The 69903-nt window shown below is 57.2% G+C and overlaps 1 protein-coding gene across 3 annotated transcripts; it reads left to right on the top strand.

Annotated features, from left to right (window-relative positions):
* The first annotated feature begins 21494 nt into the window (after window positions 1-21494).
* Window positions 21495-59208, top strand: CTBP1 (C-terminal binding protein 1). 3 transcript variants are annotated; one of them, XM_075544576.1, is made up of 10 exons: window positions 21577-21828; window positions 38123-38317; window positions 40995-41149; window positions 47267-47411; window positions 49335-49541; window positions 55033-55247; window positions 56500-56630; window positions 56856-56983; window positions 57217-57334; window positions 58182-59208. In XM_075544576.1, the coding sequence occupies exons 2-10, from the start codon at window positions 38311-38313 to the stop codon at window positions 58366-58368; spliced, it is 1293 nt and encodes a 430-aa protein (XP_075400691.1). In that variant the 5' UTR covers window positions 21577-21828; window positions 38123-38310; the 3' UTR covers window positions 58369-59208. The 3 variants fall into 3 exon arrangements, with proteins under 3 accessions (XP_075400690.1, XP_075400689.1, XP_075400691.1); XM_075544575.1 differs by lacking the exon at window positions 38123-38317 and having other exon boundaries at window positions 21495-21828; window positions 58185-59208; XM_075544574.1 differs by lacking the exon at window positions 38123-38317 and having other exon boundaries at window positions 21495-21828.
* Window positions 59209-69903: the final 10695 nt, after the last annotated feature.

Raw genomic sequence — 69903 nt, 5'->3', positions numbered from 1 at the left:
TATCAGCAGCTCCAGCCAGGCCAGAGGCTGGCTGTGGAACAAACCACCAAGAGCTCACATGTCAGTTCAGGTTCAAGTTGAAGAAAGTGAAGACAAGTCCACCAGAGCCAAAGCATGAGCTTGAGACTATCCCCTGTGAGTTTTGAGAACGCCTGAGGAACAGAGCTGATGCATGGAGCTCCAATGACAGGCCTCATGAGCTGTGGAGGATATCAAGAACATCAAGAAGAAATCAAAGGGTCATTAAAGAGATAAGAAACTCTCAGAATGGGTGCCAGAAGAGACTCTGATACTTGCTCTTCATCACAGAGTGGCGAAGGCAAGTGGAAGAAATGAAGAAGTCGAAGAGCTGGATAGAAATGTCAAAGGGCTGTTTGAGAAGACGAAGTGCAATGCGACAATGAAATGTGCCAAGAACCTAGAGCTAGAAAACCAGAGAGGAAGAACACGCCCAGCCCAACATATTCAGCTGAAGAACTCAAGGGGAAAAATCCGCGCCTTGAGTTGTAATATGAAAAGACTCCGTGGGCAAACTAGTGGACGATGCAGGAAGCATCAGAAGCAACAGAAAGAACACACCAAGTCGCTGTACCACAAAGAACTAGTCAACATCCCACCGTGTCAGGAGCTAGCGCATGAGCAAGCAAAATGGCGCTGAAGGAAGACGTTCAAGCTGCACTGAAAGCGCTAGTGAGAAACAAGTCTCCAGGAATTGATGGGATACCAATGGGAATGTTTCATGAAGCTGGTGAAGCGCTGGAAGCACGTACTCATCTATGTCAGGAAATCTGGAAGACAGCTAGCTGGCCAACTGACTGGAAGAGATCCATATCCATGCCCATTCCAAGGAAAGTTAACCCAACCGAATGATCAAATTATAGAACAATATCTGTGGTAGTTACCTACTCTGTTGTCAATTTGAGACTGAAGAGTGAAGGGGCGGAGTTGAGCCTGTCAATCAGGTGGCAGCTTGATGACTTCATTTGGAGGCGATAAGGAGATAAAGCGTTCTCTGGAGGTGGGGCACACACTCACTCCCTGGGAGACATGCCTGTTGAGAAGACACATGGAGCTACGCTAGAGCCCTGGAGCTGGAGGATCCACGTGGAGACACCTGCCAGCACTGAGATGCTTCCACCGCCACTGGATCCACAAGACTTTCCACCCACTGGCCTGTGATCTTCCTGCAGTTTCCATCATTGCATGTGTTGCATGAGTCTGAAAAGGAATTTATAGACTGATATCAGACATCTGGGCTAATATCGGACTGATGGACTTGATCTGGACCGGGCTGGGATTTTTTTTCTTAATGTACAATTACTTTTTATATAAAGCTCCTTTTTATGCACACATGAGTGTCTATGAATTTGTTTCTCTAGTCTCTCCAGACTAACACATCATGGCACTGGGAGTGGGGTAGCATTTTGTTTTCACTGGATTTGTTTCTCTAGTACCCCACTCCCAACGAACACAGTATCATTGCTATCGTGCACATGGAAGCCTTTACTGAAGATCGTCTAACAAAGGTGGAATCGATGCATTGACAGGGAGCAAGAAGAGTCTGTGGAAGGAGGGATATCCTTGCTGATGTCAGCTGGATCGTGGCTCATAGCAGAGAACACCGAAAGACGTGTCCTTGTGTTTTAGTGACTGTGCCCATGCTTTTGATGGTGTGGTCATAACCAGCTCTGGATAACCTTGAGACGGATAGCAACTCCGGAACAGTTCATTGTGCTCACGAGGAACTCGTACATGGATCAAGAGGCCATTGAACAGACATGGGGACAGTGCGTAGTTTAAAGCAGGAGAGGCCTACGCCAGGGCAGTAGCCTCTCAGCTTGCTTATGTAACCTGTGTGCCAATCACGTCAACAGAGAAGCTGCATTGTGAGACACTACCTCACCTCAATACCTTTAGTAAAATGAAAAACAAACAGAAAATCAATGCTGGAGAGGAGGTGGAGAGATGGAAGACGCGTCCATCGCTGTGTGAGATTGCACAATCACTGTGGAAATCAGGGTGGCACTTCCTTAAACAAAGGTAAATGCAATTAATTTATGCATGTCGTCTCTCTACTAGACATATACCCTAAAGAATTAAAGACACAGGGACACTGTGTTTATTGAGCAGTTTACACGATAGCAAAAAGATGGAAACACTGGAAACTCCAGTTATAGAGAAACGACTAAGCAAACTGGTACATCCATACAGTGGAATATTATGCACCAGTAAAAATGACGATAATGCTGCTAAACATGGTGACACAGAGAACTAGAGAACTAGAGAACATTATGCTCAGAAAAGGTAGTCAGTCTTATAAAGATACATATTTAATGACACCATTGTTATAAGGAAAAATAAAGAAAACTGGTTTTCTCACGAAAGGATAAGACTTTGAGAGCCGGGAGTGGGCAGAGGGAGGGGAGAGAGGGAGGGAGAGCAGGAGGAGAGGGAGAAAAAGAACCACATTTCCGGGGGGTTAACTGTGGTGGTGTGTGCGTGGCTCGGATGCAAGGTGCATCGTGATAGGTCCATCGGCTGCACCAGGCCTCTTCGGAATACTGAAGAGCAAGGATGTGATTTCGAGGACTGAGGTGTGCACCTGACCCTGACCGCCGGTGCTTTCCACGGCCTCCGGTGCGGGTGAACGCGGGACATCGAGTGAGGAAGACCGAAGCAGAATGGCTGCATTTGGATTACGGTGCTGGGGAAGACTACTGGAAACACCATAGATGGCTACAAGGCCAGCACACCTGTCGTGGAAGAAGCTCAACCTCGTGCTCTTTGGAGACAGGATGGCAAGGCTTCGGCTCACGTACGTTGGACGTGCTGTCAGGAGAGAGCAGTCCCTGGAGAAGGCCGTCGTGCTTGGTAAGGTGGCGGGGCGGCCAGGGAGAGGAAGGCCCTCTGGGAGATGGACGGACTGCCCCCGCGGCTGCCACCAAGGGCTCAGGCATGGGAACACTTGTGAGGGAGGCACGGGGCCGCTGGCTGGTGTTTTGTCCTGTTGTGCATCCTGTGGCTGTGGGTTGGAACTGACTTAATGGCACCTCGGTAAACAACCACAATCGATAAACAATAACACACAAGTAAGCAACATATACAATAATAGCAGTAGGCACTAAGCAAATAAGGTTAAAGTAAAGAAAAAAAAGTAAAGTAAAGTAAAGAAATCCTTCAACGCCCTCCAGCTGCCTTATGGCTCAGATGTTCACATTGACCTGCAGGGCGGTAAGAGAAGAAGCAAAACTGAGCCCGGCACGGACTCTTTGGGGACATCCATGTCCACTTCAAACCAACAACGACAACAACAAAAGTCAGCCAGACGGACAACTGCAGGACAACAGCAGTGGGCCGCGTGGCCCCTAGTTGAGTTGGGCCAATGGGATCGTCACACATCATCAAGTGAGGTGAAAGCATTTTGTATGTTGGCTGGGGCACTGGGCCACCTTGGGCTGGCTCTCCTTGGACAAGAACCACAAGTTCTGTCTAGTGGGCTGCTAACACTCTTCCCAGTCCAGAGAACGGCTCTCCTCTCCTCTCCCCCTTCCAGTTTCCTCTGCCCCCACTGGCAGGCAGGCACACTTTGTTAATGCCCGGAATGTCGCTCCATTTTCTGACGCTAAAGGAGAGGGAAGTAGGGCCAGAGACAGCCAAATACCGTGGCCTGAAACAAACCAAAAAATAAACACACCTTTCTGGCGTGTGCGTCCTCTGCTGCAGGGCCACAGAGCAGCTCTCCTGCCCTCCGTGTGTGGGCATATTGTCCCTCCCGTGCTGTCTCTCTCTCATGGCCTTTGAGTCCATGCTGACTCTCAGCGACCCCAGAGGACAGGGGGAACTGCCCCTGTGGGTTCCCCAGACTGTCACTCTTTACAGGAACCTCCTCCTCGCCAGGCTGTCTCTGTCACGTGTGCACGAGGTAGCGATTGCTGTAGAATACCCTGGCCATGCACAGAGCGGCTGAAACGACCCACGCGTGTGTCACGGAATAGTTCCTAAGGCTGCCTTAGTCTGCGTTCTCTAAAGGAACAAAACCAGCGATGTCTAGACAGACATTTGCACAGATACATATACTTCAAGAGATGAGATCCCTACACACCGTGAGTGAATGTTTCCTGGGATCGTAAACAAACAAGCACATCAACCCCCTGTCACCGAGTGGGTTCATTCTCACACTGACCCCACCCAGGGTTTCCGAGTCTGTGACTCTTCACGGGAGCAAACAGCCCCATCCTGCTCCCTTGGAGTGGCTAGTGGATTTGAGCCAATGGCCGTGTGGTCAGCAGTCCAACACTTACCCAACAGCCACTGGGGCTCCAAGGGAAGCCTAAATCTGTGACTCTGATGACTCACATGGCTGCAGGAACAGAAACTCTGTGGGTCAGGTGGCAGACTGGAAGTCTCCACTGGCTTATATTCCAGGAACCATGAGAAGATTTAGGGGCGGGAGAGAGGGAGCAATATAGGGTGTGGCATGTGCTCAGATGCTCTGCCGAGACACCCACCGAGGCTGGAGTGAGGCCAACCCCACCCAGGGAACTCCCTTTCAGCTGATTGGCAGCTCATATCAGGTCACAAAACGGGAAGGGATGATGTCGTGTCTGCCAAACACTGAGATTCACAGCCTCGCCAAACTGACACATGATATTAAACGCCACAGGGTTGGACATGATATTCACATCAGGAGTCCGGGACCGTGTGAGATATGAAAATAATAACAACTTGTCATTTATCAAGGAGTCACGAGGGTGGCAGGCAGGGGGGTGGGGAGGGAGGGGGAAAGAGGAGCTGATACCAAGGGCTCAAGTAGAAAGAAAATGTTTTGAAAAGGATGATGGCAAACTTTGTACAAGTGTGCTTGATACAATGGATGGATTGTTGTAAGAGCCCCCCCAAAAATATTTATAAAAATTAAAATGAGACAAGAGTCCAGGCGCACTTGGCCAGGGGCGCAGCTTTAGGGCCTCATGACCTGTTGCCCTCGGCTTGTGTGGCTGGGAAGGATTTGCTTCCAAGCCCCGCTCAGGGGATGTTGGTGCCATTCCGTCCCTAGAAGGTGGTTGGACTGCAGGCGTCGGCTTCTTGTTGGCTGCCTGCAGCTCCTCCCCTGCGGCCCTTCTCAAACCCCGCCTGGGAGAGCGTCTCTGGCCTGTCTATGCTCCCACAGAAGGGGCATCCCATCAAGCCCGCCACACTGCACTGTTGGAGCACGCACCCCAAGTTCCATCGGCACCCAGGCTGTTGCCATGGATTGCATTGGGTCCCTCCAAAGCATAGGCCATCATTCCCAGTGGTTGACAGCTCCATAAGCATGCCCTTTGATATTGACATCATGGCATCTTCATCCCCCATGATGTCATGGGCGGGTGTCAGCCGTCAGCTGTGAGGCTTGGGTTAGGTGTTGTGGCGCATCTGACACGCAGACACCGCGCATATGGCAAACACTGCCTGGTCCTGCACCATCCGCACTAGTTTGCTTGGAGCTCATGGTTGCAGCCACTGTGTCAATCTCTCTCCTCCCCTTTCCTCTTCCCCAGTGACCCTCGACCCCGTCGCTTGTCTGGTGGCCCGTGTGTGGCTGTGATGTTAGAGACTGTGCCACTGGTATTTCAAATACCAGCAGGTCACCTAAAGCATGGGCCATTGACGGTCTCTTCCACGGTCCTCCCCTGGCCTGGTGTTAGCTACTGAAGAGAGCTTCCTCTTCGTCTCTTCCCACAAAGACTTTGTCTCTGTGCCTTCCATCTGGAGAAGTCCACGCACAGAGTTGCTGATAAAAGGTATTGGTGAGGAAGACCTGGCTGGTCATGCAAAATTCTATCCCGCCGTGTCGAGCTTTGTGTCTCTCACCAAGACCACATTTCCCAACCACTGCTCCTTCCTCTTGGCAGTCAACCGTTGCAATCCAATCACCAATAGCTATCAATGCATCTTGATTGCACTCTTGATCGATTTCAGAGTCCAGGTGGTGCTAAAATTCCTCAATTTCAGCATCACTCGCGTTAGTGGCCGGGGTTTTCATCCTGCTTGGATCCATAATCTACACTCATGGATCAAAAGACCACGGACCAAGAGATCAAAAGACGCACCACATTGGACAAATCTGCTTCAAAAGGCCTCTTCAGAGAGTTGAAAAGCAAGGTCATTACTTTGAGGACTAGGAAGTGCCTGACCCAAGCCACGGTATCTTCAGTCACCTCCTGTGCCGGGTGAAAGTTCTACGTTGAGTGAGGAGGACGGCAAAAGAACCATTGCAGGCAAACTGCGGTGCTGGTGCTGAATGCTGAAAACCACGGGCAAAGCCCAGCCAGAATGCTCCTCAGAGGCAAGGATGCGAGGCTTCACCTGACGTATTTGCACATGATCAGGAGAGCCGGGTCCCTGGAGAAGGACTTCCCACTTGGTAAAGTAGAGGGGCAGTGAAAGGGCAGAAGGCCGCAGATAAGACGGGTTGACACGGAGCCCGTCACAGTGGGCTGAGTGTTGCCTTCTGTTGTGCACGGGGGTCGCCATGGGTCGGAGCCCACTCGATGGCCGCCCACAACAGCAACAATAACAACAGGCCCTTCCTCAGTCTGTCCACAGCCTTGCTACACTTGAGGGCGTTCCACTTGGGGTGTGGCCTCTGAGTGTAGACTGATGCCGCCTTCTAGTGGGTCTGGACCCTGCACCTGCCTCCTCTATTTCCCGCTAGATACCACGCCAATCCCAGGGACCATCGGTGGACTCATGACTTTTGAATCATTCGGCCAACCTCGGATTCATCGAGCTCGGCATCCACCAGCCTGTGGTCTTCCTACTTCATCTTCCTGCTTCCCCTTCACCAGCCCCTGCAGCTGCTCTTAGTCAGGAGACGTCTCTAGCTTCCGTCTGACACACAGACACGAACCGGACAGGACTTCCCTTCTTTTCCGATGGCGTGAGCCGTTTCTTGAAACACCTCTCTTTCTATACGTATACTGTACGTATAGTTGCCTTTGGTTTTGTTTCTCTAGAGAATCCGGCCTCCCACAAAGTGACACGCGTGACTTCTGTCTATCGCCTGTTTCCCCTGTCTCCTGGCCTCGCTCAGATGAAGGGCATGTGAGGAAATGACATCCCCTAGGAGCGGGAAAAGGGAAGAAACACAAAGTGATTAGAAGCACCGGCCGCCGCGTGTCCTTATCCCTCCAGTGCTTACACTCCTTAGTTGTTTATTGCCATCGATGGGGACGTGGCACGGTTCGCGTTTAGATTTTTAAAAACTTTTGTTGGTCTTAATCATTAGTATGCAAACTCGCTTGGTTTAACTTGCAGGTTTTCCTGTCATCTATAATTATTCATCATTTTCTTATTGATTCTCAGTCTATATTTTCTGCTGTTCGGCTAGGACTTTCAGCATAAGAGCAGTGGTCACGGCAGGCATCTTTGTGGTGTTTCTCTAATGCAGATACATGTTTCTCTAATGCTTTCCATTGGTGTGTGACCTTGACTGTCGACTGTGGACTGGCCCCCTTTATCAAGTTAAAGACGTTCTCTTCCACTCGCTGTCTCAGAGAGTTTCAAAGAGTTCTTGTTAAGGGATGTGCCCCATGAAAAGGGGGGAGGAGGGAATCCCTAGGGTCCATCCTGCCACAGAACAGAGAATAAGTTCGCCAAAAAAGCCTATCAGAACTCTGGAACACAGTCAAGCATGAAAACAAGGGGCGTGCTCACCTAGAGAGAGGAGCGGCTCCCTCTGGTTGGAAGGCCTGCGGGGCACGTCTGCCTGCCCTTGCCCCGTCTCCTGATCCCTGGCTGAGCTTAGAAGCCTGGCAGTCAAGTGGTATGTACCCCAAGTGTGAGCTCCTGGGGCCAGGAGCCCAGCGGACATGCCCCTTGAATAACGGTGCTTGCTCTGATCTATTAGGGCACATGGAGATTGGAACAGCAGGTGTGGCCTTATTTCACCTAGCTCAATGTTCTCCTGGTGTGTCAGTCTGGGTACTTTAAAGGAACAAAGCCACAGAACCTCATGTATAAGAGAGAGTTTTATATAAAGGGTGAGTGCACATCAAGAAAACATCCCAACCCAGTGCTGCCCAAGCCCACAAGTCCAACATTGGCCCATTTGTCCGACACCAATCCACAAAGTCCTCCTCCATCTTGCAATGATGCTGACTGCAAGAGGAAAGTCGAATCAGTGAGTGTGTAAGCATCTCAGTGCTGGCAGGGTCTCCACATGGCTGCTCCAGCACCCAGGGCTGCATCGGGGTAGGTCCATGTGGCTTCTCCTCAGGGATGTCTTGCAGGAAGTGAGCTTTGCCAGCTGAAGCAGGGAACTGGCTAAGGCAGCCGCACACTGGTTCGACCATCAGAAAGCAAGAGACCCGAGAACTAGAAAGGTGAGGCTCACCCAGCCATTTCTCCCTCTGCCCTTCAATTAACCCCACATGTGTTTATCGGCCAGGTTGGCACAATAAACTAACGACCTCACCTGGCATGGAAAAGCAGTCACGGTCCCCATTTTAATTTGTTCAAAAAGCTAAAGGAAACCCTTTACAAATAATATGAACTATGCTGCTCTTAGGTGCCATTGAGTCAGCTCCACCCCACAGCGACCCCGTGCACAGCCGAACAAAACACTGTCCGGTCCTGCGTGGTCCTCACCATCGCCCCTGTGCCTGAGACCATGGATGCAGCTCCTGCATCCATCCATCCCTCGGGGCCTTCCTCTTTTTCACTGTCCTTCCATTTTACCAAATATGATGCCCTTCTCCAGGGACTGGTCTCTCCTGACAATGTGTCCAAAGTATGTAAGATGAAGTCTTGTCGTCTTTGCCTCTAAGGAGCACTCTGGATTTCTTCTTCCAAGACAGATGGGTCTGTGTTTTTAGCCTTGCAATATTCTTCTCTAGCACCACAAGGCAAATGCATCTTTTCTTCTATGCTCTTCCTTATTCAGTGTCCAACTCTCCCATGCTTATGATACAATGGAGACCGTCATGGCTCAGGTCAGGCGCACCTCAGTCCCGAGTAGTAACATCAATATTCTAAAGAGGTCTTGCGCAGCAGATTGACCTAATGCAGCATGTCTTTTGATCTCTTGACTGCTGTTTGTTTCCATGACCATTGATTGTGGATCCAAGTAAGACAACATCCTTGAGAACTTAAACTTTTTCTCCATTTATCACGATGTTATATATGACATGCATGTTCTAGACTATACATGTTATATATGACACACGTTATAGACTATACACATTATATATGACATGCATGTTCTAGACTATACACGTTATACATGACACACATGCTCTATACTACACACGTTGTACATGTTCTATTCGAGACATGTTATATATGATATACATGTTCTATATGATACATGATCTCTGTGATACAGATCCACCATTTGTCTGTCAGTTGGCTGCACTGCGGTGGCATGTGTGTGGCTGTGTCATTGGTATTTCAAATGGCACCAAGGCCACCCACAGTGAACAGGTTTCAGAGGAACTTGCCGGCTAAGAACAGACAGCGGAGACACACCCGGCTCCCCACTTCAGAGGAAGAAGCCACCAAAAAACATTTGCATAAAATATCAAGTACTCAATGGAAATTATAAAAAAGGAACCAAATAGAATTTCTGTAGTTGAAAAGCACAAGAAGTCAAAGATTCCCCAGGGAGTTCATTAGCATAGTCATGGTAGCCAGAAAGACAGCAAAACCCCCCAAACCAAACTCACTGCCATCAAGCCAATTTTGACGTCTCACCCCTATAGGACTGGGTAGAATTGCCCTCGTGGATTTCTAAGACTGGAACGCTTTATGAACATAGAGACTCCCGTCTTTCTTATGAGAAGGAAGTAGGATGGCAAAATTATAACAACAGCCAAACAAGAATTCAATATCCAGTATTATATCTATCTAAAAAACACCCATTTGTAGAGAAGCCAAAACTGGAGAGAGATTGCCATGAGCAGATCTGAGCTACAAGGAATGTTAAAGAAGTCCTTCAGGTAGAAATCAAAGGACATGAGAGAATAACTTGAATCCATATGATGAATCAAGAACACTGATAAGGGTCCTTGGCGTAGTAGGTCAAGGTCAGCAGCACACAGCCTCCAGCTGGTCCCCGGGAGAAAGATGAGGCTTTCCACTCTTGTAAAGAGCTACAGGCTCAGAATCCCACAGGGGACTCTACCCTGTCCTATAAGGTCGCCGTGAGTCACATCCACTTAAATGTCTGTGAGTTTGGGCATGGTGTGTATAAAGGTGATTATATAATTATAAAGTCACTATTAATGCATTTTTGGTTAGTAATTCTTTTAATATTTTAAATGATGATATAAAACAGTAATTATAAATCTGCTAATGGGTGCGCAACATACGCCGTTAAAGACAGCGGATGGTGAAATTAAGAATAAAGAAATGTCAACCAAGAGGTAATAAAGATGTCATTTTGTGACAATAAAAGGGACCAGAGCTCTACAGGACCAAAGCTTTTGTATACTGTTGCATTTAAATTTGTGTGAATTTGAGCTAGATGGTTATAAATTACGATGCATCGTGCAGTCCTCAGGACAACCACCAAGAAAATCACTAAAAGCACAAGGGGGGTTTCCAAAGTCTGTGGGAAAATTCCATTATCTTTTCATTTCATTTTTCCATGAACGTTCTGTATAGATAGTGAAAGAAACGGTTCTTGATGTGATTTAACGATTGAATTGCATGATATGTGAATTATATGCCAATAAAACTGTTGGCAAAAATAAATGAGAGGGGCACCACATTGATAAACTAGAAAGTACCTACCGCAACAGAAGGTAACAATGGAGAAGACTCAGGATCGACAGTGACATAAAACATCTGGAAACAGCCAAATGTAGAAGTAAATCTTTGCTTGCAGTGATGTCAATGTAACTGGATTGCACTCTCCAGCTACGGCGCAGAGATTGTTGGAGTAGATTATTTTTTAAACGATCCAACCACATGCTGTCTTCAGCAGCCTCATTTAGAAACAAGGCGCTCGCAGAGACCGTACAAAGTATATTTTCTGACCATAATGGAATGAAATGAGAAACCAACTTGGAAAATTCATAAAGATGTGGAAATGAAACATCCCATACTTGACCATAACCAGGTCAAAGAAGACCCCACAGGAGGCATTAGAAGCTACTTCAAGGTGAATGCAAATGAAAAGGACCACACATTTACGGCAGCGGTTACTCATTGGGCTACTAACCTCAAGGTCAGCAGTTCCAAACCACCAGGTGCTCTGAGGGAGAAAGACTAGGCTGTCTACTCCTGAGCACGGTTGCACCACCACTTGCTTATCAGTCGGTCACCTGTGGTGGCCCTCAAGAGGAAGGCCCTGACGGACACGGGTGGACACGTGGGTGCAACAATGGGCTCAGGCATAGGAACTATAGTGATGCAGGATGTTTGTTCTGCTGTGCACAAGGACGCTATGGGTTGGAACCAAGTCCATAGCCCCTAAAAACAACCACAACCCATTCCAGTCCTGGAAACTCCCAGGATGTCATTCTACCCTGTCTTACGGAGCTGCGATGAGTTGACATCAACTCGATGGCAGTGAGTTTGGTGAAAGCTTTGCTCAGTGAGACATTTGTGGCTGTGCATGAACCTACATTAAAAAAGAACGCACCCCCTCCACTGTCATGATCCCAGTTCTACCTTACAAATCCGGCTAGACCAGAGGATGTGCCCTGGTACAGATAGGAACTGCAAACGCAGGGAATCCAGGGTGGATGATCCCTTCTGGACCAGTGGTGTGAGTGGTGATACTGGGAGGGTGGCAGGAGGGTGAGTGGGTTGGAAAGGGGGAACTGATTACAAGGATCTACATATAACCTCCTCCTGGGGGACGGACAACAGACAAGTGGGTGAAGGGAGACAGTGTAAGATATGACAAAATAATTTATGATGCCAGGGGCTTAAGTGGAGAGCAAATGGTTTGATAATGATGAGGGCAATGAATGTACAAATGTGCTTTACACAATGGATGTGTGTATGGATTGTGATAAGAGTTGTATGAGCCCCTAATAAAACGATTAAGAAAAAAGAAGAGCCATCTCAATCACCGGACCTTCCTCCTCATGGTTGTTGGGAGCCGTGGAGTCGCTTCTGACTCACAGGGCCCCTCTGTCCAGCAGGAGCCTATGTAAAACCCGGCCCGTCTTTTGCCATCTTCAAAGTCCTTCTTCTGTTTCAGCCCATGGCTGCAGCCACGTGTCCATTCATCGTGTCGCGGGCATGCCTCTCTCTCTGCCCCTCCACTTTCCCAAGCAGGGCGTCCTTCTCCAGGGGCTGGTCTCTCCCGACATGCGCAAAGGACGTGAGACAAAGTCTCTCTGTCCTTCCCTTTAAGGGACACTCTGGCTGTACCTCTTCTAAGACAGGTTTGTTTGCTCTCTTGGCAGTCCAAGACACTTTGAATCTCCTTCTCCAGCACTTCCATTCAAATGCATCGATCCTTTCCCCGGCTTCTTTAGTCAACGTCCAACTTTTACGTCCATATGAGGGAGGTGCTTGTTGATACGATGTCTTGGGTCAAGTGCACTTGGTCCTCAAAGTTACATCCTTGCTTTTTAACACTTTTAAAAGGTCTCATGCAGCTGATGTGCCCCATGCAAAGAGTGGCTTCATCTCCTGACGGCTGCTTCCACGAGCAGGGATTGTGCAGCCAAGCAAGCCCAAATCCTTGACTACTTCCATCTTCTCTCCACGTCTCATGATGTGACCTAGTGGTCCGGTTGGGAGGCTCCAGGTCTTCTTGACATTGAGTCGTCATCCACACTGAAGGCTGCAACCTTTGATCTTCATCAGCAGGCGCTTCAGGTCCTCCTCACAGTCAGCAAGCACGGTGTGTCACCTCCATATTGCAGGCTGTTAATAAGCCGCCCCCAATCCTGATGTCACACTCATCTTCCTATAAACCGGCTTCTCTGATGACTTGCTCAGCACACAGACTGAATCTGCTTGATGAGAGGGTGGAACCCCGACACACACCTTTTCAGACTGTATTCCATCGTTCTATGCCAACAACCAATAGTGTCCTGATCCATGTACAAGTCCCACACAAGCAGACTAGCGCTCCCACTCTTCCCAAGGGCATCTCTAGTTTGCTGCGATCCACACAGTCGAACAAGGAAACACGCACAAACATCTTTTGGGGAATCTCCACCTTTTGCCAAAATCTATGCCAGCAGTGATATAGCTTGTCTCACACCCTCTTTTGAATCTGGCCCGAACCTCTAACGCTTCCCTGCGAATGTACTCTTGAAACCATTGTTGGATGATCTTCAGCAACATGGTACTTGCATGCGGTATGAATGGCATTGTTCTACAATCTGCTCATTCCGTTGGGTCACCTTTCCTTGGAATGGGCACAGATGAGGATCGCTTCCAGTCAGTGGGTCACCTAGCTGTCTTCCAAATGTCCTAGCACAGATGAGTGAATGCTTCCAGTGCTTCATTAGCTTGTTGAAACATGTTAATTGGTGTTCTATCAATTCCCGGAGCCTTATTTTTGGCTAATGCATTCGGTACAGCTTGAACTTCTTCCTTCAGTACCATTGGTTCTTGCCCATGAGGCAGTGGCATCTTGCTCTTGAAGCAGTGGTATGTTGACCTGTTCTTTGTGGTATCGTGACTCTGTGTATTTTTACTATCTTCTTTCAATATTTTGTTCATAGACGGTTTCAAGATTTCAACTTGAGGCTTGACTTTCTTCATTAGTTTTCTCAGTTTATGATATGCTGAAGGTGTCCTTTTTTGGCTTTCTCACTCAACATGGGGATACCCAACTCCCCTCCCCACCCGGAATTTTATTTTATTTTTTTCAAAGTGATGTATTTAATTATTTTTTTTACAATACAGCCTTATCACCTTCAAAGTACTCTCCACAACACTTAATACATTTGTCAAATCTGCAATTTCATTCTTGGAAACATTTTTCAAATTAATCTGTTTGGATGGCTGACAGCACCTCCCTTGTTTTTTCTTCACCTCTTCTACATCCTTAAATCGCTATCCTTTCATGTCCTTCTTAATTCCCAGAAACAAAAAGAATTCGCATGGTGCAAGGTCAGGTGAGTCAGGTATGTGGGGCAAGAGAGGGACGCTTGTTTTCTGCCCAAAACTGGTAGCGTGAACAGGTGCATTGTCATGGTGGCAAAACCAGTCTCCTGTCTGCCACAAATCAGGCTTTTCTGGTCACACACTGTTACACAATCTTTTCAGGACCTCTAAGTAGAAAGCTTGATTAACAGTCTGACCTGGTGGAATGAACTCCAAATGCTCTATGAGTCAACATTTTCGTCTGTTCAGGAAGTTGATGAACATTCAGAACAAGGTTTGTCATCAATCAACATTTCACCTTTTTGGAAATGAGAAAACCTCTCGTACACTTGAGTGTTTCCCATAGCACTGTCCTTGTAAGCTGTGTTCAGGATCACAACAATCTCTGTGCATTTTTCCCTGAGCAGGAAACAAAATTTCACAGCTACATGCCGTTCTCTTAAATCAGCCACCACAAAAAATGAGGTTTGAGTGAAACTGCTTTTACCAAAAAATTCACTGTGACCAGAGAGAACCTTCCCAGGTGACGCCACTGGATGCACTGACTCTCTGAGTGGGAAAAATGCATACTACGAAAGTGGCCCAACAGACTCCTGAATCTCTTCCTGAGGCTGGACCCTGTGGCCATGGCTTCTCTGGACAGTCCTGAGACTTGATAGACCAGTAATTCAAGAGTGCCTCTGTGCCCAAGTCTCTATTGAGCAAGTTCCCACTGCACAGGCAGTGAGGCCAGGGAGCTTCAGCAGCTCCAGCCCTTGGGGAAGTGACTGTGTAGTTGGAACGAAGTCCGGGCTCTTGTAACTCTTGCAGCAGGTGGAAGAGTGAGGAGAAGGAGGAGGAGGAGGAAGACATGGCACTCATGGAAAGAACAGGGGAAGGCCATGGGAATAGCAGGTGCAAAGGTCCTGTGGTGGGCAGGAAGGACGGCAATGTGGCTGCCAAATGTTGAGCGGCAGGCAAGAGAAGTGACGTCCAGGGAAACAAAGTGAGTATAGCTGTAATAAGGGATGTATGGGCTTTGGGTCACCCCCCCTCATTCACAGTGCTATGGGTTTTTTTTGTTCTGGGTCTTTAATGCCTGATACCTGATCCCATCGACACCTTGTGATCACACAGGCTGGTGTGCTTCTCCCATGTGGCCTTTGTTGGACATCCCCTTACAGAAGGGTCACAGGTAAGAGACGAGCCAGTCAGGTGCATATAGCACCAGTAAAACATACAATTTTCCTCTAGTTCTTTAATGCTTCCCCCCTCCCACAATTCTACCTTACAAATCCGGCTAGACCAGAGCATGTACATGGGTACAGATAAGAGCTGGAAACAGGGAATCCAGGACAGATAAACCCCCCAGGACCAATATTGAGAGTAGCAATACCAGGAGGATAAGGGAAAGGTGGGAGAGAAAGGGGGAACTGATGATAACGATCTACCTATGACCCCTTCCCAGGGGGACAGACAACAGAAAAGTGGGTGAAGGAAAACATCAGTCAGTGTAAGACATGAAAAAATAATAATAATTTATAAATGAATAAGGGTTCATGAGGGAGGAAGGGTAGGGGGGAGGGGGAAATGAGGACTGATACCATGGGCTCAAGTAGAAAGAAATGCTTTGAAAATGAAGCATTGAATCACATGGCATGTAAATTCTATGTCAATAAAACTATTTAAAAAAAGAAAGAAAATGATGAGGGCAACCAATGAACAAATGTGCTTGACACCATGAATGGATGTATGGACTGTGATAAGAGTTGTACGAGCCCCCAATAAAATGATTAAAAAATAATAAGGGTGCATATGACTAGCTGTGTAATCAACACCACATCTCGGCATTTGAGAAAAAACATAAAAAGTCCCCTAAGGGGTTTGCTGACTCCTCAGATCCTGTCTTCTCACTCCCCGCCCTAAAGGACCTGGGACAGCTGGGCTGAAACATGCACACCTGCGTGCTAGGCACACGCTTCAAAGCATCTGCCTTGCAAATCAATGCCCAGTTCCCTGCCCATTCCCTGGGGCATCTGTGATCTTTACAAACAGGAGCACCTCAAGGGCCTGCTCCGTGTCCCCGCATGTGTCCACCAGTGGGCTTCTGCTGGGACAAACTGCCTTTCAAATCCAGTCCCCCAGCTTCCTCACAAACTCCCCCGCCCACCCCCGTTTGATCGACATCTAAATCACCTGCCACACATTTCCATAGTTCAGTCACGTCAGGACGAGCTGTGGAACCATCCCCAACATCTGTTTTCGAACCCTTTCCTCACCCTTGTCCTCATCATTAGCTCTCCATTACGGCCCCCACCCCCTGTCACTCCCCCAAAGGGAGCATTCATCCAGAGACAGAGAAACATTGAACAACAAACAAACAAAAATCAACTAACAAGAACAACCAAGTCAAACAGATCAAAACCTCAAGCAAGAAATGTTAAGAACTGGAACCCATTTGAATGGAGCCTAACCAACTGCATCGGCAAGAATCCACTCTCCAGTGTGTTCTGCATGGCAGCAAAGCTGCTCACCAGGCGGCTTAATCCGTGTGTATTTCCCCCTCACTTTTTCTTAAAGCTGAAACCGCTTCGAAATGGCTTTAAAGCAGAAGTTCTCAACCTGTGGGTCGCGACCCCTTCGGGGGTCGACCGACCCTTTCACAGGGGTCGCCCAATTCATAACAGTAGCAAAATGACAGTGATGAAGTAGCCACGAAAATAACCTTATGGTTGGGGGGGGGGGTCACCACCACATGAGGAACTGTATGGGAGGCTGGCAGCATCAGGAAGGCTGAGAACCGCTGGGTTAAAGGGAGGCCTTTTGATCTATCCGTGGCCGCCATGATCGGCCACACAAGGCTCTCTGTTCCCATCCACTTCTTTCCCGCTGGATAATGTGGTCGGGTTTTCCAAGAGGCCCAGTGGAGCTTGTCCTTGGCATTGCCTTTCTGTCCCGAGACTGCAGGCGGCCTCCATGACTCCTCTTCTAGGATGTTTGAGAGTCCTCTTTGCTCAGCCGAAGTGGGCCTGCGTGCGTTGGCAGGGTGAGAACCACTGTTCTGCTCTGCCCTCTAGCTGACAGGGCCAGCCTGTGGATGTGGGCGTTTTGGTTTCAAGGGCCACCCAACGACGACGCAGAGCTGCCCGGAGTGTTTTCTAGGCTGTGATCTTTTTGATAAAATAGTTCCATTGAGATATGATTAGCATATCAGAAGCCAACAGTTCAAACATATCCATAAGGTTTGTGCAATCTTCACCACCATCAACGCTGGACATTTTCTTCCTTCTGGTACCCATTGCGGTGGACGCCGTTTTCCCTTCCTGTACCGCGCCCCCCCCCCCAAAAAAAAAAACACTAAAACCAAACTCACAGTCATTGAGCCAGTACAGACTCATGGAGACCCCATGGGACAGGGTTGAACTGCTCCTGTCGGTCTGCGAGATGTACCTCTTTATGAGAGCAGAAAGCCTGTCTTTCTCCCGAGGAGTGGCTGGCGGGTTCGACCTGCTGACCTTGTGGATTGAAGCCCAACATTTAACCACTGTACCACCTGAGTTCCCTCACGGATTAAAACCCAGTGTCAGGAAAACCAACATCCTCACAACTGGACCAATAGGTCACACCATGATACATGGAGAGAAGATAGAAGTGGTCAAAGATTGTGTCTTGGTTGTATCCACAAGTTGTGCTCATGGAAGCAGCCATCAAGAGATCAAATGATGCATTGCATTTGGCAAATCTGCTGCACAAGACCCTCTTTAAAACAAAACAAAACAAAAACAACAACCGACTCTGGGACAAAAACTCACACCGACTCTCTGGGACAAGCTGGAACTGTCCCTGTGGGTTCCAAGACTGTAACTCTGTACAGGAGGAGAGTCTCATCTTTCTCCCGCAGAGTGGCTGGTGGCTTTGAACCGCTGACCTTGCAGGGGGTTAGCAGCCCAATGCATAACCACTATCCCACCAGGGCTCCTTTTATTAGGGAAGTCATAGGTGACAGTTCGGGATCGGGATCAACCTGAAAGTAGTAACAAGGGTCACTGAGGATACGGTTCTTCCGTTGGGACAGCATCTTCCTGGCTATGCCTGGACTCTACCCTGTTTGGGCAAGTGCTACAACTCTCTAGCAGCACCGACAAGGGTCCAGAGGCACCCCACTCTGACAGCAAGTCTCCTGTCCCATCAGCTCTTTCTCCCTATGGGCCAGCATGTGTACTAGCTGCCTTGCATGGTGGGCTGGGAATCCCACTGTGCCACCTCACATTGGTCTCCTGGTTCTGCTGCCCCTGGATGGACTCTGCTGTATTTGCCTTCACTTGTCACCACCTTGCACCGTATTCAAGGGCTACAGTTTGCCCATGTTATAGCTCTCTCTCTCTTTCTCTCTTGGGTCTAGCAGGTTCTAAGCTCAGGGACCCTAGGCCCAAAACACATGCTCTGTTCCTAGCTCTTCTTGTTGGCACTAAGGGTCCCCCTTCAACCCCTGGGATTGGTTCCTTTGAAGTCTGGTGGGAGGGGAAAAACGGACCAATCCTCTGCAAGGATTCCATGCACCCGATTTGCATGAACAGATTGTCCAGTCTTTACAAGAGCTTTACACAGCGTCTTTGCACACTTCCACCTGACCATGTCGAGAAGAGCCATATAGAAGAGTTCATTGCCCTGCCAGATACATATATACACATACACACACGTATGTATATGTGGAATTACTGTTGTTGGGTGGCATTGAGTTGATTCGAACTCACAGTGAGCCTAGGTGACAGAGTGGAACTTCCTATTGGGTTTTTTATGAGCAATTGTGACGGGGTCAAATGGCCCAGGCTTCCCTCCATGGAGCCTCCATCAAGTCTAGTCTGGCTCAGAGCGAACCCATCAGACAGAGAGGCGCTGCTCCTTTGAGCTTCAGCGACTGCAAATCTTCATGAGAGCAGACAGCCTCATTTTCTCCTGCAGAGCAGCTGATGGACTTGAACCCACAACCTTGCAGTTAGTAGCCCATTGCTCAACCCGAAGCATCCCCGAGGCTTCTTGTGTGTGTGTGTATATATGAGTCAGCCCGACCTACAGCGACCCCGTGCACAACAGAAGGAAACGCTGCCTGGTCCGCCCTCACCGTGGCTCCCGTGTCTGAGCCCGTGGCTGCAGCCACTGTGTCCGTCCATCTCCTGGAGGGCCTTTCTCTTTATCACCACCCTCCACTTCACTGAGCACGATGTCCTTCCCCGGCGGGGCTGGTCTCTCCTGACAACACGTTCAACGTACGTGAGACAGTCTCGCTGTCCTTGCCTCTAAGGAGCACTCTGTCCATACTTCTTCCAAGATGGGTTAGTTTGTCCTTTCAGCAGTCCCTGGCACTTCCAATATTCTTCTCCAGCACCATCATTCAAATGAATCCATTCTTCCACGGTCTTCCTTTTCCAAGGTCCGACTGTCTCACACACAAGAGTCGATGGAGACTGCCATGGCTTGGGTCAGGTACACCTTAGTCCTCAGAGTAACATTCTTTCTCTTCAATAATCTGAAGCAGTCTTGGGCAACATATCTTCCTGTGTTGCAGGTACATCTTTTGATCTGCTGCTTCCATGAGATTGATTGTGGATTCAAGTAAGACAAAATCCTTGACAACTTCAACCTTTTCTCCATTGATCATGACGTTACCTGTCGGTCCAGGTATGAGAAGTCTGGTTTTCTTTACATTAAGTTGTTATCCATCCTGAAGGCCGCCATCCTTGATCTTTGTCAGCAGGTGCTCCGAGTGGTTTGCACTTGCAGTAAGCAAGGTGTGTCACCTGCATACCGCAGGTTGTTCATAAGCCTCCCTCCAATCCTGATGGAGCCCTCTTCTTCATCTTCTGATGATGTGCTCAGATTGAACAATGATGGTGAGAGATACAACCCTGGCACACACATACCTGATTATAGACCATGCGATATCCCCTGTTCTGTGTGAACAGATCAAGTGTCTATGTATTAGACATATATATTCATATAAATATATCCTAAGCCCATAGTCATTCAGTCAATTCCAACTCACAGCAACACTATGGAGCAGGGTAGAACTGCTCTTTAGGGCTCCCAAGACTGTAAATCTTTAAGGCTGTAGATAACCTCATTGTTCTCCCGTGGAGCTAACTGCCGGTGCATTTGAACTCCCAACCTTGCAGCTCACAGCCCGATGCTTAACCCGCAGTGCCGCCACAGGTGGCTCCTATTAAAAGCACGTATGTATATTTCTATAGGGCGCCTGTGAAAATGCATGTGTGCGCCTTGTGGGGTTTTTATGTATTTATGCATTTTATGTATTTGTGAGCATATTCAACATTTAAATATAGATGGAGAACTTGATCTAAATAAAGGGAATCAGCTTGGTAGGTGCTTCCAGACCCTGGCTGTCAGGGTGCTACTGCTGGGCTGGGCTGTGTGGTAGGACACACGCAGGGATGTTCACAGGATAGTGTGCTGAGTGTGGTGGGGATGTTTTCTGGGGGGATCTCCAGGGAACCTGAGTAAGCTTGGGTAGCAGGCTGTCTATGGGAGTCTTGCTGAATGGCCCAATTTCAGATCCCCATTATCTTGGATCCAGACCAGAACTTTGGGTGGTGTGTGTATGTGTGTGTGTGTGTGGGTGGGGGGAACTCCTGTCCCAGAGGGGAACTGGGGCTTTCCGGGCAGTTAAACGCCCCCAGGCCGTCCTGGTGTCCTGGAGACCCTGCCAGGTGGGCAAACTGCTGCAGCACTCGGGACTGGTGTCCACCAGGCTCAGGGGCCACTGGCCATCTCAGAGGATGGACATCAGAACACACTGTGGCAGGGGGTTTGTTTTGGGGTACAATCCACTTATTGGCAGTGGGTTTGTTTTGCTTCTGAGTTTCACAGGGTAGAGGTCCCAGTGCACAGAAGTGGGAACATGGATGTGGGGAGTGGGGCTGGCTGACCCCCACCCCAGAGGAGGCGCCTTCATGCCCCTCATGGGCCCAGAGGTCTCTGAGCCGCTCCCTGGGAACTGGGATTTGCGGCATGGACCACACTTCACGCGCCTGGCCAGCTCATACCCCGCGGTCCACTTGTTTTGGGCTCCCAGTACGGGTCACTGGGACACCAGGGGGGCTCTGAGAAGCTGGTGCTGGGGTCCCAGACACCCGCTGGGGCCCAGGCTGCGGCTCCTCCTCCCGGGCAGGCCGCGTCCAAGCCGCACGGGGCCTGCAGGCTCCCACTCAGCCAGCGTCTGCACCCCCGCGCGGGGGCTCGGGAAGCCGGGTCCGGGTCCCGACTAGGGTGGCCCCCAAGGCGCAGGGCAGGTGCGTCCAGACAGGTGCGGCTGCAGGTGCGGCGGGCCCCGCCCCGCTCGGCGCGCCCGCCTGCGGAGGCCAGGCGCCCCGCCGAGCCGGCGCGGGTTCCGGCTCGGCCGCGGCACCGCCCAGGCCCGGGGCGGGGCCGGGCGGGCGCGCCCCAAAGCCGCCCGCGTCCGCCCGCGTCCGTCCAGCGCGGCGCTCTTGCCTGGAAACAAGAGATTAATCCGGCCGCTAAGCCCCGCCCGCCGCCCGCGCGCCGCCGCCGCCGCGCCTGTCCCCGCCCGTTCGGAGCGCGGCTGTCGGCGCGGCTGTCGGCTCGGCACGGCGGCGCCCGGGCGCAGGCGAGCGGGCGGAGCAGCGGACGGCGCCGAGGCCGCGCCACGCGCCGGGCCAGCGGCGGAGCGCGCCGGACTCGTCGGGGCCCGCGGCCGCCCGCGCCTTTCAATGGGCAGCTCGCACTTGCTCAACAAGGGCCTGCCTCTCGGTAAGGCCGGGCCGCGCGCGCGCATTTCCGGCCGCGGGCGGCGGGCGGGCGGGCGGGTGGCGAGGGGGCGGGGAACCGGCCGGCGGTGGGCGGTGGGCGCGGGGGCGGGCCGAGCGCGCGCCCGCGGGGGGCGCCGGCTTTGTGTGCAGTGCGCGTGCGCGCCGAGCGGCGGGGGCGGGGCCGCGGGACGGGCGGGCGCGTGCGCGAGCGGGCTACCAGCGAGTGCGCGTGCGCCGCCCTCCCGCCCGCCCCGCCCGCTCGCCCGCGCAGGTGACACAAAGGGGCCCGCTGGCCGGGCGGTGGCCTCTGGCCGGAGGGGGTGACCAGGCCTGGCAGTGCCCGGGCCCCACGGCCCTGCAGCCCCAACAGATGGCCCTCTCCCAGGCCCATGACTGCTTCTCCGGGTCCCCGCATCCCCCTATTCCAGGCCCATGGTCTTTGGGGCCTGGTCTCTCCGAATCCCAGGATTTGGGGCCTGTGAATCTAGAGGCTGGCGGGGACCCAGCTATCCCCCAGATCCCGGGCTCACAGCCTTGCAGGCCCTTCCTCACCAGAACCCTCACCCAGGGCCTGTGGTCCTGAAGTCCAGCCGGATCGTGCCTGTGTCCGCTTCTGTGATGTGGTCCTTGCAGACTTCTGCGGTCCTAGGCCTGCGGTCCGCAGCGCTCATCCCAGCAGAGCTCCCAGTGCCAGACCTGAGTCTGCATCGCAGGCCCCTCTGCTGGATGCCTGTTTCTCAAGCCAGTGACCCCGGAGGCTGGCCCCACCACATGTGTGGGTTCTGGGCCTTGTAATCCTGTAACACTAAGCTCCACTAGGCATCCCCCCCTCCCACCCTAGGTCCCAGGCTGTGCTTCCAGGCCAAGAGCCTGTGGCCCTAGGCGCACCAGGTCCTTAGGTCCCAGGCCTGAGATCCTCTGAATTCCAGGTCTTCATTCCTTGCCGGAGGCTGATGTCAGTTAGACTCCCCTGCCTTGCTTTGCCACCTTCACAAGAATCCCAGGAGCTTTGATGGCCATGTGCTTATGCTTTGGGCTGCTAACTGCAAGGTCAGCAGCTCGAACCACCTTCTGGAAAAAGAGGGGGACTTTCTACTCCCGTAAAGAGCTACAGTCTTGGAAACTCACAGGGACAGTTCCCTGGCCCACAGGGTCGCTCTGAGTCAACCTTAACTTGATAGCAGTGAGTTTGGATTTTTTGTTTTCCCACCAGTCACCCCAGGGAGGGTTTGGAGGGCTGGGACTGAGTCTGGTACTAGCTGAGTTTCAGGGCCGACAGTTTGTGCTGAGAACAGTTTCTGCCTTCTGACCAAGTGGAGGGTGGGAAGGAGACCATAGTGAACTTTTTACCCTCACCCTGAGTCTAGCCTTGCTTCCTGTCTTAGTGGCTGAGGGCAGGCAGCCAGCCAGCGGGGTGGGGGTGGGGGGTTATTATCAGTGCTTTGTCTGGTGACTTGGGGCTTATGTGGTATCAGAGACTAGAGGTTCCACAGAGCAGAAGCGGGGTGTGTGGGGGCCTGCGAGGCGCTGGGTGGGCATCAGTGGTTTTAAAGTCATGGCTTTGGGAGACGCCCACAAAAGTCTTTGGAATTTTCAGACCCCGTTTCCTGAGTGTGTAAAACGAGAACTTGCCATCCAGTTAGGGGGAGGGTGGTCCTGTTGTTGATGGCTTTCAGGTGGTCACTTGAACTGGGTAACCATGGTGGCCAGCGGGTCTTTCCACCCTGGAGTGGAGGAGGCTGGGGCCCAGCAGCCCCTGCTTAGTTTAAGGGACATCTACAAGCAGAGGGCCCTGCTCTGGGCCAGCCCGTTTCCACCTTAATAATTCAGCAGGTTGTACCCGATTCTCTGAACCAGAGTACCCTGTAGTTTTTTTCTCTCCTGAGAGGTGGCGGCAGCCAGGTCGCTGCAGTGTTCCCTGCCCTGCGGCAGACACGTGGTGGGGGTTGGGGGGCCTGGAGGCTGCTGAAGAATGGCACTGCCCTCCCCCACCCCAGCCCCCACTTGCCCAACCTGGGGGAGGGAAGGAGAGAGTGGGCTGGTTCCACTTGTGCTGGCCACCTGAGATGGCCCCTGGGTGGTGATGGTTGGCTGGCTGGTGGCCTGCTGCCTTTGTAAGCTTCTGATCAGACCACTTTGTGCCACATGCAGCTGGCGGGGACCATTTTGCAGTTCCTTGTCAACTTCCAGCCTGAGGGAGCTGGGGCCTCCCCGTGGGAGGGGCAGCTCACTTGCAGGGTGCGGCTGGGAGGGGCCAGGCCCGTATGGGGCCTGCCTCCTCCCCTTCCTGGCCTCCTGGGCCTGGTCACCCCTCCTCCTCCTGCCACGTTACCCCACCCCCACCTGTGCCCAGCTCCACGGCAGAGTCAGGCCAGGAGGCCCGTGCGAGGGACCACACCTGGGTCAGCAGGGTAGCGGGCTTGGCGGCTACTAGAACTTTCTCTGGCTGGGTGCCCAGCCCAGCCCTTTGCCTGGGGATGGGCTTTGCCCTGCTGCCTGCCTGCCTGCTACGAAATTAGGGCACCGCCTCTGGGCTCACTCAAAGGATGGCTTTGAGGCCAAGGTGAGCCTGGCCAGGGGCCAGCCTCTTCTGCGTGGGCTTCTCTTGTGATGGCTCAGGGCAGGGTCACCTTCCCTGTCTAGGAAGAGGGGAATTGGCTACCCAAAGAGGACAGGCCGGCCTCCTTCCTCTGAGGCTACTGCCTCCCAACGTACCCGTGCTCTGCACCCGGCCCTGGGGATGCCCCGGGAGCCAGAAACCCAGTGCCCAGACCCTCTCAACCCCCAAGAGGCCGCCCTTGGGGAGAAGGTGCTGGGCAGTCCCACAGGGCCTGGCAGAAGTGCTAACACCAGGAAATCAAACTCACTGCTGCCCAGTCAATTCCTCCCCACAACGGTCCTGTCAGACAGGGCAGGACTGCCCCTCTGGGCTTCCAAGGCAGTCAGTCTTAATAGGAGCAAACAACCTCCACTTTCTCCTGAGGAGCAGCTGGTGGCTTTGAAATGCTGACCTTGGAGTTAGGAGCCCAACGCATCACCACAGCACCACCAGGGCCACCTTTAGGCCATGAATTTCCCGCTGCTCTGAGGTGACCTGTGAGTTCAGGGGTCCCCTCCCAGTTCCCTGGCGTCGGTGACCTCTCCTGAGCAGAACACCCCCACAGCCTGGTGAACCTGGAGGATCAGCCTAACCAGCGGACTTCCTAGGGACACAGGAGAGAGACCCCGCGGGCAAAGAGGAGCCCGGAAAACTCCCTGCCTGGAGCTGGATCTTCTGCGCACTGCCCATGTCGTGTCTTAGAAGAGCCTAGGCGTTAGCCTGTCCCCTGGGGACCAGCTGGAGCTGTAGGGCCAGCCTGGTTGTGGTGGAATCCAGCGGTAGCTGGGGTGTCTCCCTGAGAGCCTGTGCGGTGTGCTGGGGCCTGTGCACTCTCTTTGGGGCCCGCAGCCTCCGTTTCTCCCTCTGCTCGCCCTGTGGCCCTCTGGACCCTTCCTGCCCCACTCCCTTGGCCCTCCCATTTCCTTCCCTCCCCTCCCTGTGGCTTGGGTGGCTCATGTGCCTCTGCTGGGCTCACTGGATAGAGCCTCACTGGCCTGGGGTCCCACTGCTCTCCGGGGCTCCTCCGCCGGGCTCTCGCTTGCTGCCTGCCCTCCCTGTCCTTCTCTGGGTGCTTGACACGCCCTGCTCAACTGTGGCCCAGCTCCTTCCTGTAGGGCATGGTGGACATCCTCACTTGGGCCCGTCTGTCACCCTCCCTGCTCTATATCTTCCCAGCCCCTTCTCTTTAGCCCGAGGTGCCCTGGTGGCATCGTGGTCACATGGTGGGCTGGAAGGCAAGATTCTCTGCTCCTGTTTTGAGCTCCCGCCTAGGCGCAGGCAGGTCTGCCCTGACTCTAGGGTCCACACTGACCTGATGACCCAGAGGGCTCTGTTTCTGTTTTGTCTTCTAAATCCTTAGCCCGAGGGCACAGACTTGGGAGGGAGGTGTTGAAAGGACCCTGAGGCCTGGGAAAGGCTGGCCCACCCTCTTCCTGGATGCACTGGGATCCTGAGCCTGGGGGCTCTCTGCTTAGGGAGCTACCTCAGGCTGGTGCTGCAGAAGTTGACTACATACTTCCCCTCCCTGGGTGCCTTGCTGCTGGAGGGGATGCTCAGTGAGGGCTCCCTTGGGCCCTGGGCTCTGTGCACAGTCCCCTGGGGCTCCCCTGACTGGGTCAGGTGGTGGGTTGCCGGGCTTCTTTATGTATGGATAGTGACCCCCGGGGTCTTGGATCCCACTGTCTTCTCCCTGTGTTCCCAAGGAACGTGCTCTCACTCCCTGAGCTGCAGTCTAGAAATACTTGTCCTCTCCCTGTGGCACGGGCACAAGGGCAAGCCCCTGGCCCTGTCCGGTGCCAGGCTCCATGTGACACAGAGCCTCCTTGTCCCTCGGCGGGCAGCAGCCCCGGCACTGTCAGGAGGCCTGGTGCTGCCACCCGTGACGCCTGGGGAAGCAGCCACTCCGGCCCACGGCAGCTGGAGATGGTGTCAGGTCAGCGGGCCGCTCCAGGTCAGCTCACCTCCCACTGCCACGGACGGTGAGGCCAGTGGGCAGTGGCTGGAAGCACTGACTGCAGGCCAAGTGGGGGCTGCTGCCTGCATCAGCATAGGGGCAATCCACTAGGGTTTTCCCCTACCCACACCTCCTTGGGACCGGTTTCTCCCAGAAGGCCGGCAGCGGCACCAGGCCCTGTGGTGTACTCCGGGTGTGGGGCCCGACTGAGGACAAGGGTGCTGCCTGGCTCCAGCCTCCCCTGTTCTGTCTACCTCGACCCTCATGATCCAGAGGGCTTCTGTTGGCTAAGTTTTGAAGGTGGGTGGCCAAGCCTGTCCTCGTCTGTGGGCCCCACTGGAACCCAGGCTGCAAGCTGACCCCGTCCTGGTCCCGGGACCAGAGTAACGCTGTACCCAAGGGGGTGAGTTCAAGGCTGTGATTCTCCTGCAGCAGCCCCAGGCCTGTCCACCTCCTGGTGAGTTTGAACCGCCCACCTCTCTGTTACCCTTGGAGTGGTGAGGGGGTTGGGCAGGAGGGCTCTCTGGTCAGCCCAGAGTCTGGCCCGGGCAGGGCAGGGTGAAGTGTGTGTTGGTGCCAGCAGCAGGGAGTGCTGTGGCCAGCCCTGTTCCCAGCCGGCCACATGGACGTCACAGGAGAGAATGGACAAGAGGGAGGTAGGGAAGGGGCTGCCACTCCCAAGAGCTGCCCTGTGGCTTAGGCTGGAGCAGGGCCTGGGATTTGCTCAGAAGGGACCCGGCAGATTAAAGTGCTTAGCTGTCCCCTGAAATGACTGTACTCGGGGCCACCGTTGGCTCCGTGGGAGAACAGTGAGCATCTGCTCTGTCAGAGGTGCCGCCAGGGAACCCCCGAGGGGCAGTGGAGGCCCGTCCTGCAGGGCTTCTGAGACTGGGCGGCGTCGATGGAGCAGCCACAGCGTTCACCCACAGAAGGGCCAAGGCCTGAAAGGCTGACTTTGCAGTCTGCCACCCAACACCCGACCTGCAGCGCCACCAGGGCTCTGCCCAGTTCTCACCCAGAGGCCAGACCCTATGCCAACCGGGCGTTTTGTGGAGAAGAGGAGAAGGCAGAGGTGGGCCAGCAGCCTGACTAGGCTCCACCTGACACCAAGGCCTAGGGGCACAGCTGTCAGCTCTGGGGCTTAGGCAACTGGTGGGGCCTGGGGGGATGGGGAGGCCATTGGCATAGCTCCCCATCCCCCTCCTCCCAGACCCATGGCCACTCCAGGACTCCCTCACCAGTAGGCCTCAGTGGCTTCTTTCTCCCCAAGATCTGCTGGGGGGCAAGGGCGTGGGCAGCAAGAGGCCATCTGGAGCGCTGGCCTTGTCAGCTGGGGAAGAAATCCAAGTATGAAAACTAGCCGGAGAGGGGGTTCCCTGGTCCTGCTGTCGGGGTGCAGCGTGCAGTGAAGTTGGTTGCTATGGCTGCAGTGTTGTTGGGTACCACAGGCTCAGTTCCAGCTCCGAGCAACCTGAGCGGGTCGTCGGTGCTAAGTGCACATGCTCTCAGGCGCCATCATGCTGACTCGCGCTCACAGAGACCCTGCACACAACAGACAAAAACGCAGCCGGGCCTGCCCTATCTGAGCCCCTGGATGGTCGCCACCACGCCAGGCCATCGCCCTGGGGCTCCTCCTTTTTTCTGCGGACCCTCTGCTGTGCCAACCACAGTGTCCTCCTGCAGGGACCGGCCCCCCTGTCAACATATCCAGACGAGGCCTCGGCCATCCTATCCTTGCTTCAGAGGAACATTCTGGATGCCCGTTCCCCCAGACTGATTGGCGCGTCGTTTGGCGGTCCGTCCGTGGTGCCAGCACTGCCGTGCCCAGGTGCCCGTTGCTCGGTCTTTTGCAGTGAGGCTGTGGGAACCAGAATGGCTCAGGTGAGCCGCGCCGCCGGGTTCAGTCTCTGTGAGCATGCTGCGGGGAGGCCCTCTGCAGCCGACTGGCCCAGCGCCTTTCCAGCACGCGGGGGGCCAAGTGGAATGGGGTCTGTCCAGGCAGTGGCATCCTTTTTCTGACCGCCATGACGTCTGTCTGTCCAGTTGTGAGGATTTCATTTATTTGCTGCTTTTTTTTTAATGTGGAGGTGTCATTCTTATTGAAGGCTGTAACGTAACCTTTGACCTTCATGAGTGAGGGACTCCCGGTCCCCGTCCCTGTTGTCTGCCCTTTCCAGTCATTTACGTGACCTTTGGCTGTCTTCCTGTGACACCCCCACCCCGGCCACACACACACACACCCCTTGGCTGGCGGTCATTTGGTCATTGGCGTTCAGCGCGTCAAATCAGCCCTTGAGACGGACGGTCTCTGTGTTCAGGTCAGCCCTCTCCAAGGCTGGACTCGGGCTCCTGTGTGAGCGGAAGGTGACCTGGCCCACAGCTGGCTCCTGGCCGCCACCTCCATCGTCTACTCCCACAGACGTAGCCGGCCTGATTCCGTGTGTGCCATCTGGTGAAGCGGTTTGCCCGGCCTCAGCTCACTGCTTTGAGCCCATTCTGACCCCCGGTGACGGGAGAATGGCCCTCTCCTGTGGGCTTCAGAGACCACCACACTCTTCACAGGAGTAGAAAGCCTGTCTTCCTCCTGAGGAGCAGCGAGTATTTTGGAACTGCTGACCTTGGGCTTCACAGCCCCACATGTCCCCTGCGACACCCCCAGGGCTCCCCAAGGCCAGGGAGGAGGGGTGACTTAGAAAGTCAGAACTGCGGGAGGGAAGGCCTGGGGTGCAGGCTCTAGCTGTGGTCCTGAGATGCTGCCCGCTGCTTTCCAGCTCCTGGTGAGCACTTTGCCCAGCCACGGCGTGGCGAATGCAGTCACGTGTTCACGTCAGCAACACGGCTCAACCAGTGCCCACATGTACCTCAGGATGAAAACGCCTCAGATCCCCTGCCATCGACTTGATCCCAGCTCGTAGTGACACAGGATCCGTGGGTGGCCACGACTGTCCCTCTAAATGGGAGTAGAGACCCTCGTCTTTCTGCCCTGACGTGGCTGGTGCTTTTGAGGTGCAGGCCTTGTGGGTCGCACACCCACGCCGCCAGGGCTTCATGACACTGTATTTGTGGTTGATGAAAGGTACTGCCAGGGAGCAGGGCCTCCAACATCACAGCCGCATGGAAGCCAGCACAGGAGGGGCAAGTGGCCGTGTGTGTGTATATACACAAAAATGCGTGGGAACGGAGTGGCCGTGTGTGTATGCACATGTGTGCGTGGGTATGTGTATATACACAAAAATGCGTGGAAACGTGGAATGGTAGGATTTGTTCTCCCGATGAACTTACGGAGGCCGTTGTCAGTGGGGCTTCTAGGGGCTGTGAAGCCCCTTTCGACGCATCAGTGGCTCCATGTCCCGTCGAACTTCCCCGTGGGGGCCCCCAACGCCCGCACCTATCTGCAGCCCAGGCAGCTCCCTTTGGAGGTTGAGACCCACTGGCCGCTCTGTGGGAGAAAGGATGAGGTTGCCAACTCCCAGACAGATCCACCTTCCTGGGAAGCTTGCCTCGGAAGCTGCTCAGCGCTGGCACCACCTCACTGGCTGGGTCTTTGAAAGGGCATTGCCAGCCCTCTCACTGGTGGAGCTGGTGCATGGCCCCCTTTAACAGCCCTCTGCTGGCGTGGGAAGGAGTGGCGGGCAGTGCTGATGGAGCCCTGAGCCGGCTTCACAGCCCAGGAAAGGGAGTAACAGGCGGGAGCTGTGACCCAGCGTGCAAAGGAGCAAGGGTAATTTTCTGAGGACATGGGCCATCGTTCGGTGATGTGCTTTGATTTCTGTGTGTGTGCCTGGATGCTATGGGGAGGGCAGGCATGGACGTGGGCGCCGGAGAGCCCAGGGAGCTGGCGGGCAGTGGGGCTGAGTGGGGTCAGTGCTACCGCAGGATCCCAGGTCCTGGGGCTGAGCAACTAGGGGGATGGGGCTGGGCACCAGAGGGTGGGCAGTGGGGGTACAGGCCAGAACGGGTCTTATCCTGCTTCACCGTAGACTCCTAAACAGATGCCTGTAGGAGCAGGGACTGGGGTTCAGCTGTGCTTGGTCAGGGGTGAGGAGGATGGTGGCATCTTAAGCCACCAGTGCCCCCCTACCCCCATCCCGAGGCTAGGGCTGAGCAGGACAGGTGTGACCTCAGACTGGGCAGGGCTGGTAGGTGGTGCTGGAAGCCAGCGCAGGTCAGCACTAAAGGCCACCAGAGGCATCTGTCCTCCCTGGGACAGCCCGAGGGGCAGCAGCTTGTCCCTGGCCTGAGTACCTGTGTTCTGGCTACTCTGTATGTGGTTCCCCGCCTGCCCAATCTTCTCCTTAATGTCACCACAGGTGAAGCAGTGTGGGTCCTCCCTGGTGAACCCCATGTCAGTTGTCAGTAGAGTGGAATGAATGTGCACCAATGCTAACGTTTTGGGAGGAGGCACCAGACCTTGATCGAGAGTGGCTCCTGGTGAATTAGAACCACCAGCCTTTGGGTTCACTGTTTACTGTGTCACTGGCTGCGCCACCCTGGATCCCTTGTTGACCAAGCCTCCAAAACGCACTGGGGAAGAGTCGGTTCGGCCCCATCACCATCCCGTAGGACGGTGCAGAACTGCCTCGGAAGCCGCCTGCCACGTCTTCTCTTGCGGAGCCGCAGTGGGTTCCGATCGCTACGTCCCTGTGCCCGGGGCTCCTTTATTGTCAGAGCCACGTCCGCCTGTCACTCAGGTGATCTGTGCGCCCGAATGTTACCCTCTTCCATCTATCCGCGTGGACGCGTGAGCTCTGGGTGGGCGTGGTGCGGTTCCCTGCCCCCCCTCTCCCGCCACCTGGATGGAGCGAGCTTATCCCCATCTAGGGAGCCATGCCACTGCCGGGGTGCGCGCGGGCAGCCCCGCGATCCTCTGCGCTGGGGTCTGGGGAGCAGGCGCGCCAGGCTCGCCAGGGCCCCCGGGGAGGGGGGGCGTCGCAGGGGCTCTTCTGCGCAGTGGGTGCCGCGCCCCCCGCCGAGGCGCTTGCGCCCCCGCCCTCGCCCTCTTCTTCCGTGGCGTGTGCATTCCAGCTGCGTCTTCCCTGCCGCCTTTCGCTCCGCTGCCTACGGGGACCACGTAAGATGGCATTTGCTAGGATGCGGGTGTAAACGCGACTGCTGGGAAGCGGGACTCGGGCACCACGGCCAGTTCGTGGATACCCCTTCGCAGCCGCGTGCCCCTAGCTGCCAGGTCTTGGCGCGCCCGGCTCCGGGCTCCTAGGCCACCTCCAACCCCGGGGGGCCCACATTCCAACTCTGCTTAAGGGGGATGGAGGGGTAGCCTGTGGTATCTATCCAGTATCCGGGCACCTGCGGCCCCTACCCGGGCGTTCTTGGCTCCGCCCGCCCCCAGGTCCTCCCGGAGGACTAGGTCCCGCCTCCACTCTAGGCTCCGCCCCAACGCCCTAGCCCTCCCTGCCCACGGCGCTCAGCCCCTTCCCACCCCTGCTCTGCACCCCACAAGCTGCGGCCTCCGATGGGGGTGGGTGTTGCGGGGAAGGAGAATTGCGGGGTGGGGGTGCTCTACAGACCCAGCCCTGCTGCTGCCGCGGAATCGGGGCTTGGGGAGGACCCTGCTGGCGCGGCCGCGGCTCCAAGCCAATGGTCGCGGAGCCCTGCCAGCCAGCCCCGCCCCTGCTCCTGCCACTTGTGAGTGGGAGCCTTCTCCATTCTCCCCGCTTCTCGTCTCGGTGATTAAGGCCCAGGGGAAGGCGGGCTGCTTGTTTATCTCAGAGCAATAAGACCTGTCGGTCAGCGCCAAGGGCACGGCGCGGCGGCAGCCAGAGTGCAGTGCCCGCAGCGCGCGCTGCACCGGAGCCCTGCGTCCAGCTGGTGATGCGGGGCTGGCCTCTGGCCGGGGTTGTGGGACCGGGGGCGGGGCGGCTCCCAGATCTCGTGTGGGGGTGAGGTGGGCGGGGAGCCGTGGGTGGGTCGGTGCGGACCTTGGAGTGTGTGGGCGGGCTGGGCGAGGCCTCGGAATGAGCGAAGCAGCGCGACCGAGCAGCACGGTGGGCACAGGACGCGGTGCGCACACAAGGTGGGGTGGGTGCTGGCGGCGCCTGGTTCACTCCCTGTTGCGTGTCTGGTTCTTGACCCTCCCCACCCCGCCCGCCCTCACCTGCCCACTGTGATCCTCAGCTCCCCTTTTAAACTGGAGGGGTCATGGTGGTCCCGGAGGAGGGTAGCATGCAGGCCGGCGCCCTGCCCTTGCCACCCTCGGGCACTGTACAGCAGGGTCGAGGGGGGTCGCTCACTACTTGGGGGTGGGGGTGGGGGTGGGGGGAGCGGTGAGGAGAGCAGCTGCTTGTGTGGTTCTGGGCGCAATGCCCTGGTGTGGAGCAGCCTGGCCCAGCCCACCAAGGGCAGGATGGCAGGCTCTTCTTACTGGTCACCCTCGCAGCCAGCTTATACCAGCAGCCCGTTTATCTCCTCTAAAACTTCGAAAGTTTCCCAAATTGAGTCTTGTCTACAGGTAGACCCATGGGTTGGGTGTGTTGTGGGGGTGTTTCCTCTTTTCACTTCTGGCTGGCCAGGGCAGACTGGGCACTGGGTGTCCTCTGCACTCTGCTCTTGTCACGCAGCTGAGTGACCTGATGTCCCCGGTACAGGTGGCAGAATCTGGGCAGGAACCCCTGCAGGCTGCTGTCACAGGTGGGGGCTGACTGTGAGCTTCCATGCTGGGACCCCATTGCTGGTCAGTCTGGTTCTTGAGAGGAATCCCAACCCCAAGGGGGTGGTAGGCCCCTTGGAAGTGACACCTTGGAGGAGGTGTCCCTCAGTCAGGAAGCCTGGTAGCCCGCGGTCTGGTGTGTGACCCGCCCTGTGTGTGACCGCAGCCCCCCTAGCTGGGTTGAGTGGTGGACCTAGCTATGTGGTTTGGGGTGGTGGTGGTGTGGGGAAATGCAGTTACAACCTGAGCTTCTCCGTACTACATCCTTCCCCCCTGCACACACACACCCTGCCCCCCTACACTTCCTGTGTCATTGTTCTCCCCGCAGAGCAAGACCAGTGGCTTAGTGGGTTATGCTTAGGCTGCTAACCAGGAGGTCAGCAGTTCCAAACCACCAGCCACTCAGAGAAAAGTAAGCTTTCTTTTTAAAAAAAAATTTTTAATGAGGCTTGGGAACCCACAGGGCAGCTCTGCCCTGTTCTTTGGGATCGCTGAGTTGGAACTGACTTGGGTGAGAGTGAGTTTTGAGAATGACCTGTTCTCGGGGCCAGTGGAGGCAGATACCAGGCCCCGCCCATCTGGTCACCACACTGACTGGGCTCTTCCCTCCTGTAGGCTGGGCGCCCAGGCTCCCGGGCCAAGGCGGGTGCAGCTCTCTAACCGCTTTCAGACGAAGCAAGCATGGTGCTGGGGCAGGGGGTCTTCTCTGTGTGGCCTTGAGCCCAAGGTGGCCTTGCACAGCCAGAGGCCGGTGCCCTTTCTGACGATTCCCCTGAGGCCAGGGTCTAGTCCGGTGTGTCCCAGCGGGGGCAACAGCACCCCTAGGGGATGCTGGGGTGATCTGGGAGACCGCAGAAGCAGACAAGCTACCCACTGTGCGGGATGGTGGGCTGTAGGGCAAACATTTCTCATGGCCAAGGAGGTGCTGAGTCGCCCCCCCCTTTTTTTCCCGTAATTGGGACAGTCAGCCCATTACATTTGGGAAGCTGTGGCCTAGCCGCACAGGAACCTTGTTTGGGGCCTCCCCAGAGGGCTCCACTTGTTCGCCCTTTGGGCTTCTGCAGAGCGCAGATACCTTGGCCCGTCCCTAGGTGTCCCCAAAGGAGCCTCTGACCCCTGGAAACCTCATCCCTCACATGATCCTTCTCATCCGCCAGTGACCAGCATGGAGGTGGCCAGGCCCTGATCTCCCACCTTGCAGAGTCCCCTCCTTAACTTGCCGGGCCACCCCAGCTACTCCTAATGTAGGTGTCAGGACAGTGGCCTGTCCTTGTGTCACCGAGTGGTCTCTCTCAAATCCCCCTCTGATCCTGAGGCCCGACTGGCCCCCCAGTGAGGTCGTCTTCTACCCTGCCCACACATGGCCACACTCTCAGCAGACAGGGCCTCTCCACCTACTGCCCACACAAGTAGCACTAACCCTCTCAGACCACCTGGGGCAGGGGTTTTTGTTGGCAAAGCTGTTAGTTTTGTTTTGGGGCACTTTTCACAGAGGACCCAGCGGTGGTCACTGGAAAGCAGGGGTGAGGGTGATGGACCGTCCAGGGGTCTGGATCACGATCATCTGGCTGTGGGGACATAGCTGGCTGGTGCCAGAATGGCATTGATTGCCCCACATCAGCATGGTGTGAATGAGCACAGGCCTCAGCCTGGGTCATTGGCGCCATGAGCCGTGGTGGGGGCCATGTACAGGTGAGAGCCCGCATCCTGCGCCCCTGCAATGTAAGGAGGAAGATACAAGGTAGGGTGGCAGGCTCTAGCCCCATCCTGGAAGTCCCCAGTGCCCGGGACCCCTTCCTGGGCTACTCTGGAGGGCCGTCAGGAAACACAGTCAATCTGAGTGTGGCCTGTCGGGACCTGGCGAGGGTGGGGTGTGGAGCCTGCAGTGTTGGGGCCCGCAGGCCTGCTGGGTGGCATGCGGCAGCACCACAGGTAGCTGGTGGGTCAGGCTGAACGCCCACCTGCCGCCCACATCCCTCCCCCTCCAGGCTTCTGGGTCTCTGACGTGCCCCCACACCTCTTGCCTCCTTGGGTGGCATGGGTTTGAGTTGACATCTGGCACGGGACCCGTGCCTACCGGGTTGGGTGCTGTGTCTGTCAGCAAGTGCCAGGTGGGCAGGGCGGGACAGGGGGGACATTTGGATTGGGTGGCCCCTGGAAGCCCTGCCTCTGCCGTGGAGGCCATGGGTTCTGCTCCAGTGTGAGAGTGGGACCGTGACCTGCAGTCAGTGTACGTTCCTTGGCAGTGGGCGTGTGGCTCTTGGCCATGGAGGCATGCGTACCTAACACATTCTGTTCTCACTGGCTCCTGATGCTGCGGGGGGTGGGCCTGGGCCTGTACGGCATGGCAGTGAGGGACAGGCCCAGAGGCTGGCAGAACAGGCCCACCTGTCCCCACTGTGTCAGCATAGACCTCGTCCCTTCCTCTCCTGGAGGGCTGGCCAGTGAAGGCTCCTGGCCCAAGGGGAGGTCCTGGGGACCTGGAATGTTCTCTGGGTGTGGTCACTGGGCTCTGGTCCTTGAGGTCTGGCTGACATCCGCATGCTGCTGCTGCTCCTAAATTTTCTGGCTGAGGTTCGTTCAGGAGCTCTGAGGAGTGTGTGTGGTGGGGACTGGTGTGCATGAGAGGTGCACGTGAGCGTGTTTACGTGCCAGGTGGGTGTGCCAAGCCGAGCTGTGGCTGCCACCCTTGGGCCTGGATGGTGCTGTTGCCCTGCCAAAGGACCACCTGAGTACCCCTCCACTGTCCGAGACTGGACAGAGAAGACTGTACCAGGTGCCAGGCACAGAGGGCCTGGTCCTTAGAGGGCCATTTCAGGGATGCTGGGCTCCTTGGGCCATCTGTGTCGGGGCCTGCTCCCCAGAGCCCTTGCTGTCTCATCCTGTGTGTTTGTAATTCCCGCCTTCGGCAGAGCTCTGCGTGTCCAGGGCCACACCCTCTGCCTGGTGTCTGCTGCCCATGGGCGGGTTCGGCCCTGTGCTAGACTGCGGCCCGAGGCGGGCAGTGTGCAGGGCGTGCCCAAGAGGAAGGGATCACCAGCCAGAGGCCAGGTGCTGGACCACACAAGAGCAGTGTGCCCCCAGGAGGAGGGCCCAGGAGGGTCCATGCCCTCCCTTGGTAAGGCTTGGCCTGGGCAGATGCCATCTGCAGGGCCAGAGGGTGGGGAACAGGGTCAGGGAAGAGCAGGGCGTGTATGGGCAGGGCAGTCTGCAACTCCTCCAGACTCCCCCCTGCTTCACAGTCCAGAGGGGACATGTCTGTGGGGGGGGGGGAGGTCAGCCCTATGGGGCCCCCTTTCTGCTCTGGCCTGTCAGCAAGGGCAGGAGCGGCAGTGCGTTTCTGAGAGCCTGCAACCCTCTGGGCGAGGCTGTTGGAGACTTGGACCTCTCCAAGGGGCTGGTGTCTACCTAGAGTCACCTGGGGGGACTCCACTGACTCCCCCACCTCAGCTCCTTGGGGTGGAGACACAGGGGGGATGGCAGTGTGTGCTGGGTCTTGGCTTACAGGACACATGAGGCTGCAGGACAGAGGGTCGGCGCCCGGTTCTCTGAGGTCCCTGGGCCCCGCAGCCCTGGGCTAGGGGGTGGGTGGTTGAGCAGGTGCTATCACCACCCACGGGCTCTTGTACCGGGTGGAAGCAGATGACCTCTCTGTGCCCACGGGGCAGCCTCAGCCCTTGTCTGAGCGTGAGTCGGCAGGGTCCGGTGAGGGACCCAAGAGCGGGGGCACATGTAGCCCTACCTGTTTCCTGCTTCCCGTCCTGCGCTGACCTCCTGCTGGGCTCCAGGCAATGGGAAGCAACATGTATGTGCTTGCACACAGGCCTTGGGCCCCACGTCCTTCTGTGTTTAAATAGTTCCCCACCACACCCCACCCCCGGGCAACCACAGCCCACCTGGGCCGAGTCTGCGTGCATGTGCACGGGGTGACTGGGGCTGTTGAGGATGAGAACCAGGTCTGCACAGCCTATCAGGGGTCCCACAGACACCCGCCTCCCAACCTGCCCGGGAACTTTCCTTTCCCTGATGCCTGGCGATTCATCACAGGGCCACGCAGCACTCCCGGGCCCTGCTCTAGCCTCCACCCACACAGCCCCCCAGCCCCCTCCCGTCTCCATCCATGTGGCCCCCAGCCTCTGTTGCTGGGGTGCTGTTTCCACTCTGCCTCTGCCCGAAGGCGCTCAGCTCTTTGCTGTGGCAGCGGCTGCTGCCCCTGCCGTGGTTCTGACCGCAGTCTCTTTAAGGGGGCTCCTCTCTCCCTTGGCGTCTGCTGGGACTGTCATAGGACAGTAATAGCTGTCTTCTCCTTCCATTTGCCCGGGGCTCTTAGAGGCCGCCCCTCACGTAAGCCAGACCCTCTGCCTGCCTGGTGGCCGATTCTGACTGCCCAAGATCCCTCCCAGGCAGGGTTGCCCACGCCTTTCTCCCGCAGTGCAGCGCTGGTGGCAGGTGTGACCCTCCTACCTTTTGGACAGCGGTTCATCCTGTCTTGAGGGGCTGCTCGTCAAAGCAATTTCAGTGTCAGGAAGTGGCCGGCCCCGAGCTGGAACCCAGACGGACCCATCCCATCGGATGGTTGGACACTCTTTTTGCATAGCAATCCCTGTGCGGCTGTGGCCCAGCCAAGTTAGAACCCAGGTCCAGGAGGGCTGTCACCTGGAGGAGCTCACAGCCCTGGCTGCACGGCAGAGCTGGCGTCTGCCGTTCTCATGGGGGTCTGGTGTGTGCGGCCGAGGGGCCGAGGGCGGTCCCGGCCTTGCGGGACAGCCCGTTTGCATTTACCTGGACGTGATGATGGGGGTCTTAGGGCCGTGAACCCAGGGGGAGTGTGCCCCTGCACCGCAGCCCTGACTGCGTGCCTGTGGTCACTCCCCGCTGGGCCAGGCCCCGAGTTCCAGGTAGGTCCGAGGCCAGGCAGCCTGGCGGCCAGTAGCCGGGGTGGTCACTGCTGCCACCGTGGTATGGCAAAGGGGCCTCGACCAGACAGGCTGGCGGGCACAGTGAGTGAATTTGTGTTTGCGAGTTCTCTGTGCAGACCCCGGTGGTGTTTTAATGTGTCTCTTGTGCTTGATTTTTAGTCAAAGTGTGACCCCGTCCCGGCGTCACGGGTGCGGCGGATCAGAGGCGTAAGAGCTTTGGTTCGAGGACAAGTAAGGACATGGAGCTCAGGAGCCAGTGACAGGACGCTGTGGTGCCCGGGAGCCCGGAGGACAGAGCGTTTGGAAGGTCGAATTCATGGTCGCGGAAGCCGAGCACATTGTAGGAAATGGCAGGTTGGTGCTGGGGAGCGGACGGAGCCTGGCTGCCCACGGTGCAGCCACGTGTCCTGGAGAGCCCGGCCCAGGGCAGCACTGCCCAGCCTGAGGCCAGCGGTCACTCTCGCCCAGGGCTGCTTTCCCAAGGGTGCTGCCCCTTGGGACATCCAATGGGGCTGCTGACCAAGCCTGTACAATGGGCCCTTCTCTTGGGAGCCCTGTGAGGGGTGGAAGGCCGGCTGGGGAGAGTCTTAGCTGTCAGTGAGGGCTCCCCGGGCCCTTCCCCAGTGTGTGCATGTGTGCGAGAGCAACCTGGCAGTGACATCTGGCTGAGTGAGTGTGTCCCGCTCACAGGGACCACATCCTGAGTACAACAGTTGGGGCTGGGGACGCCGCCTGTCACACGGTTCCCCCGAGATAACCCACTGCTGCAGCCACAGTCAGTCCATCCCACCAAGGGTCTTCTTGTTTTGCATCCCCCCACAACACACACACACACACACACACACACTGTATGAAGTGTGATGTCCTTCTTCAGAGACTACTGGTCCTTCTGATAACAAGTCTGCATGGGAAGAGCTGGGGGCCCCACCGCCTGTGGCCTGGGCAGGCAGCCAGCAGCTGCCCGTGTGCTTCTGTCAGGAGACTCCTTGTCCTGGGAGAGGGCGGGGCGGGGCTGAGCTAAGACCAGTGGACTGAGTCCGGGGTCCACAGGCTCTGGCCAGGCTAAAGGCATAGTTGGGGAGGGGGTGGGGGACATTGGGTCCTTTGGAGGCAGTGCTGGTAAGGGCCAGGCTGCAGGCTCAGTTGGCCGAGGGGGAGGGTGGGCGTGGGTCTCCACTGCAGGCATAGTTGGGGGTATGATGGCGGGTCCTGGTCTCTGTTATCTTGTCCTCTGTTTGTCCATGCGCTCAGCGGCTGAGAATGTGGGGAGGGAGGCCGCCAGGCTGCAGTGAGGTAGCAAGGACTGGCCCCAGGCAGGCAGCTAGCTGCTGAGGAGGCTGGTCACCTGGCTGAGATGTGACCCAGAGTCCACCCTGAGGGTGGCTCCATGCCCTCTTGGCCTAGCAGGTATCTGGGGCAACTGTGATGGGTGGGCAGGAGGCAGTGGGTGGCAGGGGCTGACCTCCAGACAGGTGCCTTGGGGCACCGCCCTTTGGGCAGCAGAAGTCGTCTCCGCTCGGGGCTTTGCCCGCCCTCAGGCAGGGCACGTGCCCATTAGGGCCATGCTTCCACCTGTCCCCAGGCGGGTCTCCAAACCCCAAACCAAACTCAGTGCCACCGAGTCAATGCCGGCTTGCGGCAACCCTGGAGGATGGGGTAGGCTTGTCCCTCAGGTCCCGGGAATAGAACATCCATATCTCTCTCCTTCTTAGCGGCTGGTGGGCTCCAGCTGCTGACCTCCGGATTAGCGGCCCAGCCACAGCACGCTGCACCTGGGGGGCTCCTGTCTCCATCGGGGACCTCATCAGCCCAACACTGCAGTGCCACCTGGAACCCAGAGCTCTGCCCTCATAAAGCCGCGGGCAGCGTGGGTGGGATCTGGGGTCCCATTGCACAGGAGCTTGCTGGTTGTGGGGTGGCCCGGCATCAGGGCCTCTCAGCAGCGTCTTGCCAGCATGTGTGCATGGGGGGAGGGGGTCTCCGAGCACCTTCCTGCTCACTGGGACATGTGGTAGTCAGAGTGACAGGGGTTGCTTCCATCGGATCTGGGGTGTCGGGTCTTGCATGCGGCAGTAGAGAGGTGCCTTCCTGTCCCCTCCCCTGGTCCTGAGCTGTGGCCAGGACAACGAGGCTCTCCATTTGCCCTGTGTCCTGCTTGCTGCTGTCCCCTCTGGCCTTGGATACAGGGGACCTGGCCCGAGATGCTCGCAGACCTCCCCCTACCCCTTCCCCCCCTCCCTCCCCGTCCTCAGTCAGTGCTGGCTCCCTGTGACCCTGCGTAGAGTCTCCTCTTGGAGTCCTTGCTGGGTGGTCAGTCTCACCCACCCCACTGCAGCAGCTGGGGGGCTTGAGCTGCCGACCTTGCCGTTGGAGCCCAGGGCTCCGGCCGCTTACTGCTGTGGGCTGCTCCCTGACTCTGACTACAGGCCCGGGGCTGGGACCCTTAGGGTATCTGGAAGTGCACCGCCCGCCTTGCCTGGGGTCTGTGCCTAGAAGCTGCGCTGGAGGCTGGGCGGCCCCACAGCACAGCAGCACCGAGGAAGGTGGATGGTGGCTGCCCCTCTGGGAGCACACAGGCTGTAGGGGCCCCGGGACCAGCGGACTGTTGTCCCTGCCCTCACTGACCTGGGCGTGGGACCCTGGGAGGGTTTGTGAGAGGCTCTGCCGCTGCCGAGGGGCTGCTGGAACCCTTTCCTGCCCGTCATCATCTCAGACTCCCCAGTCTGTGGGCAGAATGCGCCGTCACTGTCAGATCCAGGCTCGTGGCAGAAAGGATGTCAGCGCTGTGCCCTTGCAGCCCCTTGAGGCCGCCCAGTGCCAGACCCCCCACCCTTCTCCACAGCCCACAACCCTAGCCCATCAGCCTGGCCTGCTTCCCCTTGGAGGACAGGGGTCTGGCTGTAGGACCGCCCACCACCGTCCTGTAATTCACGCAGTCAGAGACCACCATCCGGAGGTCAGCTCATGGGCCAGGTGGGCGGCAGCAGTGCAGGGCTGCACTGGGGCTGAGTGGCCCATCCTGTCATTGCAGGCGTCCGACCCCCGATCATGAACGGGCCCCTGCACCCACGGCCCCTGGTGGCACTTCTGGACGGCCGAGACTGCACCGTGGAGATGCCCATCCTGAAGGACGTGGCTACTGTGGCCTTCTGTGATGCCCAGTCCACCCAGGAGATCCACGAGAAGGTGAGATTGCCCCGGCCTGGGCCTGCGCCCCGTTCCCTGCAGCCAGGCTTCTTCCCCCAGAGAGTGGACCCTCCCTCCCTGCCTGCTATGCAGGGCGAAGTTGGCAGGGCTGTGCTGCTCGTCCCCTGGTTAGCACTGCTCGCTGCCTGGGGCGGGCCGAGCCATGGCCTTCCACCCCGACCCTGCCCTGGGAGCTTGGTGCCGAAGGCCCTCAGCATCTGAGCGGCCAGGGGCTCTCCTGGGGCTCTCCTGTGCTGCCGACTGCTGCTTTCCCGTGTCAGTGCTGCCCGCTGCACTGACTTTAGAAAGGAAAAGTGCCGAGAGAGCTGGACTCGAGGGAGGCCAGGGTCTGGGCCTGTTTCTCCTCCTGCGGGAGGGGCCTGAGGGGTTGAGCTGGGCTTTGGGTTGGGGGGTGTCCGAGGTGGTCCCCATCTGAGAGGGTGTGGCTGGCTCAGGATGAGACGGCCAAGGCACTTTGAGAGAGACCAGCATGCTCTCACCGTCCCCTCCCCAGCTAGTTAACCAACACCTGTGCCAAGCTGGCATTGGGCCCAGGCCACCCTGGGTCCCTGCACCCTGGCAGATGGAAAGTCCTGTGTGCAGGCAGTCCCTCTTATACATGGTTCCCAGGGGCAGCATCCACCACACAGCCAAGGGGCATCTGCGTAACAGGCAGCAGAAACCACAGCCAACAGAAGCAGATCCCCAGATGCCCGGGTGTTGGAAGATCCGGCATGGACTGGGGAGTAGGAACGGGACTGAGACGTGTATTCCACAAGGGGCACTGAGAGCTCCCGGAAAGCGGAGCGGTGGATGAGCAGCACTCCAGCCTGGCGGGGCCCGGCCCGGCCCGAGTAGACGCAGTGGTGAGTGCCGCGGGCTTCCCTGTGGCCTCCACCCTCAGCCTTGGCACCTGAGAGGCAGCGCTGGGAGACGCCGGCAGCACGTTCAGACAGTGCCTGCGTCCACAGCGTGGTGCCGGTAACCTCAGGCAGACTCCATCACCCCACAGGGCAGCCAGGCTGAGCGGGCCACCTGGCCCCCAAGTAGAACAAGGCACATGTTTCCCAACTTGTGTGGTGTCAGGTGGCTTCTGCTGTCCTGAGATGAGGCCCTTCCACAGGGTCAGTGCTGAGCACGGGCCAGGGTTGGGTGTGGGCCCGGACCTCACCCACCCAGGCAGGGGCCTCATGCTGCCCTTTCCTCCTGTTGGGCTCTCTGACAACAGTCCAGGGACAGTGAGACCGTCACCCCCTCACCAGTGACAAGGACCCTCTCCTCAGTTCTCATCGAAGGTCACATGGGGAACCTGGGCGTCTACTTCCTGACACGGGGAGATTCTAGAGGCCAGGTCATGGCATGGAAACCGGCCTCATGCAGCAATAGAGACAGCCTGCAGTGTTCCTTACCTGCCAACGCTGAGCCTTGTGGCCCAGCCACGCTGACTCACAGACCCCCACCCCCATCCCACCACAGCCAGCATCACTCGCTCCTGACGGCCAGGCATCCCTTGTGAAGGCTCAGAGAGTGGACCTTTCAACTGTCGCAAGCAAATGCGGGGTAACGAGATACCCAGAAGAAGCTGTTACGGGCAATGTGTCCCTCCGCTGTCCCCCGCCCCCCTGCCCCGGGCCGTGGCAAAGCAGCTAAAGCAGAAGGCCCAGTAAAATCCGTGTCCCGGGAAATTATGCTCCAAGGTCACAGTTCTCATGGCAGGGACCAGGAAGACCTCGGAGTGGAGACCAGAGCCAGTCCACAGGTGCCAACCTTGAGGTGCCAAAGAGGTAGACGGGTTTCCAGGCAGCAAGCAAGGACGGCGTGCTCCCGGAACACCAGGAACGGCCGGAAAGCCTCTGCAGAGACGGGCGGGCAGTAAAGACACAAGACCGGAGACAGAACTCAGTGCCGCAGCAGAACGCAGCAGCTCACTGCAAGGGCAGTGATCGAGCTCGGGGGTCAAGGGACATCAGCAGTTGGAGAGACCGAGCCACAGAATGCCTGAGGGGGCCTTCAGGGTCACCAGAGATCGGGTAGGTGTGTGCCAGAAGGACCGGAAAGTACCTGAAGAAGTACCAGCCACCCACTCCTTCCTACCCCCCAATTTTTCAAGAGACAAGCCTACAGATTTCTGAGGGTGAGCGAGCCCCAAACGGAAGAAACCCGCACCGAGACGCATCATAGCTACGCTTCTGAAAACTCTCAAAACCACGGGACAAAACACTGGCTGGCCCTCGGTTGGCGTGGTTACGCCCGGTGCTGCAACCACTGTGCCGCCCATCCTGTTGTAGCATCCTCCTCTTTTCTGGGACCTTCTGACTTCACCGCGCGTGGTGTCCTCCTCCAGGAATGGTGCCGACGGGCAACGAGAGAACCAGAGCTCACAAGCCCGCGTCCCGCCGCCCTTGCTGCTCAGGAGGGTTCTGATGCACCTGCTCCGACGTGGACATGCTCATGCTGGGCGGGCTCTCCTCCTTGGCCAGCACCTTAATCCCAAGGCGCTCGTTCGTCCGTCTTCCTTTTCCAAAAGTGCTCCAGCTCTCCTGGCACCCGCCCGAGGTGTAGCCCTTCCTGGAGCACTCCTGCTGCAGGCTCTCCCAGGGTTGTTTTCCTTCCCGGTGCTTGGCTCTGTGTGCAGCGAAGCCCTCGACAGGCAGCACCTTGGCTCGGTCCCTGTGGTGCCATCTCTTGGCCCAGGGATGAGGCTCTCTGCCCTCTCTGTGTGGCGTTGTGATTCACACCAGAGGCCGTGCTCTTTGACCCTCAGCAGCAAGGTGAGTCCTGTCCTCTGGGATCACCATGGGCCAGAGCGGACCCGCTGCCTGCAGGGACATGATGCGAGCGTGGCATTGGCTGCAGAGGAGTAGAAGAGAGCCCAGAAATAGCCCCCCTCTTCTGTACGCCCACCTGGGTTTCGACAGATGGTTTGCAACAGTAAAAGCATGCAGTGGAGGAGAGAGCGGTAGCCTGTTCCGGAAGCGGCGCTGGACCAGCCGCAGGACCCGCAGGCCTGCCGCTCACGGCCAGGGGCCTCAGAAGTCAACTGGAAACGGTCACACCTTCAGAGACCTGGACGCCCCACCCACGCTGCTCTAAGGCGCACCCAGCCCTCGGATACACAGTTCCTGACAGGAAACGGCGTCAGAGTGGTACTGTATCCAAACCAGACACATCCACTCTGCCACAGCGCACCTCGCCGGAGGGCGGAAAGATGGGCAACTCCTGGGCGGCAGCACTTGGAGACCAAGTGCCAACTTGACCAAGCACCGGAGTCTCGAGTCTACGAGGAAGTCTTAGAACCCGACGAAAGAGCAAACAGTCCAATAGGAATGGCTTGCTGAGGGGTTGCTGGGACAGGCAGGAGCGGTACCCATGTCCCATCTCGCTGGCTCTTCGGGAGACCAAGTACTGGCAGTGCCCTCAGTGGGGGCCGGGGGCGGGAGGAGCCGAGTGTCCATGCAAAGGGAGCAGCAGTCAGTCTGGGCAACAGGACCCACGTCAGCGCTTGGGGCACCTGGAGCAGCCCCCTTCTGTGGTAACCCAGCCTGGAGACCACCCAGGTGCCCGCCAGCGAGGGCACAAGCAGAAGGGGGCTGGCTGTCCACGTGTGGGAATTATGCCGTGTCGAGCAGACCTCCCATGGTTCAGTGGGCGTGGTGCTCTCGGAGTGACGCGGTGACAGGTGGAGGACCGACGGGGGCTTGGCCGGCAGGAAGCAGGTCTGGCCAAGTGGCAGCAGGGGAACCCCAGCAGGCTTGTCTAGCACGTACCCTGGTGGAGAGGTCGTGCGTGCTGCAGTGCAGGAGATGGTCCGCGGCCCAGATGGGAGGGCTCCATGGAAACTCCTCGAATTCAAGGAGAGTGAAATGTCCCGAGGAACCCTGCCGAGAACAGAGACGGAGGCAACAGGAGGGTCGAGGGTCAGAGGAGAAAGGGCCCCGGGAGGTGCCGGAGGAGGACACGTTCCCATGGGTGCTCGAGTTTGGAGCCTGTTCAGAAGCCCCGCCCGTACGTGGGTCTGGGTCCCAGGTCAGGGAGGAATTGAGCCCGTTGTGCCTCGTTTCGGAGAGGCACGCTCCACGCCGGAAACCAGACCCGGAGAAGTTGGTAGGAGTGGCTGGCGGAGGGGAAGATAGATGATCTCCGACGTGAGACCGCCTCATGCGGTTGTGTGTGCAGAAAACCTGACGTGCAGAAGGCAGGGAGTCAGCGTGTCCCCGGAGACGAAGAACGCACCCATGGAAGCCAAGACTCATGCACCTTACATCTGGCCCCCGCGGGTGGAGGAGGAGCCCTCTGGGTGCGCGTCACTCATGCTGTGTGGCCCCGCCCCAGCACAGCCTCTGCTCTCTGAGTCTTCAGCTGGACTGTCCGGCAGGAGCTGTCCCCAGCAGTGCTCCTGTCTGTGTTTGACTTCTGCTCCTACCTCAGAGCACGGTGGCTGTGGCCGGCTTTTCAGAGTGTTGGCACTGCCATGCGCCGCCGTGAGAGCATTCGGCGTCCCGGGGCTGCGTGTTGTCACCTGCCGTGGCGCTGCCCGTGTGCAGCGCCGTGCAGCCTGTGAGATACGACGAGCACCCTCCACGCAGGGCTGGTTTCACTCCTCTTTCCCAGTGGGAGCTGCGGCAGAAGCATTCCGGGCTGGTTAGGTCCCACATGAGAACGGCCCCTGAGTGGCTTTGTAGCTGGTAGAAATCATGCGTGTCTCGGGCGCCTTGGGTCCCGCCTTCTCGCCCAGCACCCTTTGTGGTGGTTGCATGGAGCATCACCATGCGTGTGTCCCCCAGTTTACCTAACATTCCTCCGGGTCATCTCTGTCCCGAGTCTGGAAGCTCTGCTGAAACTGCACCTTGGGTCACCCTACCGGTGACATCGCCCTCCCCCTCCCCCCCGCGACACGCAGGCCAGTGCAGAGGATTGGAATTGTCAAGGAGGTCACCTCACTTGGGTCCCTGGTCAGTACTCCTGCACCGGAAGACAAGGGGCGTCGGGCAAATCCACGACACAAGGCCTTGCTGAGAGGTTGAAAAGCAAGGCTGTCCCCTTGAGGGCTGAGGCGCACGTGATCCAGGCTGTGGGGTCTTCAGTGACCTCCGACGCTTGTGCCAGTTGACACTGAATACGAGTCCGAAGGAGAACCGATGTATCTGGGTGGGTGACGGTGCTGGAGGAGACGGCAGAGTGTGGCCGGCTGCCAAGAGGACAAACCGGTCTGTCTTGGGAGAAGTACAGGCAGAGTGCTCCTGAGAGGCAGGGACGGCCACACTTGGACCGTGGTGTCGGCATCACCCCGTCCCTGGAGAAGCAGGCCCTTTGGGGTGAAGTGGACGGGCAGCAAGAAGAGGAAGGCCCTGGACACGGTGGCTGCCACCAGGGACTCCAGCGTGGGAACCGTGGTGAGGGCAGCACAGGGCCAGGCTGGGCTGCATTCTGTTCTGGACGGGGTCACGGTGAGTTGGCACCTTCCCACAGTGGGCGTCCCTGCAGCACGAACTCTGGGCCCTGTCCCCTGAGGAGCACCCTCCTCGTGCAGACTGCCGGGCCGGGGACTTGAGGCAGCCAGAGCTCAGTGTCACTAACCTGCACCTTCCCTGGGCCTTGGCTTGATTCATGCGGCAGTTGGGCTGTGTGCTGCCTCCACTGTGGTGAGAGGCACCGGACAGGAGGGGTGGCCCAGGGCAAGGTCTGGGCCCGGAGTCCGGGGCAGGGTACAAGTCCTACTGCTGCTGACTCGGAGTGCGATGTGTTCCGGCTTCCCACCCACCTGCTGCCACTGCCCCTCCCCTCCACCCAACCCCCCCCCCCCAGGCTGGTTGGTGAAGGGGCTGCTGTGGCCCTAAGGATCCCTGCCACCAGGGGCTTGGGGGGTAGGGCTCTCTTCCTGGGGTCTTGGCAACCTCTCCCTGGTTCTGGTTTCTGTGTGGCCTCTCCAGGGTCCCGGCAGCACCTCCCCGGGGCACCCAAGGCCTTGCCCCAGGACCCGCATGTCATCTCCCGGCACCTGGGCTGGTTTGGGGGGCCAGGCAGCAGGCCCCTGCCCTCCACCCAGCTGAGAGAGCCACGGACCTGGAGGCGCCCCAGGATGGGGCCGCCCTGACGCCATGCTTGTCCCTGGCGCAGGTCCTGAACGAGGCCGTGGGGGCCCTGATGTACCACACCATCACGCTGACCCGGGAGGACCTGGAGAAGTTCAAAGCTCTCCGCATCATCGTGCGCATCGGCAGCGGCTTCGACAACATCGACATCAAGTCGGCAGGGGACCTAGGTAGGAGGGCCTTCTGGGGGCTTCTCTGCACCCGGCCGTCCGGGACGCCATGGGGGTGCTCTTTGCTGTGACCGAGGTGGGGGCTGGCCCCTCCGCGTGATTCCCTTCCATGTCACAGGGCCAGGCCCACTTTCCAGCCAGCACCGAGCGGGCCTGGGGGCTCGAGGGGTGGGGGACCTGCCAGAGCCTTCACAGCAACACAAGCATGTTCGGTTACGCGGTGTACATGCGGGTGCACGCTTACACACGGGTGCAGGCACATGTGTGCGCACACGGGCACACACAGATATATGCACATTCACTTAGCATGCACATGCACACACAGGCACGTGCCGAGGTCAGCTTTTGGGGAAGCAGGGCCGCTGTGCTCCCTGCGGGTGCTCTGTATGCCCTCCTCACCCCCGGTGCACGCCCAGCTCAGTCGGGGATGTCACTCACTTTCCTGTCCCAGCGCCTGTGGTGGGGAAGCTGCATCCACCCCAGTTCTGCAGTTCCTCCAGGACACGGCTTCCGGGGCTAGAGAGTCCATGGAGCCGTGTACATGGGGTGCACAGCTGTGCGGCAGCCAACACCCCTCACCCCCAACCCTTTCCTCTGCCAACCACCCCTGGTCGCCTGCCTGACATCACCTGCGGGGGGGTGTCCATTGGGGACACCCTGTCCCCAGCCCAGGACTGCCTTGAGCTCTTGGTGTTCCCCTGCCAACGCTGTTCTCGCTCCCGTGGTATCACCCCATGCTGCCAGGCCCGGGCCCCCACGCTGCGCTTTGTGAGGAAGCCAGATGTTTCTTGAAGTGAGGGCAGCCTCTGCCCTGCCCCTCCACCTCAGACCCCTTGTCCCCCAGTCAGCCCCTACCTCCTATGTCAGACCCTGCTCCCTCTATGCCAGACACCACCCCCTCTGGCAGGTACAGCCCCTCCATTTCAGAACCCTGAGCCTCTAGGGTGGACCTGCCTCCTCTGTGTCAGACTCTACCTATATCAATCCCTTCTCCTTGCGGTGAGGCTCTGCCCCTCTGTCAGGCTCCACCTCCTCAGGGTCAGGCTGTACCCCCTCTGGGTCAGACCCTGCCCCATCAGTCAGGCCCCACCTCCTTGGGGTCATACCCAATCAAGTCCTCTTCGTGTTAGGTCCCTGCCCTGTGCCAGACCCCCTACTCTGCCACACCCTGCCCCCCTGGGTCAGTCCTCATTGTCCACCCAGGAACAGAGCAACCTGCCACTTCTCAGGGAGACCACCAACAGGCAGTATGAGTGGCACCGTCCACACAGAGCGGGGCCAGTGAGAGGGAGATGGGCAAGGGCAGTGAGGGGCTGCAGCAGGAACGGGACACCGGGCTGAGGGTGGAGGAGAAAGGCCACGGGATTTCGCCTGCACTGAGTACAGCCTGGAGGGCCGAGGGTGAGGGAGGGGCCGGGCAGGCCACCAGACTGGCAGCGTGGGGTGCTGACTCTAGGCTCAAACTGGGCCCAGCAAGCAGGACCCCATCATCGCAGCACGTGTGGGCCTGGGCTGTAGTCACGCAGTCTCTTCCAGGTCAGGCAGTACTAGCCGGAGCAGGGTGGGTGGCTCCCGAGGTCTAGCTGAGGCTTCTTGGGCGAGTGCCTCCTGAAGCCGGCCCTACAGGACACACCCAGGGCAGGGGACATGCTTCCTCTTCCCCTGGGTGTGCCTGTCCACTCCTGTGTGCAGGACAAAGTGGCCCTGGAAGAAGAGTGAGCACGTGTGGGCTGAAGCCTGTGCCCTGCTATGGGGGTCAGGAGAGGAGAGGGGACATGCTGGCCACCAGCATGTGCCCTCTAATGCACATGAGTGTGTAGCTCCCAGGTCTGCCCACTGCACCCCAACAGATGCCTGCCAGGCCCCTGTGTGCACAGCGGGAGGCACGCAGGTCACCTGCCGCGTGCACCCTTCCCCGCACAGGCATTGCTGTCTGCAACGTGCCAGCCGCCTCCGTGGAGGAGACTGCTGACTCGACCCTGTGCCACATCCTGAACCTGTACCGGCGAACCACGTGGCTGCACCAGGCGCTGCGGGAAGGCACGCGCGTCCAGAGCGTTGAGCAGATCCGGGAAGTGGCTTCCGGAGCTGCCAGGATCCGCGGGGAGACCTTGGGCATCATTGGACTAGGTGCGTTTGCCGGGCCTGGGCCCCGGTGGCTGTGGCCACCGTGTTCCGGCACATGTGCAGGGCAGAAGATGAGGCTGTCATCCTTGGTTGTGCCTGCTCTGAGCTGGCTGACTGCCCAGACGAGACGTGGGACGGACAGCGCCAGGGTGAGGGCAGCTGACCACTCCCCACCCTCACCCCTCCCGCCTTCAGGAACCCCAGGCACACAGACCTGCAGCCAAGGGCTCATGTGCCTGCTGGCAGCAACACATACCCTCCCATACACTCCCCACCCCAGCCAAGTCCAAAGTCTGGGTTGGCCCCACTGCAGGAAGAACTCAGCCCAGAGTCAGTGTCCACTTGGTCTCCCGTGGCCAATTCCCAGGAGCCACCCCCACTGCTCCTGGCTGGCCAGGAGGGTGTTCACTCCTTCCTGTGCAGTCATTCGTTCACTCTCCAAGGGCCTGCTCGGTGCTAAGCATCTTCCCGGGCCCACGAATGGCGGCGGACACCCAGGATGTCAGAGGTCAGCCATCTCCTGGAGACTGTGACAGTCCGGTCTGAATACCAGCAGCATGGCTTCCTAGGTGTTCACGCGCGCTACTCCTGTGCCATCTCCACCCTTTCCCACGGCTGCCTCCACAGGGTGTCTCGTCCAGCGCGTGGCCGCCCCATAGATTGACAGCCTTGCATGCCTTTCTTTGCCTTTGGGGTTGTCAAAGGCGGAGGAATTATGAGCTAAACCGAGCGTAGCGTGGCGCTGTCTTACCTGCATCTCTAGGATACAGTTCTTGCCGCGTTCGTGATCTCTCGAGGCTCGTAGATACCATCTGGGGTCTTCATCACCCGACAGATGCCCTTGCGCTTTTCTTGAAGGGAAGGTCTGTGGTGGTGAATTTCCTAGCTGCAGTGGTTTATCTGGAAATAGCTTCGTTTTGCCTTTGCTGCTGCAGCATCGTCTTAGGACATAGACTAGGTCGGCAGTCCAGACCTGCCGTCGGCTCCGTGGGCGGGAGGGAGCCTGCGGCTGTGGGTTCCTGTGAGGACTGACAGCCTTGGGCACCCTCTGAGTTGCGGCGGCCTCCATGGCAGTGGGTGTATTTTCTCCAGTGCTGTGGATGTCACATTCTGCATGCAGCCTTCTGGCCCGTCTGGTTTCTGACGGGGGACTCCGTATAGAAAGAAGGGGCTTCAAAAAGTTCATAGAAAAATTCCATGATCTTTCGTTCGGTTTTCTCACAAACGTCATGAGACTCTTCGGGAGGAAGTCCCCTCTCTCGCTGCTTTCAAAGCTCGTTTGGTCCTCGGGTTTCGACCGTCTAACTAGAGTGCGCGCGTCTGGATGTGGATGTGGGGTTTCTTACTCGGGGCGTGTCGATTTGGATGTGTGAATTCACGCCTTACAGCAGTGTTGTGACATTTGTAGCCATCGTGTCTTTAAATAGCTTCCCAAGCTCTACTGCGCTTCCCATAAAGCGTATATTGGTGTGTTTGAGCCTGTTCTACAGGCCCGCAGGCTCTGTTGTTGATTAATTAATTGATTTAAATTCTTCCTTTCTGCTCCTCGTGTGGGTTGCTTCCAATGATTTTATCTCTAAGCCGGCCACTCCTCATTTGGCTGTTGAAGGCTTTCAGTGTGTTTTCATTTCACTGTCTGTACTTCTCAGCTCCAGAATTTCTTTGGTTCCTTTTTGTAAACTCTCTCACCCTCGCTTTTATTTGTCTCTTCGTGACCACTTACCTGTCAGCTTGTTGTACCGTTGCTCAGCAGACACTCTGAAACTTGCTCTTGAACGTAGAGTCGCTAAAGTGGATGAGGTGGAAGAGCTAACCCAGAGTTTCAAAAGGAAGCCCAAGAAGACAGGAGGAGGGCATCGTGGTGAAATGTGCAAAGCTGAAACCAAAGCACAAACTCAGCACATCCCGAGCTGAAACCCCGAAGAAACAATTCACGTCTCTGATTAAATATTCTACAGTGGCGTCGTGGTTACAGGTGGGGCCCTGTCCTCAAGGTCGGTAGCTTTACAACTACCTTCCCGTGAAAGGTGAGAGCAGTGGTCTCGGAAGTCCACAGGGGCAGTTCTCCCCTGCCCTCTAGAGCCACCGGGCGCAGCAGTGAGTTTGGTTTGGGGTGGTTAAAAGACTGAACGGTACAAGCAACATCAGAAGGAGATGGAACAGATACACGGTCCCTGTACCACAAAGAATTAGTTGACAGTCAACCATGTCAGGGCCACCTAGGATCAGGAACCAGTGGTGCTAAAGCAGTCCTGGAGGTGGGAAACGAGGCTCCATGGACCAAAGGCAACATTGTAAGACACTGGGATATAGCACAGGAAACACTGGCTCCATGGACCAAAGGCAGCAACATTGTATGACACTGGGATACAGCACAGGAAACACTGGCTCCATGGACCAAAGGCAACATTGTAAGACACTGGGATACAGCACAGGAAACACTGGCTCCATGGACCAAAGGCAACATTGTAAGACACTGGGATACAGCACAGGAAACACTGGCTCCATGGACCAAAGGTAACATTGTAAGACACTGGGATACAGCACAGGAAACACTCATCTTTTCCCTCTGGGCAGCTGCTGGGCGGGAAACTCACACCTTGTGGTCAGCAGCTCCGCGCCTGTCTAACTCGCCACCACGGCCCTTCTTCTGGGCTGGCAATGTTCATCGTACAGCAACCGTGTGTGCATTGCCTGTAGCATTAGTCGTCTGTTAGGGTGTCGTCCTGTGGTGGTGTTTTGCGATGTGCACCTTTGGTGGCACTCCGTTATTCTTCCTCCGATCCAGGCTCCCAGCGAGTGTCGTCTCCGTTACGGTGACCTGGGGCCTGTTTGTCTGGAAATGCGGCCTTGTCTAGACCCGTGCTACCCTGACCAGCTGGGTGTCCGGCAGTTACGGAAAAGCCTGGTGGGATAAAGTCTGCCCTCTAGTGACAGGTTTTGTTTATTTGATGATGTGTTTAATTCTCCGTCTGTTCCAGTTCCACTTAGTCTTTCAGTGCTTGAAACGGACCCCTTCTGTCACGGCCCCCCCTCCCCCCACTTCCACTGTTTGCGACGAGACACTGGCCGTCATTCCTGCTGACAGCGTCTGGCGTCTTGCACCCTTTTCCTGCTGCGTCCAAGATGACAGCATTGCATTTGACCTTCAGTCTCTAGTCTGCGGCATGCACGCCTGGCGCGCGTTTTGGGGTCTTCCTGGCTTCTTGGGACCCACGGCGTGGTGTCTTTGGAAGCCTCTCGGCTATTAGTTTTTTGCGTTTCTCTCCCCTGGTGACTCAGGCCCTGCCGCACGTCCTTTGGGGTTCTTGCAGTTTCTTGGTACTCGTTTCTGTTCTTGCCCCTTCTTGTTCGTCGGTGTGGTTGCTGACCCTTCTCTTTGTCCCACTTCAGCTCGCATCGTTTCTGCCGCCCTGTCGCCTTCCAGTTCACTGGTCTTCTTTGCTGGACCCTCCCGCTGAGTTTTCATTTCACGTGTGACTTTTTTTCACTTCTGGAATTTCTGTCCGACTCTTTTCGAGCCTTCCCTTGTCTTTGCTGGGATTCCTCACCTTTTCCACAGTTGCTATAATTTCCTGAACGTATTTGCAAGTCGTTCAGAATTGTTAATTCTCAACCTTCCTATTGCTGCGGCCCTTTCATACAGTTCCTCCTGTGGTGGTGACCCCCCCCCCCCCAACCACAAAATTATTTTCGTTGCTACTTCATCACCGTCGTTTTGCTACTGTGATGAACTGGGCAGCCCCCATGAAAGGGTTGTTCGACCCCCAGAGGGGTCGCGACCCCCAGGTTGAGCACCGCTGCCCCGGCTCCTCTGAGACTCTGCCTCTCTCTTGTTCTTGTGTCTCGGTCGCCGTGGTTTTAAGAGTTCAGATTGCTCACTTCTTCACACACGTCTTCTTCGTGTCCTGCTGCCTGCGTATCGGATGCAAACACGGACTGATCCCTGTCCCCAGAAGTCACCTCTCCTCGGTCAGGTCTCTGAGGTGACAGGGTGGAGTTGGCCTTGGTGGCCTGTCCCTTCATCCCCTGTGGGTTCTCTAGTGCCAGGCAGGCGGCAGCAGGACTTGCTCAGCATCTTGGAGTACAGGGCCTCTCTGTGGCTCAGAGGGGACCCCATCTCCGTCCTTCACAGAGCCTCCCCAGCGACTCGCAGCCTGCAGTGCTTGTCCTGTCAGGGTGAGTCGGCCCCGACACACCGCCACTCTGTGTGCCGCAGGACACGCTGCCAGACTCTGAGCGACCCTCACCACTTCTGTGGGGTCTGAGGCCGTGGCTGCAGCCAGCGTGTCGTCCCGCCTCGTGGCAGGCCTCCCGGGTCCAGATCATCTCGCCCTCGGCACCATCAGGCGGTGGGCGGGCCTCTCCTTGCTCCTGTAAAGCCCACCGGCCGTAGCTTGTTGGCTTCCCTTCCTCCTACTAGAGAGGGCTTGCTGCTCCTGCAGTCAGCGCAGGCGTCCCTATCGGACAGGAGTTACCACTGGACTACGGTGACCTGCGTGTCCTGACCCCCCTGCTGAGTCCACGGCTGCCCTGCAGCCTCCATGAGCAGCTGGCAACTGCACCTGGGCCAGTGGGAGCACGGGGACCCCGCGCCAGGCCAACTCCCTGCCTCCATGTGCTCTCGCAGGGCTTGACCTTGTCACCCTCACCTGTCTGGGCACCAAGGCCTCCTGCGCTCTCACTGGGAGCCTCACAGTCTCCCTATGCTGCTGGCTAGAGCCCAGCGCCCCCTGACACCTGCCCTGTCCTCCATCTCCCATCCCGTCCCAGCAGGTAGCCTGGGATTGAGCAGAGGCTGGGGTGTCTTCCACTCCGCCCCCCCCACCAACCTGGCATCCTCCAGTCTTCCCACTGGGTAGCAGGCTCCTCCTAACCAGTCCCCAGTAGAGTGGCCACAAGTTCTCTGTCTTCAGGCCATGTCCTCTTCTGCCCACACCCCCAGCCCATGCTCCTGGGGCTCACTTACTGCCCCTCTTTCTCCCGTCAGTGTCAAGGTCACGGTCAGGTCTCTGACCAGTGTGACCTCCTCCGGGGGCCTACACTGGCCAGTCTCCTGCCCAGCACACGATAGATTCATCTGCCTGAGTGGCCACGTGTTGCGTGGGGCAGGCCTTTGCCCACCTGTTCTCAGTTGTCTCCAGCCCCTGCCAACATGCAGTGGGCTGGGCTGTGCCCGTCAGAGTCCCCACTCTCAGGACAGCCACCCCCGCCTTCCTCCTTCTCCCGGGGGCCCTGTGTGTGACCAGCTGCAGGGTGGCTGCTGGCCTGGACCCCTCCTGTGCTGCGGATGTGTCCAAGACTGGTTCAAGCTGAGCTCGGGTGACGCTGGCCCTCACAGTGGCCAGCCTTGGCGTCACAGCCAGCACCTCCGACAGTTCTGGGAGGCCCTTTCCCTGGCAGGGGGTGTGGTCCCACGGTCCCCACACGGGCTGCGGGACAGCAGGCGGGCAGCTGTGCGCGGGCTGTGTGGTGACCGTGCCCGGGCCCGCAGGTCGCGTGGGGCAGGCGGTGGCCCTGCGGGCCAAGGCCTTCGGCTTCAATGTGCTCTTCTACGACCCATACCTCTCGGATGGCATCGAGCGTGCTCTGGGACTGCAGCGGGTGAGCACCCTGCAGGACTTGCTGTTCCACAGCGACTGCGTCAGCCTGCACTGCGGCCTCAACGAGCACAACCACCACCTCGTCAACGACTTCACCGTCAAGCAGGTGGGTGCAGCCGCTCCCCTCCCCCGGGCTCCCCTCCTCCCAGCCCAGCCTCAGGGCTCGCACCCCCCTCCTCCCCTGAGGGGGGGGGGCCATGCCCAGTCTGCAGAGCCCATGTGGGGCCCAGCGTACAGTGTCTGTGGTGTGGATAAAGAACTGGAGCCTGGGCAGTAGGGCTGTCCCGACCAGAGGGGTGCAGACAGGTCTCCCTGCCCCTTCCCTGGCCCTTCCATTCAGGCTGGGAGGAGGGCCTGTGCAAGGTAGGGAGCCGTGGATCCACTCCCTGAACCCCGGGGAGGCAAGATTCCCCTTTGCCACCAGAGCCTGCTGGCCCGCAGCACCCAGGTCTCTGCTGCCCCCTGGCGTCCAGAGTGGCAACGGAGGGTGGACTGGCCTGGCCCTCCCTGAAGCTCTGCCCTTGAGCAGAGAACACCTGATGAGCCATGTCAAGGGCAGCAGGTCGGGTGCCCGGTTCAGCAGCTGAGCCCACGTCAGAGTTAAGACCTGCCAGCAGAGCTCGGTGGCCTCTCCTAGCTGGCGTGATCACCACATGCCCTTGTGAATGCATGCTGGTGTGTAGACACGTAAATGTGCACAGATGTGCATACCTGACCATGTGCGCGTGCAGGGGCGACACATTGCAACTGCATGCCTGTCTTGCATGTTGTATGTGCCCACACGTGTGTGCCCACACGCTCATGCGTGGTGTGTGCAAGGGCCCATCATGTTTGCCTCTGGCCCTTGCAGGCTTCAGGGAAGACGCAGCAGGGAGACTGCCCCTACATTCTGCAGGGACTGCAGGGTGGGCTCCGTGGCCCTCATAGCAGACGGGGTGTGGCGTGGACCCTGCTCAGGCGATGCTGTGCCCAGGCATTGGGGGATGCGGCCACAGTAGGGCAGAGTTGATGGGGACTCATTGCCATCCCCGCACGGACGTGGCTGACGTCCTGGAGTGGATGTGGGGACGCAGAAGTGCTCTCTGTCCAAGAGAAAGTTGCCAGGATGTGTGGGAACAGGGCCTCTACCGGAGTCCCTGCAGGCAAGACTTCCCCACCCTCACCCCCACCCCCAGGAGGCTGAGAAGCAGAGGTGCCCAGGCTGACCTGATGGGGTCAGTGACCAGGCCAGTGAAGGACAGAGGCAGGGCCACACAGTGACCGTGGGAGGACACCCAGCTCCCGCCCCGGACCGGGTGCCACCTGCTCCTCTGCCTCCGTCGGCCTGGCTGAGCCCAGCTCCACACGGTGTTTTCTAGATGAGACAAGGGGCCTTCCTGGTGAACACGGCGCGGGGCGGCCTGGTGGACGAGAAGGCACTGGCGCAGGCCCTGAAGGAGGGGCGGATACGCGGCGCGGCGCTGGACGTGCATGAGTCGGAGCCCTTCAGGTGCGGGCGGGGGGGGCTCTGTGCCCCACCTGGTGGACAGGTGCCTTGGGAGCCCCTTCCCTCACCTCCCCTACGGGCAGCCCCACTGCTGCTGGGGGAGGACCCTTGGCTGCCCGTGGGGAGCAGGCCCTGCCCGGGACAATGCCCAGGCTGCGGACAGCCCATCCTCCAACCACTCGGGCCGTGGCACTGTAGCCGCTCTGACCACGTCATGTCCTGTCCCAGCTTCAGCCAGGGCCCCCTGAAGGACGCACCAAACCTGATCTGCACACCCCACGCCGCCTGGTACAGTGAGCAGGCCTCCATTGAGATGCGGGAAGAGGCGGCCCGAGAGATCCGGAGGGCCATCACAGGTCAGGGGTCAGGGGAGATGTGGGGGGCCATCACAGGTCAGGGGTGCAGGGGGAGGTGTGGAGGGCATCTCAGGTGGGCCCTGGGAGGGCTGGAGGGCTTCCACAGGTGTGTAGGGCAGCCTTGGGAATGACCGCATCCTGTGAGCACTGTGCTGGCCCTGGTGAGGGACGTAGAGCTGGGAGCGGCCCCAGGGCCCGGGTAACTGCTGCGCCCCCTCCATGCTGCCCTCCAGGCCGGATCCCCGACAGCCTGAAGAACTGCGTGAACAAAGACCACCTGACGGCCGCCACCCACTGGGCCAGCATGGATCCCGCCGTGGTGCACCCCGAGCTCAACGGGGCGGCCTACAGGTGAGAAGCAGAGCACGCCTGTCCTGTGGGGACCCCCGGCCTCTGAGGGCCTGTGCCCAACTGCTGGGGTTGTGGTGGGCATCCCCAGTCCGGTGCACGGCTGTTCCCTTGGAGGGTCTGGGTAGGAACCCTGGCTGGGTTGCTCGATGCTGTGTGACCCCAGGGCACCCTGGGGCGCTGCCATTTTTCTCCATGGGTAAGGTGACCAGATTTTAACACTGGTAAAGCGGGACACCATTGATAAAACTCATCTCCTGGCGAAATAGCCACATGGCAGCCGGAAACCGTAGACCCTCGCTTGTCGTGCATTCTTTCCAAAGATCACCGCTGGACGCGGGAAAATTTATTAAAATCGGGACATCTGGTCACCTTATCCATGGACCCTGCTGGCTTGGCCTCCTGCGGGAATGGAGGGCCCATGGAAGGGAGCAGACAGCAGGGTGGGGGTAGCTTGCGGGGTGTGCAGCAGCTCCCATGGAGGCCTGGCCGAGCTAGAGGGGAGGGTATGACTGGGGTGGAGGCTGGGCCACCGCAACACAGTCCCCACCTCTGCCTACCGAGGGCCCATGGGAGGGAGACAAGGTCAGGCGGTGGGGGTGGGGTTCCTTTGGCCTCTGCTCTCTCTAGTTTCCGTGGGTGCAGGTTGTTCAGTATTACCTGGAGGCTGTGAGCAGGGCGCTGTGTCCCCCAGCTCAGCCACTGACTCCCCAGGCCCCTGCCACCAAGCCCAAGCCCTCTGTCTGTACCACGTGGCCGAGCAGGACCCTCCCCCACTCCAAGACCGTGCCACCCAGTGTCCCCACCATGGCCACAGAGAAGGGCCTCACCTGTGCCTCCTCTCTCCTAGCAGGTACCCCCCGGGCGTGGTGAGCGTAGCTCCCACTGGCATGCCTGCCGCTGTGGAAGGCATCGTCCCCAGCGCCATGTCCCTGTCCCACGGCCTGCCCCCCGTGGCCCACCCGCCCCACGCCCCTTCTCCTGGCCAAACCGTCAAGCCCGAGGCGGATAGAGACCACACTGGCGACCAGTTGTAGCCCGAGCAGAGCTGGCCCCCGCCCGGTGGAGGGCTGTGCAGCCCTGGGTCCGGCGTGGGCAGAGGCGCGGCCAGCAGCCTGCGGAGGCCCCAGCGCCCGAGACTGACCCGACAGGAGGGCAGGAGCAGCGGGCGGTGGCGCCAGGGCCTCCTCCTCGTCCCACGTAGTCGTCCCGTCCCCGGACTGGCTCTCTGTCTGTGTCCTGCGTGCGTCCTTGGTTAAGCAAGAGAAGTCAGTAGCTCATTATCCACGAATGTACGTGTCTGTGTACAGTCTCTAGAACATTGAGAAGGGCGTGTTTGCTTTACGTGTCCACACCACGGAGCCCCCGGTGGGCGGGCGGGCGGGCGGCGGCGGCGGCGGCGAGGCCCCAGCCTCCTTTGCTGTGTGCAGCGGGCCCCGGAGCAAGGCAGTCGGCAAACTTCTCAGGACAATGAATACTTCCCGATTTCTTTCCACGCCACACAGTGCATTGTTTTTTCTACCTGCTTGTCTTATTTTTAGAATAATTTAGAAAAACTAAAGAAAGGCTGTACCCCAGCCCCTGCCCCCCATTTTGGCATGAGCCCCCCTCCCGCCCCCGCCTCTGCTTCCCACCCGCCCGATTCCAATTCTACGTGAAGCCAGCGCCTCGAAGCATCTCTGAGGAAGGGTCTGCTTCCCCACCGCCCACTGCGCGCCAATGCCGGCCGGCCACGCCGACCCGCCGGCTACGCTCCCGAGCGCCTGGCCGAGGCCGTCCTGCTGATGTGGTAGGCTAGCAATATTTTGGTTAAAATCATGTTTGTGACTGTAACCATTTGTATGAATTATTTTAAAGAAATAAAAGTCCCAGAAAGAGCTGGCGAGCTTCACGTCTGCCTTAACAACTCCGGGACTAAGGACCCTGCTGTGCCCCCAGTGGGCAGACAGATGGGGTACAGGGCCCAGCCCATACACACACACACACGCGCGCACACACACACACACATCCCTGTGTCTGGTTAGCGTTTGAGGGTTCTTGGACCCGTGGATACTGAGGTGCTTGCACGCACACGCATTTCACACAGAGTGACGCACGCAGCCCTGGCGTGAAGATGGGTGATCCGTGTGTCGATGTGTTCCACTGCAGCCTCTGCGTCCCTGCACGTGGGCCCACCATGTGGGAGGAGAGGGCAGCACAGCCGCCACAGCGGGAAGTCGGAAACAGGACCATGTAGGTCAGGCAAACGTGCTGCTGTCGGGTGGGGTCCTGGTGGGGATAAGGGGACTTGGCTAGAAGGTTCTACTGTTTGCTGTTTGCAGCAATTTTCTCTGTTTCCTGGCTCCTCTGTCCCCGCTTGGGTAAGACAGGAATGCTGCAGTTCCTTGGTCCGTGCCGTTGGATGATAGGGACTGCCTGAGTGCCACCCCCTGATTCTCTGGCTGACATGCCCATTGGCTGAGACCCCCTCTTCCCACAGCCTCACTGGGGGTGCAGCTGGCAGGCTCCACCCAAGGAAGTAGCCAGGCTGACTGGGAGCTCCGGGCCCTGGGTGCCCCTCAAGCTCACTGCCCCCCTGAGCCCATCCTGTCATGTGTGGCTGCTGCTGGGACCAGTTTTCCTGCAGAACCTGCTGGCCTGGAGGGGCCCTGGGGCCTGCATCTGTATCAACCCCTGCTGGGTCCACGGGGCAGGGAGCCAGGAATGGGACCCAGCCTGACCCCGATCAGCCAGGAAGGATCCTGGACTGGGCAGAGCCCACTCCCTGCAGCTGCAGTGTCTGGCCACATCCTGGCCTGGAGGCTCCTCCCAACCTGTCACCTGTCCGTCCCCCAACACCCGTCCTTCCAGCAAAACCTCACCCTTGAATTCAGCCCATGTAGAGGTGTCATTCTTGTGGCTGGCCCAGCCTCTTTGGCGTGACCCCTCCCATCTGATCCCTACCCCCATCCCTACCCTAGAAGCTGTTCCATTTCCCAGAGGGTGGTGGAGGTGGGGAGGTCAGCCCTGCTGACCCCACCAAATACCTCTGCCCAGAGAGAGGATAGAGGACTAGGAGCTACATGCTGCTCTCTCAGCTAGGGTGGACCTGGGCAGTGTCAGGGAGGGCAGGCTGACGGGGGTGGGGGAGCACAGTGAGGACACCCCTGGAAGTCCCAGTGCAGTGGCGTGATGTGTACCACTAGGGGCTGGTGGAGGGTGGGGAAGGGGCGCCCTGGGACCTGGCAGGCTCTGGGCTTGATCTGTGGGCTCCACAGCCTGGCACCACCTCAGTGTCTCTGTTTGCAGCATCAGCTTCATGTGGGCCTCTCTCGCCCCTCAGTAGCCCAACCTCCCGGGAGTCCCAGTTCTGCAGTGGAAAACCCACTGCAGAGGCCCAGGGGGTTGGGGGACAGTGAGTGAGCTGGGTGAGAGAATGGCCTGGAGAATGGGGCCTGAAACTTCTGGGGGGTGGGGTCTTCAGGGCTCTGCCTTCCCCTCTGCTGGGAGTGCAGAGTGAGGGGCAGTGGCCTTTACCATTGTATCAGGGGGGACCCTGTGGGAAGGGGCCAGCAGACCGAGGCAGGTGGAGCAGCCTCATGACCTGGGGGGTGGGGGCTCAGACTGAGGAGGGTGGTGCTGGCATCAGAGAGCACTGTCCCCAGCCTCAGAGACATGTCGTGGGTGGGAGGGAAGCGGGGCCCCAGAGGGTGGGGGTCTGGTCGCTGTGCTGGCTCTAGCACTGGAGGGACGAAGTGATGCTGACTGAGGGGGGCCACAAGAGGACTGGGGGGCCCAGGAGAACTTAGATGCCCATCCGGGTGTCAGCTGCCTCTCAGAGCTCTGAGCACAGTGGTCAGGGCCGGGTAGTCCCCGTCCCCTCCTCTCTGCCAGCCTGCCCAGGCAGGGACCTGGATCAACCCCAGGACACCAAGTGGAGCCAGCCTAGTGGCCCCAGGAGGGCCAGCCAGCCGCCATCCTGTGCCAGCTCAGTGCCCTCCAGCCCTCACGAGAAATAGGCTGCCTGCCCTTCGGCTGAGGTGGGGAGTGGGGCCCCCAAGAATGTGCTCTGGAGACCGCGGGGAGGGTCTCGCTCAGCGGCCTCGGGTAAGGCATGGCCTTGGTCTTTCTAAGTGGGAATCTCATTTTCCCCTGAGCCAAGGAGCCAAACCGAAGGGTTCTCCGCACTGCCCTCCCCGTCCCCCCATCGTGGTGAGCACTGGGCCAGGATGTGAAAATTCAGCTTGGAATTGGCAGTGATGTGGGTGAGTCATGTAATGGATCTTCCGTGGATGCTTCCATTTGGAGAGAGCCCGGGGAAGGAGTGTCCACCAGGCAGAGGGATGCTGTGGAGGGCGCTTGGGGACGGTGGTGGGAGTGTCCCCCACGCTCCTCACTGAGAGGCTTTTGTTCCTTCCTCCTGTGGTGACCTTGGGTGAGTCCGCTCGCACAGTCTTGGTTTCCTCCACTGTAAAGTGGAGATCTCAGTTTAGCTCCCGAGCATTTAACGTGACCACTGGAGATCCCAGCCGGAACGCTAAGACAAGAGCATGGAACGGAGAGGTCCGGCCGGAAAGGGAGAGAGAGGTCTTCTCAGCGTTTGCTGATGTTACAGAAAACCCAACCAAGTCAGCAAACCAAGAGGGTGAATCGAGGACGGCGAGGTTGCCACACACAATGGATGCTGCGGGCAGGTTCCTGACGTGGCCCTGAAAGAAGCCCAGGTCCATCTGGAGAAGCAAGACTAGTGAAAGTTGTACATGCACCAGACAGACAAGGATGACAGGTCCCGGGTCTTTGGGTCAGACTGGTGCCTTCTGACTCACAGCTTCAAGGGCTGACCAACCGGAGATGGGCCGGTCAGACAGGCTGACCAACCGGAGATGGGCAAGACATGGCATCGGAGGCTAATGCATCCCAGGATCTTCCGGCAATCTGACAGGCTGCAGGCTCAAGCCCCACGGAGGGAAGATCAGCTGCACAGGGCCCAGGGCAAACAGAAAGCCAGAGGAGAGGTTTCTCTGTTTGCTCCTGTTGGTTCAGAAATTAATCAATTAAATCAGAGTGGCTATTACTAATATCTACCATCCATTTCTCATCTAGTTGGAGCTGACTCATAATGACTTTATAGGAGGGATGGAGTCTGTCTGCTACTTAGGATTTCCCAGGATGTAGCTGTTTCTCTTTCCCCCTTTTCCCTCCGTGTTCACCCCAGCTTTCCTCATCACCATAAAGGTCTGCTTCTTTTGTTGTGAAAACGACTTTTCTTGATTTTTTTTTTTGGCCTTTCATGCTCATGGTCTCGTACGCTATTGGCCCATCTTTATGGGATTGATGAACTTCACTCAGCACAATACCTTCCACGTTCAGTTCATCCAGGTCCAGAGAGCTGTGCCAGCGACCCACAGGTATTAGATGCAGGCTCCCTGCAGGTGGAGATGATGACATTGTATCACTTCATGACACCATGATTGACACGCAACCCTGACCGTCACACTTGGCCCTTGTGCACCGGCCAGAGGAAGCACTTGGAAATGCCTGGGTTGCTTTCTCAAGCTCTGGCCATGGAGTCGATCCCAACCCGTCACGACCCTGTGCGTGTCAGAGTGGAACTGATCGCTGGGGCTTTCAGTGGCTGGTTTTTGGACGTCAGTTGATAGGCCTCTCTCCTGAGGATCCTCCAAGTGGACTTGAATGTCCTACCTTGGAGCAGCTGAATGCACCAACTGTGTGCACCCCAGGGATCCCTTTGTCCCACTGTCAGCCTCCATGATGAACAGCTATCACCAGCCAGGCCTGGTGCCGCCTGACACAGCAGCAGGGCTTGTAAACAGCCGCGAGCTGGCGAAGGCCGCCGCCGGTCCTTGTGACTGATGCTGTTAGATTCAATGAAAAGACGCGGAGACAACCTGAGCGTCCAGAGAGGTGGTGCTTCTTGGAACAAGCTCAACATCTCAAAATGGGTCCAGGGTAACAAGTGTTTGGGGTTGAATTGTGTTCTCCCCTCCAAAAGATCTGTCTACATCCTGGCTCCTGTGAATGTGACCTTGGGAATCTCAATAGGATGCCATTGACTCAGGTCACATGCGGTCACACCGGAGCAGGTGGGCCCGCATCCTGAGTGCTGTCCTCACAGAGGTGACGAGACACAGACCAAGAAGTGGCCATGTGGTGACGGAGGCAGTCTGGAATGGTGTAGCCACCAGTCTGAGGCTGGCACCACCAGGAGCCAGAAGAGGCAAGGCGGACCCGCCTCTAGCGGCTCAGGAGGGCAGCTCCAATTCCTCGGACTCAGCCCTTGAGACAGTGCTGCTCCCACCCCGGGTCTCCCATACCTGAGGAAGGACACAGACATTGCTCTGAGGGGCCTCCTTCAGGTAGTACCCAGGACCCATCCCCACAGCCAGGACACCCCCCACCACCCACCCACAGCACCTTAGGTGGACCTCTGAGGGCATCCCGAGGACACTTGGAGGTCAGACTTCTGGCTCCAGGACAGGGAGAGGCTACGCAGCTATTGGTCACAGGTGCCCAGTTTGTGGTCCTCTCCCCACAGCCCTGGGAACTGAGCATGCACTTGGACCTGTGCGACTGAGAGACATCGTGCCCACAGAGCTGACGTGAACACACTGGTTCTGATGCCTGTGTGTGTGTGTGTGTGTGTGTGCGTGCGTGGGTATGTGTGCATGGTGGCATGCGAGTGTGCCCATGTGTGCTGTCTGTGACCATGAGTGTGTGTGTGCATGTTGGGTGTGAACCTAAGTGTGTACACGAGGGAAATCCAAGGGCACACAGAGGGTGAGGCCTAGAGGGAGTGACTTCCCCGAGGAGTGGGGCGGGGGAATGGCCTGGCGTTGGCTCCCAAGTGGGAAACCGGGAGCTATAGCCAGGCTTCATGAACGTGGTGACCCCGGTGGGGGTAGGGGTGTGTGGAAGTGCATTGGTGACACTGGTGGGTGCAGGGAGGAGGGGTGGAAGTACGGGCTTCGGCACACCTTGCTGCTCTGAGATGTGCAGATGCAGGCACCCTGGTGGAGGAGCAGGTGAGGCTGAGCTGGGGCGGGGCTTCCCAGAGTGGCCGACAGCAGCCCCCCCAGCCTGGTCTCCCGGATCCCAGAAAGGAGAGGAACTAAGGGGGTGGCCACCCCAGGGGCCACTCCAGGACAAGAGGCTCCGGGCTGCCTGGGCCAAGGGCTGAGGTGGGACAAGGCAGAGGTCTGACAAGGAGCAGGTCACCCAGGAAAGGTGGTGGCCAGGGTGGGGTCAGCCTGCCCCTGGCAGCTCCATGTGCATCAGCGCTTCCTCTTTCTGTCTTCTGCCAGTCCTGGAGACGGGAGGCCGGGAGGGGGGGTGGGGGGACACCTTGGGCTGTCCTGAGGGGCTTGGGGTCCTGCGAGGAGTTGATGGGTTTCCATCCTGGGTCAGGGGACATCATCTGGGCCCTGGACAGGAAGGTGAGAAGAGGTAGACCAGTCACCTGGAAATGGCCTGAGCTGGGGGCAATGGTCACTGAGCCCCCCGCCCCGAGGCTGGCCCCCTTTGCTCCTGCCCACCCACCCTCAGTCCTGACCCATCAGGCTCCAAGAGGGCTGGAACGAGGGGTGGGGGTGGCGTCCCTCTCGCTTCTGCCAAGTGACCCGCTGAACTACCCCCACCCCCACCCCCAGCTACTCTCGGCCACAGCCCAGCAGGAATTTGCAGGATGGATTTTCCAGCATAAACAACAGCGACGGGAAAGAATGGGGACAAGGGCCAGCTGCAACCTCCGCGCCTCCTGGGACCCTGCCCTGCTCCTTGGCCCCAGCACTCCCTGCCATAACGAAAACCATCTGGGGCTGGGCCCAGCGCCCGGAAAAAGACTGCTGACCCCTCTGACCAGCCAGCTCCCACCTCCGCCCCGCGTTTCCCAGCGCTGGCCGGCCGGAGCCCCTTGCCACTCGCCTCGGTGGTGTGCGTGCACGTCTCTTGCCCCGGTCAGTTCCGCCCCCTGGTCTGAAGGGGTAACCAAAGGGTTGTCCGTTTGAAAACCCCACATACACATGCACACCCCCAGGCACCTCAGAAGACAGACCTGGTGTTTGCCTTCTCTGAACCCAAGTGACGTTGTAGGAAACATCTGACAGGTCCTCAGATGGTCAGCACTCTGAGTATACAATCTACTAAAGGATGGGATCCAGGCAGCCCACCATCATGGGACGCACCGTTCAAGTTCATGAGCCATAAGAGACACGCAAACTGCAACAACCACGAGAGATCACCCCACACGCTTAGCGGAATCAAAAGCAAAACAAAAGTGAACCTAACGGATGCTGGCGAGGACGGGGAGCGATTGGGACACGCCTGCTGCGAGGAGACTGCGGAATAGGAAGTCAGGATGGCACATCCTGAAGCAAAGGGACATGCAGATACCGTGTGAGCCTGCAATCTCGAGACGCCATATACAGCCCAAAGAAATAAAGAGCGAACCACAAACTGACCATTGTACACCCATGTTCCCTGCAGACATTTCTGAAATCGCAAAAGGATGGAGACGGCCAAAGTCCATCTGCAGAGGAATGGAGCAGCAAACGCTGGCACAGTCACAATAGAATATTATGTGTCCTTAAAAAACAATCCCCAGTCTGTGGAACACCTCAACACATGGGCAAACTTAGGGCACACAATGTCCAGTGAGGTCAGTCAATGTCATGAAAGTACGTGTGTGAGCACACTGATATTACACAGGAAGAAGAAGAAGAACATGAGAAACCTCGTGGATCTGAAACACCCCCCTGACCAGCGATCCCACTGCTAGAAACACACCCAACAGACTTCAAAGAAGAGCCTCAACAAGGAGCTTGCCCATTGCGTCCATTGTAGCACGTTCACAATACCCAAAGGTGGCAACAACTGTAATGCCCATCGGCAAGATGGCTGGATCCACAGAAATACAGTCCATACGGACGATGGAACATCACTCAACCAGTGGGAGAAATAAAATCTCCATGCAAGGATGGAGTCGGAAGGCATTACCGTGAGTGGGAAAAAGCCATCCGTGAGAAGGTAACTATTGCATTTTCTCGCCTGTTTAAAAAGACAAGAAAAGGCAAACGTACAAAGAACAAAGTTTGTTTGGTTACCAGAAAACGTCAGCAGGATGAAGCTGGGCTGACCAGGGAATTCGTGTACTTGTGTCACGTAGTGCCCAGGGTCTCAAAAGCTTGCAAGCTGCCACCTCAGTCACAGCAACCGTGGAAGGAGGGCATTTAGGGATGGGAGCATTAATAATCAGAATGTGGTGTGTACAAAGTATGAATCTAGGAAAAGTAGAAATCACAAAAATAAAATGGAGTGCATAAAGATTGCTACCCTAGGCATTGGTGAGCTGAAATGGACTCGTGTGGGCTGTTTTGCATCAGGCAATCTTGCGCTTTACGATGCTGGGGATGAAGAATGCAAACGGAATGCCATCGCATTCCTTAGCAGAGAGAACATTTCAAGATCTATCGTGAAGCACAATGCTGTCTATGAGACGGTGATATCTCTAGGTCCTCAAGAAAGACCAGTTAACACAGCTTTCATTCAAGTTTACCCACCAACCACTGAAGCCAAAGCCAAAGAAATGCATGAGTTTTACCAACTTCTGTCGTCAGGAATTGGCCAAACATGTAGGCAGGATACACTCATAATTTCTGGTGATTGGAATGTGTAAGGTGGAAACCAGCAAAGTAGAACATATGGTTTTGCTGATAGAAATGAATGGAGAGCTCATGATAGAAATTTGCCAGACCAATAACTTATTCTTTGAAAATACCATTTTAAACACCTGAAACCGGCAACTCTCTATGCGGATCCAGTCAGTCGGGACACAGGAGTCAAATGGACCACGTCTGTGGGAAGAGGTGACACAGACCCTCAATAGCATCAGTCATAGCAAGGCCCCGGCTGGCTGTGCACGTTCAGATCGACTCCAAAGAAAACGAAAACACGCCCACGAGGACCCAAAGGTGACCTTGAATCCACCATATCTAAATTTAGACCAACTCAAGAATAGTCTTGATGCATTAAACACCAACAACCCACAACCTGATGAGCTGCGGGATAACTTCAAGAGCATCATACATGAAGAAAGCATGTGGTCAGTAAAAAGGCAGGCAGGAAAGAAAAGACTAAAGTGGGTGTCAGAAGAGACTCTGAAAGCTAAAGTGGATGGTAGCTATAACAGAACTGAAGCTTTCAAAGGGTGAGTAGAAAAAACAAATTATTGTAATGAAATACGCCAAGACTTTGAGTTAGAAAAACCAATGGATTCACTCAGCATTTCTGAAGTTGAAAGGACGGAAGAAAAACTTCAGATCTTGAGTTGCCCAATTGAAGGATTCTAAGTGCACAACATCAAAAGAAGGGAAGGAATACGTGGAGTCATGGTACCCAAAAGAATTAGTCAAAGTTCAACCATTTCAGGATATAGCACACGATCATTAACCGATGACAGCGAGGGAAGGCATCCAAGCTGAACCAAAGGCATGGGTGAACAATAAGGCGTCAAGATTTGGATTCACACGGCAGCGATGGTGAGGGTCGTACACAGGCACCAGGCGGCATTTTGTTCTGTTGGCTGACTGGATGGATGGTATCTCACAACAATACCATACCACAGAAAAGCTGCCGTTTCAGTGAGCTTTTAAAAAGTATTTAGCAAAAAGTTCCAGGTGTTCATGCCCGTTGCTAAGTGTGTTGATAAGCACACACTCCCTTTTCTGTGTTTAGAATGGCCCTTTGTGGACTCGTTTATCTGGATATGATGGACAACCACAACTGTAGACTGGTTGCGGATCAAGCAACTGAGCTGATCCTTGTACTGTTGTGACTTTGCTTCTTGGGAGCGATTCCGGCATCACGAGTGGTTCTTCGTATGGGCCCAGGGTGTTACTCCAAGTTGATGGCACTGGGGTGCAGTTGTTTGTGACTCACATCAATCCCGTGGGAATCCCGCAGACAACAGAACGAGGCACTGCCCAGCCTGGCGCCCCCTCCCAATGGTTGCAATGTCTGTCTGAGTCGGCCGTTCAGCCACTGTGTCAATCCATCTCTTTCCACTCCCTTTCTCAGGCACAATGTCCTTCTCCGGGGCCCGGTCCCTCCTGATAGCATGTCCAAAGTCCATAAGATCAAGTCTCACCATTGTCGTCGCGTCTAAGGACCCTGCTGGCTCTCCTTCTCCCAAGATGTATGTGGTGGTTCCGATGGCAGCCCAGGCACTTCCGATATTGCTTTCCAGCCTCAGGATTCAAAGGCGCGTGAGAGATGATTTGTTACCGCATCGCAATTTGCTGCTGAGAAACTTCGCACAGGTTGCTGCGAGTCGGAGCTGACTTGATGGCAACCTAACAACAACACATGCTTGTTTGTTCTTAAAATATGCCCTTGTCCAGACCTGTGCCGCTCCCAGGAAACTGTCTTCCGGAAATTAGACTTCTGTCCATAGTGTGAGCTGTAGATGCAGCTTCCAGTTGCCCCTGTGGGGAGGTGGTAGTGGTTAGGGCCATCGAGCAGGGGCTGACTCACAGGGACCCCGTGCACGACAGCCCTCACCGTGGTTCCTGTGCCGGAGCCCGTGGCTGCAGCCACTGTCCGTCCCTCTCCTTGAGAGCCTTCCTCTCTTTCGCTGCCCTCCGCTTGACCAAGGATGATGTCCATCTCCAGGGGCTGGTCTCTCCTGGCAACATGTCCAGTTGCGTGAGACAAAGTCTCTCCAGCCTGCCTCTTAAGGAGCCCTCTGGATGGACTTCTCCCAAGACAGATGGTTTGTCCTTTGAGCAGTCCGTGGTACCTTCGATGTTCTGCTCCGGCCCCACAACACACACAGCCCTTCCTCCGCGGTCTTCCTCATTCAGCGTCCACCCCTCACGTGCACGCGAGGCAATGGAGAGCACCATGGCTGGGGTCCGGTGCACCTTAGCCCTCAGAGGAGCATCCTGGCGCCTCAGTACTCTGTAGAGGTCTGTGTGGCAGCTTCACCTGATGCAAGACGTCCTTTGCTCTCGTGGCTGCTGCTTCCTTGAGCATGGACTATTGATACGAGCAAAGCGAAATCCTTAGCAACTCCAACCTCTTCTCCGTGATCGTGATGTGCCCCACTGGTCCAGTGGTGAGGAGTTTGGTCTCCCTGACACTGAGTCGTCATCCAGACAGAAGGCTGCCATCGTTGATCTCCATCAGCAAGGGGTTCAAGTCCTCCTCACTGTCAGCGAGCCTGACTGTGTCACCTGCACAGCGCAGGTCTTTAATTAGCTCTCTTCCAGTCCTGGTGCCACATATAATGCAGCTTCTCCGATGATCCGCTCAGCGTACAGATGGAGTAAGTAGGGTGGGAGGATTCAGCCCCGACGCACACCTTTCCTGACCTTCAGGGCACGCAGTGTGCCCTTGTCCTCTTCCCACACGGCCGCTCGGTCCACGCACAGGGGCCGAGGGAGCACAGTGAGGCGCTCTGGAGTCCCCGTTGCTCTCGCGGCTCTCCCGAGCTTGCCAAGACCCACACCGTCCAGTGCTGTGGCGTGGTCGAGTTGTTGCTTACGTAGTGGTCAACAGGCCCACTGTCCTCTCCCGGG

This window comes from Tenrec ecaudatus, chromosome 3 (assembly GCF_050624435.1).
Source record: "Tenrec ecaudatus isolate mTenEca1 chromosome 3, mTenEca1.hap1, whole genome shotgun sequence".
NCBI classification, from domain to species: Eukaryota; Metazoa; Chordata; class Mammalia; order Afrosoricida; family Tenrecidae; genus Tenrec; species Tenrec ecaudatus.
This window is presented reverse-complemented; position numbering and strand designations above follow the sequence as displayed.

Bases quoted from the DNA above. Each gene is read 5' to 3' on its own strand.
- CTBP1 (XM_075544574.1), top strand. From the start codon at position 21,789: ATGGGCAGCTCGCACTTGCTCAACAAGGGCCTGCCTCTCG. The intron at 21,829-40,994 runs GTAAGGCCGGGC...CTGTCATTGCAG, and splicing joins CAACAAGGGCCTGCCTCTCG to GCGTCCGACCCCCGATCATG. The intron at 56,984-57,216 runs GTCAGGGGTCAG...GCTGCCCTCCAG, and splicing joins GATCCGGAGGGCCATCACAG to GCCGGATCCCCGACAGCCTG.